This window comes from Ammodytes marinus (genome assembly GCF_949987685.1).
Source record: "Ammodytes marinus genome assembly, chromosome: 11".
Lineage (NCBI taxonomy): Eukaryota > Metazoa > Chordata > Actinopteri > Uranoscopiformes > Ammodytidae > Ammodytes > Ammodytes marinus.
The window spans coordinates 27,330,522-27,402,610 of record NC_137215.1 but is presented as its reverse complement, the minus strand read 5'-3'; the positions used below and the strand labels follow the sequence as shown (position 1 = coordinate 27,402,610).

The window sequence follows — 72,089 nt, the reverse complement described above, 5'->3', positions numbered from 1 at the left end:
GCTGGCGGAAAAGGCGGTGCTGTAAGCTGGACGTAGAACGAATAAAGTTAATAATTGCCATGACAGAGTCCATGGTTTCTTTTAACTCACCACTTAGTTTTGCACACAGGAGGCTTTGGTGGATAAGACAGTGCAGCGATCTCAGCTGTGGCGCCACATCTGCCAACCTAGCGGACAGTCCCCGTGTCCTGCCCGACATCGCCGGTGCACCGTCCGTAACCAGCATATTGATATGATCCAACTCCAACTGGTTCTCTCGGAAAAATGAAATTACTTTTTCGAAAAGTATCTCACCGGTCGTGTGTCCTTCCAGTGGAATTATTCCAAGTAGGTCCTCACGAAAGCACTCACCATCAAAAAATCTAACATAGAGGCACAGTTGTGCTACATAGCTGCCGTCGGTTGATTCATCAACAGCTAGCGACATCACCTCCGCTTCTTTGAGTTTGTCCAAAAGAGTCTCAAAAACATCCGATGCCAGGGTCTCTACTCTCCTTGATGTTGTCGTGTCAGAGATGGGAATTTTCTTGATTGAATCAATCACGTTGTTTCGGGTTTTCTCATCTGTAACCACCGTCTCAATCGATGCAAGCATACAGTCTTTGACGGTTTCAGCATCTGTAAACAGCCTTTTCTTTTTGCCTAATATCCAGGCGACTCTTAGTGATGCGGCTGTAGCTCTCTCTTGGTCGGAACAAGCCCGAAACAGGGTTTGGCATCTCTGCTCATAGCATGAAGTTAGCCCCAAAATCTTCTGGCGGCGAGCATCAGAGCCCAGTGGGAAAGTGCTGTCGAAGTTCACATGATTTGTCTTGAAATGCCTTCTCAGGTTATATTCCTTACACACCGATAGAGACTCGCTGCAGAGTAAACACACAGGCTTCCCAGTAGCAAATACAAACAAATACTTATGTGTCCATTCGGTATTGAAGTGCCGATTTTCTAAGTCAACCTTTCGTTTTTTTAAAGTAGAAAGCGACATTGTATTCAATCAGGCAATCAACACAGCATTAGGCGCGAAGTGGAGCGCGCCGGGCAGTTGAGAGGAACAATGCAAAAGCACACGAAGAAGAGTGTAGCGGGAGTGCGCGGGGAGGATTTTTGAGGCCGCGCGCCTTGCGGAGCAAGTCTACGCTGTGCTGCGCAGAGATGAGAGAATGGAGCTCATATCGGCCACTATAAGGCCAGCATTAAAAAAAAAATACCTATAGGTTTCCACTACAAGGGCCAGTAAATATTCCTTCGTGGGCCGGAACTGGCCCGGGGGCCGCCTATTGAATAGCCCTGCTGTAGCCCATCTGCTTCAAGGTTGGTTGTGTTTTGCGTTCAGAGATAGTATTCTGCATACCCTGGTTGTAATGAGTGGTTATTTGAGTTACTGTTGCCTTTCTTTCATCTCAAACCAGTCTGCCCATCCTCCACTGACCTCTGACTTCAACAAGGCATTTTACTTCCACACAAATGCCGCTCACTGGATATTTTTTCTTTTTCGGACCATTCTCTGTAAACCCTAGAGATGGTTTGGAGTGAAAATCCCAGTAGATCAGCAGTTTCTGAAATGCTCATACCAGCCCTCCTGGCACACTCAACATTGCCATGTTCAATGTCACTTAAAACCCCTTTCTTCCCCATTCTGTTGCTCGGTTTCAACCTCAATACATTGTCCCGTCCAGGTCTACATGCCAAAATGCTTTGAGTTTCTGCCATGCGATTTGCTGATAGGTTATATGTGTTAACAATAAAATGAACCGCTGTACTTAATAAAGTGGCCGGTGAGTGTCTCTCACACACACATACACACACAAACAAACACACACACACACACACAACTCAGTTGTACGCTGGAATGGTGCAAAATATGATAATAGTGGGAAACAGGTGAGTGTGTTTGGGCGCTGACCTGCTATAATCACTACACTACCATTCAAAAACTGTGAAAACAGCAATAGTCAAAAAATTGAGGTGACGTATAGATCTGCAGTGACAATCCGCGAGTCGCGGCCGATAATCAGTGTGCATTAATCAATACAATCGGCCATATAAAACAAAGGTTGGCAAACTCCGTGTACGGTGTATTTATTCATTCAGCCACTTTGAAAAGCTTTTTTCCATCCACGGAATCTTTCTCCTTCTCAATCTTCCCGATTTCTGTTTTGTGCCCCCGGGAGCTTTCTTTTTGCCTCTCCATCTGTAGGTCCCTGTCATCAGATGTGGGGAGGAGGAGGCGAAGGAGCGGGGGGACGCCTTATCAGTAACGTGCCTCTGTTACTGATCATATCATTTTTACACAAACGCTGTTAAATAAAAATGCAGACTCCAAATAATTTCCCCCTGATCGCTTTGGCGCCCCTATGCGCCGCATATAGTGCATGCATACCCACTTTTTGCGCCACTGCCCCTAGACAACGTTAACGGGCAGGATATCCCTGACTATCATTTTGTCCATCAAACTGCAGAGTTTTTCTGCACGGCGGCTCACTCCACCCGCTAACACTGGCGAGGTCTTCCGTAGATTTTGACCGACACAGGGCTGCTTTGCACTGATAGGATTTCTTCCCAACTTGTCGCACAAAAAGAGTAGTTCTGATTGGATCTCTTCTCCATTCGTCCCTCCTAACTTTTTCGTCTCAGTCTTCGACAACATCTGCCTTTTTATTTAGTTTTCGTCCGTGAAAAAGGTTTGTTCGACAAAAATTTGTCATGGTCTTAGTCAACGAAATTAACACTGGAGCGGGAGCCTTCTTTGAGACAGCTATCTGTCGTCATAATGACTGATAACGGGGTTGAACCATCAAAGAAAAAAAGAAAATGCAATGAAAAAAAGCTAAAAAGGGAGAGTGATAAACGGGCGGGAGGAGGGCGTTGCCAAGCAACGTGTACACAATTTCTAGTGAACTAGACTGCAGTGTTTACTCAATGAATGAGCGGTACTAAAACAAAGTTTACTTTGCTTCACCATCATCAGATGACCATTATTCATCTGAAATAGGGGAGAACGGGGTAATATGTCACACGGGTTGGTTATCACAATCGTTATATCTCGGAAACCAGAAGGCGCTGTCTGTGAAATTTTGGTATGTAAATATCCAGAATTGGGATCAGAGGTCACCTACATAGTCTTCCTTGGAGTTAGACTGATGAATTTGAGGTGAGAGGACTGTTTGTGTTTTTCATGTCAAATTGAAAATATTTAGCTCCTCAGTATTTTTCTTCTAGGTTTTTACACAATGGGTTTATAAAAAAAACACGTATTACCCATAAAAAGTGTGAAGGGTAAACTATAGTTTAGATTGCAGTTAGCAAGCTAATTAGTTGTCAGATGGTTGTTGGCCTTGATTCTAGCAGGAAATTCAAGTTGGGGTTGGTCGTCACATTTTTTGGGGTTTTGGTTGTCACATGTCATCCAAAGGCTGCAGCCAGAAAAGGAACCCAATAACGAAATAAATTGTTAAGCTGTATCCTCACTGACACCCCAGAGAAGGAGAGAATAGAGCGGGAAAAGGCAGCTAGCATGCAAATGACAAAAGGGCAACAAAATCAAAACAACCCAGTGCATCCCAAACTAGACCTGGGGCCTGTTTCAGGTAGCTGGTTTTACATACTCTGGGTTTAACCCTGCGCTCTGAGTTGGTAAACTCAGAGCGCAGGGTTGATAAGCAACTCTGGGTTTTCGGTTTCAGAACAGTGGATCAGCGTTGGGTTAATCAACTCTGAGCGTGTTCACTCTGGGTGGAGCGTGTGCATAAAAGCCATCGTCAATGGATCGCTGATAACATGATTCACCATGGAAACAGAAGAAACAAATGATTGATCCTCCCACTTCTCCACTTCTCAAAAAAGAAAAAAAGAAATCTCCGCTCCTCCCACTAGAGTTAGAAATATTAACGAATGAGCTTATGGTAGCCTATGGAGAAGAATTAACGGGATATTGTCTCATAACTCTGATCTAATCTCCTCGGCAATTCAGAAAAAAAAACAGCAAACATTTTTTGTCAAGAGAATAATTTCGCTTCCGTATGAGAAGCCATAGTCTATTTTAAAAAGTTACGCATATCAGCTGTAAAGTAATAAAGCTGGCGCGGCACAGCATTGCTGCTGACAGTGTTTTATATTTGCTGTATAATATGTTGGCAAGCTATAGTCTAATAGCCTACTGTGCAGCAAACAGAACAGACTGTCGCTTCTTTTAAATGGGGAGTGAAAGACATTAACGTCAAGACACATTAGGTGACAGTTTCCATTGAAGAGCCTGATTGATTTATTACCAGATCCATTTTCCTCAAGTGATCACAGTTTACATTATTATATCATTTTTATATTCATATTAGGCTACGCCTTTAGGGAGGCTCGTCTGTGACTTTAGGATCGCAGAAGTGAACTGTAACGATCGCGTGCAGCCGCAGCGTTACGTTAATCCACCTGACATAAATCTGTTCAGTGACACAGACGTTAAAAAACATACAATACAAATAGGTTTATTAATCTGAATGTAGAGCATGTCACGATGTGTAAGGTGGCCGCCTATATGAACGGACCGAGGGCTGAGAACAAGGCTACTGATCAGATAAATGATCGGTCAAACGTAAAATCATCAGGAAATGATAAAAACATCCCGATGGAGATTTCTATAGAGTGATTTTGCTTCAAACTGTACAGGGACGCGTGTGACAGTGACACTCTTTCTTCAGTCGGAGCTGCAGCGTAAAGTGAAAACAAACTCGGGTAGGTCTAACCACCTACCCAGCAGGTTAGACCCACGGCGTATGTTGCCGCAGTAACTGACTCTCGGTTGCACTGAACCTGCTACCTGAAACGGAAAACCCAGAGTTTCCACCAACTCAGAGCGAACAAACTCTGGGTTGCCTCAAAACCAGCTACCTGAAACAGGCCCCAGCTGCCAAGGCAACAGTAAGTTATGTAGGCCTATTTGTCAACTTGCAATTCAACTCTCAAATTTATTTCTGCTTTCTTTTTAAAGCTCCCATATTATACACTTTTCGGTTCTATTATACACCATATTATATGGTCTTAGTGGTCCCTAATACGTTTTTCTTTAATTGTTTGCTGAAAAAAACTTTCAGATAATTTATTGTACTATGCTGATGTTCAGCTAATCTCACAATGGCCTATTTTTTAAAAAAGAGTTGCAGGTCCCCTCGTAAATATACAATCTTTGAGCTCCCCCCGCCCCCTGTCCGGAAGCGAAGCCAGATACGCCTCGCCCTCTGTCTGTCAGGGCCGTGGACCAATAAGAAATAGGGGTGTGTGCTGCACAGTGGAAGCTTCTGGCTTTACGGTTTGTGAGGTCAGAAAAGGGGATAATTCTGACTGGAGTGTTTTTGGGGGGAGGGGTGGGGGTTTCAGAAAAGGGGAGAGTGAGAAAAGGAGAGATTGTTATTTTTTTTGATATTTTGGCAGTCTCTAGGCACACCGTGGACGCATGGATATGTTGGAACACATTTAAAAAGTGCATTTAGCATAATATGGGACCTTTAAGAGTATTCCCAATAAGATAACATTGACAAACAACCCTAGCGTGTGAAAACCGACCCCTTGATGGGGTTGGTTGTCACAATGTGTAAGGGTGTCTTTGATGATTAATTTATTTTTTGATTACAAAAAGTGAGGGGTACACATTTCAAGCCAACACCTTAAAGGCCTACTTCACCGGTTTGAATATGAAGGTGTATTGAATTCTGAGATCCTATGTAGTATAAATGTGCGAAAAAAATTGAAATCGGTTCATCCTAGCCTGAGAAAAGGCAGATAGTGTTTTTTTTAACCCTATATTTCTCTTTCTCGTGACATCACAGAAAGAGAAATATAGGGTTAAAAAAAACTTACTTTGTAAATATTACTGTGATGTCTTTTACTGTGACATCACAGTAATATTTACAAAGTACGTTTTTTTTTTTAACCCTATATTTCTCTTTCTGTGATGTCACGAGAAAGAGAAATATAGGGTTACTCTTTCTGCCTTTTCTCAGGCTAGGATGAACCGATTTCATTTTTATTCGCACATTTATACTACATAGGATCTCAGAATTCAATACACCTTCATATTCAAACCGGTGAAGTAGGCCTTTAAGCTTCAATTTAATGTAGGAATGACTATTGAAAGATGCTTAGGTGATGAGCAATTCTCACTGGAGTAAAAAGTGTGCCTACTTACCCCGTTCTCCCCTAGTCATTATTTACAACAATATTATAAACACATTACCTCATCGTGATCCATACTAAATGCCCTCTCTCGTTCATTCGCTTTCTGTGATGACAGCTCTGTGAGAGTGGTTAGTGAACCTGCATGAACTCATTGCGATCAGGTGTGTGTAGCACTGACTGGCATTAGTTGATGACGAGTCACTAACCACTCTCACGGAGCCGAAAAAGCGTGCCCTCACACTTTCAACACACGGACATGCGCTATATTGCATCCTAATCCTTTGACACTCGCACGGCCAGCACGCGCTAGAAAACAGCTTTACGACAGCTGGCGTCGTAAAAATACTACTGCTTTTGTCCAAAGGGGCTGCCAACCGACAAAGTTACTCGTAGCCACTTTAATGTTAAGCTCATATAAAAACATCTCCTTGAATATTATCATTATTACAAGATAACATTTGAACACATCACGTTATAATTTAACTTTGCCCGATAGTAATGTTAACTGTAGAGACGTGAACGCATCTCCATGTTTCCTCCGCTTATTTCCGTTATTTAGACAAGCGTCATCAGGTGGAGTAGGCAATAGACCGGAGCTTAAATGTGACATATTAGGAAAAACTGACTTTTCCAGTGTGTGGGCACACTTTTAGGTTTATGGGGTTCCTAACAGCACACACAAGCTTCTAAAAGACAAATCTCAGTCTCTTCTGGGATGCTTATTTTTTTTAAAAATGGTAATTTGATACACTATACCTAAAAATACTGAATAGTGATGCAGGTAATATGCCCGTTAACATATTACACTCCCACGGGAAAGCTCGCCAGAAACTCTGCAGATTGGCATATCAACATGCCCCCGTAGGTAACCACACGTGAAGCTCCACTTGCTAAGCTAATGTGAGCAACGGAGAGTGGAAAAAAGCTGCACTGTTAGCTCATCCTCACATCAACCATTATCCCCAGCCTCCAGGGGCCTCATTTATAACACTTTGCATAGGATTCACTTGGAAAGCTGGTGTACGGAAGAAACAGGAGAAAGTGCTTGCAAACAAAAAATATTCGGATTTATAAAACAGTGCGCACTCAAGTCCTTCGCCTGTTTCCCTTTATAAATAACAATCAGCTCCAAATGTGGCGCAGCCTTTGCGGGGCTACATGTCACGCCCATATTAACAATGGCAATCTGTAACTGTGATTTTAGCGTTCACTGGACTGTTGAGGAGACTGTGTGCCAGGAAGACTGAGCAACACCACCTCTCCGAAATGTAAGTGGTCCATTTTCAAAATGATAATAATAATAAAGCAAAAGGCAAGATCAAGGCGCAATGTTATGATGAAATAAGAGAGTAAAGTATGTCCCAATAGTATGCCTACTGCATCCTAACTAGATTATTTTTATCGTCGGATGTAGTATGTAGAATAGAAAATAGAAAAAAGAAAGAGTATGCGATTCGGAACGCAACCTGGGTGTCTGAAGGCATTTTAAAATAGTCAATGATTTGGGCAGCGCTAACATTGGAGAGGGGCCCCATAATCAAATTCTGCTTAGGGCCCCTTTGAGGCTTCGGCCGGCTGAGGGGAAGTGTGTCTGTTTAATTTGCAAGGAGAGTTTTGCCGTGAAGAAGGATTACAATTTACGAAGACACTATGAAACTAAACATCAGAGCAGCTACATGTCCTGATAAAATGTGTTATTTTCGCCAAGTGGCCCGGCCCTTCGTAGATTTGACACCCCTGCCCTAGAGGTTCTAACTCTCTCTAGCTCTCTCTCACACTAAGCACCAAAATACAACCTATAGGAGTTGCATCCTTACAGTAAATGATAACATTACCATAATTGATTTATGTATGGCAATTTTTGAATATTTACACAGACTAATACTTTGTTTTTCTAAAATATATTTTTACAATAGGACGCAAAGGCTGCCCCAAGCAGGGGGAGGGAATTTTTTCAGATGCGCAGGAAGATGCTGTTAGTTGTCAACAAAACAATAAAACCGCGGGAGATTAAAAAGAGAGTGCTGGCTGATAATGACATATTTGGAGATGTTAATTCTGTCAGCACAACAACAATTGCTCGAGTCCTGAAGAAACATCAAGTTACGATGAAACAGTTGTACACTGTACCGTTTGAAAGAAACCATGTACGGGTTAAAGGGCAAAGATACCATTATGTCCAGGTAAGATGTTTGAGGTTATATACACAGCTTTAACATTTTTGAAAAACCCCAGCTGTTACTACAACAAAACGGCCCTTTCTGTTTTTCAGAGAGTAATGGAGGTGAAGGCGATAGAAACACCACATTCATTTGTGTTTATTGATGGGTTCAACCTGGCCAAAACACACCGCAGAGGCAGAAATATCATAGGTCGGAGGGCCACTGTGGAGGTTCCAGGCCAAATAGGGGGGTAATATAACAATGTGTGCTGCAATGGGCAATAATGGGTTGCTTCTGAACACACCACTCATTGGCCCATATAACACTGCAAGACTTTTAGCGTTCTTAGAACAGCTTCACACCCAGCTGGTGCCAGAAGAACTAGGGGGAACTAGTACCAAAACAGCCAAGTCTTTGTCATTGTCTGTGACAACGTTGCTTTCCACCACACCCCAGATTCATGGTGTTATACCTGCCTGCATATCCCCCCTTCCTCAACCCAATAGAGGAGTTGTTCTCTGCCTGGAGGTGGAAGGTGTATGATCACCACCCACATGATCAGATGTTGCTGTTTGAAGCAATGAGTGCCGGATGTGGGGACATCAGTCCAGAGGACTGCCAAGAATGGATAAGACACTCCAGAAGATTCTTCCCCAGGTGCATGGCACGAGAGGATATCCCATGTGATGTCAACGAAAACATGTTGCCTGATGCAGAAGAGAGGCATGATTAGCCCCACAATTCATTGTCTCTATTTGTTACAGTTAGCGGCAGGCAAGTATGGACCCAATAGCAGACAGTTCAGGTAAAGGATAATTTATTAGCTCCCAAAAGGCAGAGAATACTGAGAACACACAGGCCATGAATCACCATCAAACCACAGTGCTAAGGCTAGACACAAAGGAAAGAGTAGGGCTATATATACCAGACACGGAGACAACGAGGAACAGGTGGAACACATTAGGGCGGGGCCAGTAATCACACAGGAGGGAAACTTGACAGGACATGAGGAGAAACAAGACAGACATACTAAAATAAAACAGGAAACACAGGGAAACCACCAAAACAAGACAAGAAAATATCTTATTATATATAATCATGACACTATTAGGCACATTTTTTATTTTTTATATATTTTATTAAATTAGTTTTTGTTGTCATCAATTAGAAACTGTCCCTGGAGTAATGCCAAATGGAGATGCACGGTCCAGCACTTTTCAGGTCCTTCAGAAGTTGGGAGTGGAGTGGAAATGAGGCGAACATCTTTTACAGAACTGCTTCATCTAGAAACTTCTCAAAATGCTAATAGAGTAATAGTAAAAAAAAGGGATTTCATGATGGCAAACATTCCAGGCACACTATAAGAATGATCTCACAGGCTGTCAAAAGGTGAGATCATAAGTATAACTACAGAGTAATATACTCACTCACCAATATACTCACAAGATTTTTTTCTCTCGGTTGACACGGGGAGCTCTGCATTTCTGACAAATGCCTTTGTCTCTGCTCCAATGAAGAGATCTTCATCTGCCAAACTGATGTCCCAAGATGGCCCTAGCTGGTATGAGGTATAGCCCAGCTGGAATAACCTGATCAGCCTCTTCAAGCCTGTGAATCTATACTCCCTCTGACTGTAGACAGTACAGTCAAAACAGTGTGTCACAACAAAATAACAGAAAAAAAGAATATGCATAATCATTTTTGTATGTATTGATAATAGATTATTATTCTGACATTTTACCAAGAAGTTTACTTTAGTTTGTATGTCAGGGACCATGAACCAAAAGATCATCTCGGAGTCCCTGTGCAGGTCAACACAGTATACAATATACAGTAAAAAATATATCTACGTATCAAGCACATATGCTACACATGAGATAACCATTTTCCTTTTCAGAATTACACTCATTGAACTAAAGTCAATACAACAAAAACTACTTAAATAAATGTGAGCATGATTGGTTATTCACAATCCATTTCTTGATTTGGCATGAAAACAAATAGAAGTCTGGATAAATACTTAGGCCATGTGGAATATTGTTCCATTCTCCTATATCTCTGTCTAAGAAGGACTAAGCAAATGCAGATCCTTTTTTTTCTCGACACTCCCCTCTAGTGGTGGACATTGTAGCTTACCAATTTCCAAAGTTTATTGTATCAAGAGAGTATTTGACAGTGGTGATAATGTTGTGAATTTCTGGCAAATATTTTCAGGGCTTGTTCATGCAGACTTTCCGTTGATTTTAATGTTGACTTTCTGAAAGGCTATTTTAAATTCAGCTAAAGGCTTAAAGCAGGGGTGTCCAACATTTTTTCACTAAGGGCCACATACAGAAAAATCTACGAAGGGCAAAAATAACATTTATCAGGACATGTAGCTGCTCTGATGTTTAGTTTCATAGTGTCTTCGTAAATTGTAATCCTTCTTCACGGCAACACTTTCCTTGCAAATTAAACAGACTGTCTATAACATCAGCTGACACAACGCTCGTCACAGCAACAGCTGACGCTTCTGAAGAAGACTGCAGGAAGTAGTCGAAACATGTCAAGGTACAAACAAATGAATAGTAGTCTGTTTACATGAACATACAAATTAAACAGACACACTTCCCCTCAGAGCCGGCCGAAGCCTCTAAGCAGAATGTGATTAGGGCCCCCTCTGCAATGTTAGCGCTGCCCAAATCATTGACTATTGTTAATTGCCTTCAGACACCCAGTGTTTTCTGCTATTGCCTCCAATGTCCAGCTGGGTGAAAATAGTAGCCAGCCGAGTTCCCAACCTTCCTAGGGGGTTCTGGGGGTATGCCCCCCCCCACCCTCCCCCTGTGAGATTTTTTGAAAATTAACACTAGTTAACACAATTTGACCCGTGGCGGTTTTCCAACTGCCCATAACTATACTTTTACGAAATATCAAAGCCCCCAACTCTTTGACTTTTCCTAAAATTGTGTTGTGGTGCTCTCCCTATTACGGATGGGCACGAGTAGTAAATTCCAAACTCGAGTGATCGAAGGAATTCCTCGAGGAGCAATCGAGTACTCGTTAAGCTATTAGCCTATCTATTTTTAGAATGCAACGCATCTGCAGCAGGAACAGGCCTATGAACGGCAATATAACTAATCCAACCTTTAAAGCCACTACGAGTAAAATGGCACGTTGGCGTCCCCTTTGGACAAAAGCGGTAGTATTTTTACGACGCCCGCTGTCGCAAAGCTGTTTTCTAGCGCGTGCCAGGCGCGCGAGTGTGAACTGAGGAGGGCGCAATATAGTGCATGTCCGTGTGTTGAAAGTGTGAGGACTCTTTTCGGCTCCGTGAGAGTGGTTTTGACACTGCATCAACTAATGTCAGTCACTGCCACACACACCTGATTGCAATGAGTTGATGCAGCAGTGTCACCTAACTACTCTCTCTCACGGAGCTGAAAGACGTGTCCTCACCATAGATAGTAAGGTCCTCACAGAAAGCGAATGAACGAGAGACGGCAGTTAGTATGGATCACGATGAGGTAATGTGTTTGTGTTGTTGATGTAAATAATGACTATTTCAAATAATGGTTATCTGATGATGGTGAAGCAAAGCAAACTTTGTGTTAGTACCAACCGCTCATTCATTTAGGAGTAAACACTGCAGTCTAGTTTCGCTCTCGTGAAATTGTATACACGTTGCTTGGCAACACCCTCGTCCCGCCCACAAGTTTTTTTTCCCTAGGATGGTGAGGGAAGGTTCGTTCTTGGCCACGCCCCAAACTCATTTCATTGGTCGAACGTGTTGTCCCTCCCTGAGCTCATTTCATTGGTCGTCGATCAGAAGCAGTGCCAGTCAAACTTTACCTATGACAATTCTAAGATATCACAGCCAGAGGGCGCTGGTTTCTTTATAGGTCCATCATGGTAACTTATATTGATTTGTTTTTGGGTTTGCTTTAAAGATATTGTTTTCTGCATTGTGGTGACTTTAAAATAATAAAAATAACAACAAAATTAGTCAATTGAAACGTAAATTTTTAGTTAAATACTTTCATTTCAATACATTCATACCTGCAAACTCGTCGCTTTTCGGCGAAAATCGCCGTTTAGAATCAAAATATATGACCCACGTGAATCGTATAGATCCGAAGAGTTTTTGTTTTTGGGGTGGGGGGGGGGGGGGGGTAGCGGCAGCTGCCAGAGAAGTCAGCCAGCGCTTCCCAGACTGGACTGTGTGGGCGAGTTACCGTAGTGTGAGACAAGGGAATATCGTTATCTTGGCAATAAAACATCTTTGGTAGACGTCATGAGTATTGTCCAATCAGCGTTCGCTGTGTGTTCAGACTTTAGAATTGGCTAAAAGTCTCAATCAAAGCCCTTTTGATAATAAAAAAAATAGAGGCTTTGATTAAACACTGTCAATGCTTCAGAGGTTAATGTAACAGCCTACTGAAACAGAAACTAACGGAGGGACGCAGCTCACTGTACAGTCCCTTTATTTAGTCGCGCTGTCAGTTTGCCGACATGGCTCTATGTTAGACTCGAGACGTAGAAAAAGATCGCGGAAGCCGTTCCCGTCTCACTCGCTCACTGGGTCTCCCGCATGGACATATAAAGAAATGGACACCGTATTGAAACATGGCGCCCATTCATTCCTATGAAAGCTGCTCATTGGCGCAGAGAAGCAACAAGGAAGCGGCCATACTGCTCTCATGAGAGCCCCCCCCCCCCCCCCCCCCCAATTTATTTTTATTTTTTAGTTTGTGTTTGATATTAACATCATATTATTATATCATACAAAAAAATGAATACAATGTTTTGATCTAGATAGCCTAGTTAATAGCCCAATAATTTAATCAGTTCATCTGGGAGGTAATCCAAGTTTAACTGATCACGTCACGTTCACGTCCAGTGTGTATTGAGTTTATTTAAAAACATTTGGAAATGGGGCTCAGATGCCCATGCACTGTATAACCTATTTCAGCCTCGTCTGTGGAAAAAAAGATAGCTGGACAACAGAGTTCTTCTGCTTCATTCCTCTCACTGCATTTAAATGTATTCAATATATTACAGAGAAATATGTCCCATAAAAGAAAAAGAGCACCAAGCCCAACCCAGAGGACCCTGCATAATATTTTATTTTAAATGAACATTTTAATGGAAAATCCAAGAAGCTTCTAATTCATCCGACCCAGTGTCTCCAAATTATTTGTTCACACAAAATTCCTCAGATTTAGCCTCTTAATTTCCCTCTCGAAGTGCACCAGATTCATGCATTTCACTTTAAAAAGTTTAAAAAAAATCTCCCGGGGGGGCATACCCCCGGACCCCCCTAGGAGGGTCAGGATCTCAGCTGGCTATTATTTTCACCCAGCTGGACATTGGAGGCAATAGTGGAGAACTCTGGTTGTGTGAATGATATTTAACAATAGCCAATCGCTTGGACAGCGAAAAACACCCGACCCCCCTAGAAGGGACGGGTGTTGGTCACCTTTTTCACCTCCTATGAGTTTGCAGGTCTGTACATTACATTTAATTTAATTACATTACAAAACATTTGATTTCATTAAATAACATTTCATTACATCACATTTAATTTAATTACATTACAATACATTTAATTTCATTGCTTTACATTTAATTTCATTACATTACATTTAATTTCATTACATTTAATTTCACATCACTGACGCTTTTATCTAAGTTAGCTTATTTTTTTAAAATAAGCGATAGGGTTTTGCAAGCTTGTAACCTCTAACTTTAGTCACCATGCCCTAAACACAAGCACCAACCCCACAAACACAAACACAATATATGCTTTGCACTGTGTTTGAAATTCTCCAACACATTTCTTGCACAACACAACACATTGTATTTTACATAATTGTATTTTCAAAAGGAAATCTCCTGAAAAAATAAAAACGCAACTAAAATTGGAAAAGCACACAGACTGAAAAAAAATAAATGTAATTGAATACCAATCAGTGTGAGCCTTATCATTACAAAAAGACCCCAGGTGAGCTCAACTGCTTTGTTAGTAAGAGTCAGGGGAGGAGGACGAGAGAGAGCTGCAGGAGGACAATGACAAAGGAGACCACAGACAGAGACACATACAACTGGGTCAATATAGTGGACCACATTGTAGATCATGGCCTAACAATAAAGGCGGCTTGTCTGAGATTCCAGCCCAACGAAACATTAGCTCCCTAATTATGACATTTAGACTGGATATCAGGACTATTTTCGCTGTTGCTTCTCAATGGATGACATTGCATGTGATGTTGATGAGGCGATAGGGCGATGTGGCCAGACGCAAACAGGAGGCGGTATCCATATGAGGATTCATAATCCACCCGCCCCATTACTTACAACACAGTTTTTTTATTTTACTGTAATTTTTTATATAGTGACACACTGAATTGCTTCTTGAGCTGTGATCCTATACCTACCTATTTGTTGTGTTTTTTTCTTTTTCTGGCCAGAACAAAGCAATTGCCATATAAACTTTTTTTTCAGAAGCTTTTCTATATATTTTTCATGTGTCTATATGACAATATAGTGGATCTATATTTCCAAAGAATTCTGCAAGAGGTTGGATACGGCATGCAAGGCGATATTTCCCCCGTTGCTTGGCAAGGGAGGACATTCCCTGTGACGTGGATGAGGTGATGTGGCCAGATGCCAACAGGAGACAGGATCCATAGCCTAAATGTCTTCCAATCATCGTGTGTCCGTCCTGTGTGTGTGTGTGTGGTAAGGTGCACTGCAGGTGAGTGTCCGTCCTGTGTGTGTATGTGTGGTAAGGTGCACTGCAGGTGAGTGTCCGTCCTGTGTGTGTGTGTGTGTGTGTGTGTGTGTGTGTGTGTGTGTGTGTGTGTGTGTGTGTGTGTGTGTGTGTGTGTGTGTGTGTGTGTGTGTGTGTGTGGTAAGGTCCACTGTAGGTGGGTTGGTATTAATGATTGCCCCCGAGTGAAGTATTTTCCTCCAAACATTTCGAGAACGAATGTGGTGCACCTTTCCTGCGCTGACTGTTTTTAGGATAGTCATGCTCCTTCATCGAGCTCTTTGTGGGTCGCCCAGGTATAAGCGCACGTCTTCCTCCAAGTGCTGCCTTACGCCTCGCAACTGCAGTCGGCTGCACTCCTATCATATAGGAGGACTGCAGATTCCTTGATTTCACACCTCCAACCTTGCCAAAGCAATGGAGGGCTGATGTGAGGGCACTGTCGTTCATTTTAGAAGCGGACTGCAGGAAGGTGCTGATTGGGGCAGTAAAGGTCTGTGGATCATCCAATATTTTTTTTTGGAGACTGCAGCAGAACTGTTGAATTAAATTCTTTAGCTCCCCAGATGTGCCTTTAGGTGAATACAAACACCAGTAGTATGATTAAATTATTATTCAGCAAATTCCCAAAAAAATTTAATGATAATTGAGAAAATACTGGTAAATAAATTTTACCTGCATTATCTACACTACACTCAGAATATCATTCACTGTGTATATTTGATATAGCATATTCCAATTTAAATAGCTTTCTATACTGTATACTGTATATATCTTGTCTAAAACACACTTTTCAGTGTAAAAAGAATATATAGTAGTTTACCTTGTTCAGGATTGGCATGAACGTTGTTGCTGTCAATTGCTTCTGGCAAAACTGAATAAAGAGAGAGAGAGAGATTATAGATTATTCATAATTTTGTTCACATATTTTCTCTTCTTGATATCCAAGGTAAAAACTCAGTTTTATTTATTTTATTTTTTTGGATTACACGGAGTCTTTTATTTTTGGGTATTTTTTGTGGTTACTCACTGCTATGAGTCCATATATTTTGAGGGGTCGCTACCGTAAACAGAATGGCACATACTCTCAAATTAATAAGCAGAATACATCATCAATATGTCTTCTGTTTTCAACTGTCCCCCAAAAAGAAATGCAACATTCAGTATACAACCAACTAATACAACTTCACTGACCCAAGGCGCAAGATTTGGCCATTGAAGGACCCTCATCCATGCTCTCCTCCTGAGTACTGCCCAAACCTAGAAGGGCCATACAATATAGAAAAGAAAGTTAACTGCCTTCTTCAAAGAAACATATAAAAGACTATTGTGTTACTATTACATCATTAATACTGGAGTTCTCATGTTATGACCTAAATACATTTCGAGGTCACTCACATGGGATTGGTGCACAATTCAGTTCCACTGTCTGGAACCATTCCTCTTGAATGACCATAACTGAAAAATATGTTAATCAATATTTTAAATCAATGCATTGTGCCCCCGTCACACCAACTGCACAAGTGCAGCATCCTATGGACATGTCCACATTATATTCTGCCTCGGACGTTGCACTTGGCACCACATAGTGGTTCTGGTCAACCTGTAAAAATAAGGCCAACAATGCATTCATTTTAACATCACAATTGTCAATATTACATCATACAAATATAATTACAATCCCTACCTGTACAATGTTCTCACTGCCTACAGTTTGGCCAGCCTTTGCCCTGTGGACCCCAGAGACTCTGTTGTTCGCCATGTCAGTGAGGCGACGGATGTAGTAGTCCTCCATCCGTGATGTTACAAAATCGACCAGCTGTGTGACATTGTAGGCCTTCAGTCTGTGGAGGACCTTCTCCTTGAACACTTTGAACGCACTTTCAACATAGTTGTTAGTGTTGTTCCCCCTTGTATTTCGTTCACAGATGGCCCACTCCTCATGTCTTCCAAACACCTATGGTGGTTACAAAACAGAACTGAAGTCCACAATTTTCATGCTGTTGGCGATAGCTACATTATTTAGGAAAATGGTTATAGTATGTTGCAGATATTGTGATAAGGTGTCATCAAATTGCTCAAGAAAAACAACACACCTCTTCCAAGTGGTGGAGACATTTTGGGTATTGCACTGCAATTTGGTCAGCAAGACATGCATATACTGTGTTGTCAGTGATGGCCTTGACTCAGCGTATATCAAATTTTTGAACAAAGTCATGAGCTGAGGACGGTCTTTCTTCACCACATCATTCGATGCACTCCACAGCCATCTCCACATTGCCTGCAGCTGGTGAAAGACACACAGGAGCAGCCTGGCTTCCGGAAAAACAGCCTGGAGGGACTGTCAAAGGGCTCTGCAGTCATCGGTCATGAAGACTGCAGACTGTTCTTGTCCGAAAAAGCTGCCACTCGGCAAGAGGGTTTGGAGGAGTTTAAGTCCAGATGTTATCGTGGACTGGCTCTCAGATGTTGTTACGATCACCCCCAATGGAAAACCCCCAGCAGTGGAGTGCATCAGCAGCAGAAATATCCGGTGGTTCTGGCGGTCACAATTCCCAGATGAGTCTATGAAGACTATTTCCCCACTCTCTCGCACCTTTGAGTGCACCCTTTGCATGACGGGTGCAAACTGCAATGACCAGCTGCCCGTCAGTCGTCCTTTCCATGGCGGCACTGGACACTGCTTGAAGCAAGTTATAGCTGTCTAAACTGGCCTTGAGGTCTTTGAGCATCGCCTCCCCTGATGGTGCCCCATATGCTTTCTTAAAAAGCTTATAGTAAAGCCAGAATAAACGCAGACAGAAAGAAAAAAATTAAGCAGGAACAATTAACCTTCTAGTGCCAAACCATGCATATAATTGTCTTAAGATGCTGCATATCACAGTTTATACACATGCAGACGACAATCTATTCAATTTAGGTGGGGGGTACTAGGGAGTATATATATAAACCCTGAAAAAAGTGTTACAATCAACTATGTAGAAGTTGATTCAAGGCTGGACTTCTTGCTGTATACCCTTTAAAATTCACCTGTATTAATAATATTCTTTATTTAATGGCTAGCTTTATCAGTAAACACTATATTCATCGTATTAAGTGTTTGTATAATGCTTTTCCAACTCTAAAAGTACTGTACTTAAACATATTTCTAACCTGTAGCAGAACTGCACATCTGGGCAGATGGAGCGGTCTGCAGCAGCATATATGTAGTCTTCTCCTTCCTGCTCCTGAAGATCGTATTTGATGGTCTGAAGTGCAGAGGACGGGGAATGGCCACTCTCAAATAACTTCTGCAGTTTTTCAATTGTCTCACCCGAGACATCTCTTTTTTTTGCTGCATCTGCACATGTTAGCCGGTGGTTGTGCTCATTCCTTAGGGTAATATGCAAAAGGAAACCCTCCTCAATATGAGGATCCCCAGACCTAAAACACAACATCAGAATAACTCATTAATCACAACATTTAAATTAAGGGGACACACTTTTAGAGTTAGTTGGATAATATCAAATCAAACTCAAAGCAGCTCAGGGAGGTCTAGATGGCAGTATTACATTACATTAAGTAGGAAGAGAGTGCCACCTGCTGGACAATGTAAATACTGCATGTTGATATACACATCCTACAAACTTGGATCAAATCAAACTCAAAGCAGCTCAGGGAGGTCTAGATGGCAGTATTACATTACATTAAGTAGGAAGAGAGTGCCACCTGCTGGACAATGTAAATACTGCATTTTGAATATGCACATCCTACAAACTTGGATCAAATCAAACTCAAAGCAGCTCAGGGAGGTCTAGATGGCAGTATTACATTACATTAAAGGCCTACTTCACCGGTTTGAATATGAAGGTGTATTGAATTCTGAGATCCTATGTAGTATAAATGTGCGAAAAAAATTGAAATCTGTTCATCCTAGCCTGAGAAAAGGCAGAAAGAGTGTTTTTTTTAACCCTATATTTCTCTTTCTCGTGACATCACAGAAAGAGAAATATAGGGTTAAAAAAAACTTACTTTGTAAATATTACTGTGATGTCTTTTACTGTGACATCACAGTAATATTTACAAAGTATGTTTAAAAAAAAAAAAGCCGCAGCGCTACATTGCAGTCCACAATCTAAAATCAAACGTAGCAGTCCTTTTGAGGTTTTGTCATCTCCAGGCTTGATGAAGGATCTGAACTGAATAAATTCATTGCCCAAACTTTCATTTAGATAGGATGGCTAGGCTGTTTCCAAAACTTTGGCCTTCTCCATTACTGATGCCGGTAACGCGTTACTTAGTAACGCGTTACCGGCATCGGACCTCTTTTTTCAGTAACGAGTAATCTAACGCGTTACTATCTCCAAACCAGTAATCAGATTAAAGTTACTCATCAAAGTCACTGTGCGTTACTTTTTCTGTCATTTTCCTTAGTGAAACATTTTACATAACTGCACAAATGACTGCGATTGCGATTTAATGTAAATAAATGTGCGCGCATGTGTCTCTAAACCAGGGGTGTCCAAACTTTTTTCACTGAGGGCCACATACAGAAAAATCTACGAAGGGCCGGGCCACTTTGCAAAAATAACACATTCATCAGGACATGTAGCTGCTCTGATGTTTAGTTTCATAGTGTCTTCGTAAATTGTAATCCTTCTTCACGGTAACACTTTCCTTGCACATTAAACAGACACATTTCCCCTCTTGCTTATATGCCAATGATACATCCAGTGTTTTCTGCCTTTGCGTCCAATATCCAGCAGGGTGAAAATAGTATCCAGCCGAGGTCTCGACCCTCCTAGGGGGGTCCGGGGGTATGCCCCCCCGGGAGATTTTTTTACGTTTTTAAAGTGAAATGCATGAATCTGGTGCACTTTGAGAGGGAAATTAAGTTTTAAGTATTAATTTTGTATGAAAAAAAAATGGAGACACTGTGTCAGATGAATTAGAAGCTATTGGAGAAGGACATAGATTTTCCATAATAATATTAATTTAAAATAAAATATTATGCAGGGTCCTCTGGGATGGGCTTGTAGCTCTTTTTCTTTTATGGGACATATTTATCTGTAATATAATGAGTGCATTTAAATTATTTAAAAATTAAAAGCGCCATATTACATTATATTTTTAAAATGTGCCACAGGCCAATCAATCAGTGTTTGACACCCCTGCACTAGTGGGTTAACTAAGAAATGCAAAAAAAAATAAATAAAATTATTATTATTATTATTTTTTTTAAAGGGCCATATTACATTATATTCTTAAAATCGGCCGCGGGCCAATAAAAAGCGGGCGGCCCGCGGGCCGTAGTTTGGACACCCCTGCTCTAAACGCTCCAACTGCTCCTCTCGTCTTTTTGGTAGCGTGTGTGTGTGCCTGTGTCTGTGTGTGTGTGTGTGTGTGCAGCAGCATTACGGCCGAGTCTAAGCTGAACTGTGGCGCAAAACAAAGTTTTCCCCCCAATGAAATATAGCGTCTGCTGGGGATATTTAGGATTCGGGTACGGTGACGTTGAAGAGATAGAAGTGTTTAAAACTTGGAAACTTATATGTGGCGACCGGTGGCCGCACACACCCAGTCTATCAACCTATTATTTACTATCTATGCTATCAACACGTGAGACATCGCAGAAAAGTCAAATTAATGCATGAGAGTGAAGGGCAAAGCACCTTAACTTTAAAGACACTGCTACTGTCTTTGCACTTTGGAGGAATGCATTTATTTTCATGGGGGGAAAAACGTTTTTTTTTATTACATTTTTCAAACCATAATTTTTATTATTTTGAAAACAGTATGCCTATAGGCTACTAGCCTACAAGCTTTATTTTATATATTTTCAATTATTCTTAATATGTGCATGTTTTTAAATTGAGATGAGTTTCAAAACCTATAAAGTAACGTTTAAAGTAACTTGTAATCTTACTTAGTTACTTTTAACATCAAGTAATCAGTAAAGTAACTAAGTTACTATTTCAAGGAGTAACTAGTAATTAGTAATCGGATTACTTTTTCAAAGTAAATGTGGCAACACTGATCACGATGAGGTAATGTGTTTATGTTGTTGTAAATAATGACTATTTCAGATAATGGTTATCTGATGATGGTGAAGCAAAGCAAACTTTGTGTTAGTACCAACCGCTCATTCATTTAGGAGTAAACACTGCAGTCTAGTTTCGCTCTCGTGAAATTGTATACACGTTGCTTGGCAACGCCCTGGTCCCTCCCGTAGCCTATATCACTCTCCCTTTTAGCTTTTCTTCATTGCATTTTTTCTTTGATGGTTCAGCCCCGTCATCAGTCATTATGACGACAAATAACTGTCTCAAACAAAGCTCCCGCTCCCCTTCCCTCACCTGGAGGGATATGCTTCTCAATTCACGTTGCTGCGCCACACTGAAATCTGCGACCAATACGGATATGTGACCATAGAGCCTGCACGAGCGAACCGAAAATCGGACTGGGTGTGCGACCAGACCAAAAGCAGTAATAAAAACTATTTAAAAACGTATTTCTTTGCACTGATGGTCTCGTTTGCTGTTAAAGGTAATTTATGATTATCAGAGGAAACATGAGGCTGTTTAAAAGATATTTAAATGTTACTCGTAGCCGCTTTAAGTAGGGTGAGTTGCCCTAATGTGGGACACCTAAGGTCTAGAGCAGGGGTGTCAAACTCTGGCCCGCGGGCTAAATCTGGCCCGTTTCAATATTTAATCTGGCCCGCGAACCAATTTGGTAATTCCATTAAATTCGGCCCGCGAATTTTTTTTTTTTTTTTTTTTTTTTCTCTCATGCGGAGCCTGTGCCATATCCCCATGTCGCACACGCTCCCAACTGTTAGGACACTCGCACAGCTTACCACTAGGAATGTCTGCTGAAAGTTCTACAGCTCAGGATTTTAAGCCATGAATTGATGAACTTGCATTGAAGAAAATATGTCAGTTTTCTAATGGCTGTAAAAAGGCCAATCTATGTGGCTAAATAGCATGCTAACATGATGGTTGATTGTGTCAACTATCTAAGGAAGAATGCTAACATTATCTGGTTTCTAACTTTTGCCTAAAGTTACAATATAGCTCACTAGCTAACGTTAGATAGCCGCTGATAGCTCACCCCTTTCATTTCCAATGGTGGCTTTGCATTTCATTACCAATGTAAAGTGTCATAAATAGTTAACACTGGTGCTGGGTCATGATTCCTATAAAAAAATAAAATAAAAAAACGTGATGTGTTTTGAAAGTGCAGAAAGTTTTGAAAAATCCAAGAGAAAACATATTGTCGCTCAATCCAGGATGCCTGAGAGCCTTACTGCATTATAGCCTTTATAATTGTTTCACCAGGAACCTGAATGTTGTCTTTTCATTTAGAAAAATAAAGACATTTCCACAATAAATTGATGCAGAAAAGGCACAGAAAACAGAAACATCTACCAGAATACAGGAAATTAAGTGTTTGACGCACAAAAATTTCTGGGGGAGCACCCCCATACCCCCCACCTATAATTTGTCCCCCAAAATATGTAAACGAAACCTAGCCTATGCCCCGTATGTACGCAGGTTATATACCTAGATATGTTGTTTGATTTTTGGAATAAAAAGAAGGCATGTCAGTAAGCGACATGTCTGGCCCTTCGTGTGATTATCATGTCGTAATTCGGCCCTTTGTGAAAATGAGTTTGACACCCCTGGTCTAGAGCATTTATCTCTTATTTCTGACAGATGTAAATAGATAATATTGTTGTCAAATCCAAGCAGGGATAGCCTGTGATTGAAATCACATGACTTCACGATTTTGATTATAAAGATAGGGGAGGGGCTACAGCCAAACCGGAAGTGCACAGTGTGAAGTCCAGAAAAAGGTCAGTAACATAGGTTTTAGAGAGAATGCTAAGGCTATAAATTTGTTATAAACAAAAAAAAATCCTATTCGTTATCAGATTGTGTTTTTGATATAAGTATGATGCAAATTATGCAAAAATATTATGACATTTTTTATTTATTTTTTAATTATTTATAAATCTTTAGCTGCCCCACATTTGGAAAGGTGTTTCCGACTGTGGGACAGCATGATTTGCCTAATCTGGGACAGTCATGTAAATTGGGATAATAAGCATTTAACTATGTAATATGTATTTAATTAAGGGTTTATTAGTACATTAGTGTTGTAATGCAGGCCAAGCAGTCTTGATGGGCCAGTTAATCTAGCTAAGTGGACTATCTATGTTAAAACACTAGCTTTAGTCACACTAAAATCAAGCTAGCAAGACTAGCTATGACAAATGCTTTTAGTCACTCACACATCACACACACTCTCTCTCTCTCACACACACACACACACACACACACACACACACACACAGCTAGAATAGCTAACCGGGTTAAAAGCAGTCTTCTTTAGTCACACACTGATACAAACACACTCAATACACTCTCTCTCTCTCTCACACACACACACACACACACACACACACACACACACACACACACACACACACACACACACACACACACACACACACACACACACACACACACACAGCAATAATAGCTTCCCAGGTTAAAAGCAGTCTTTTTTAGTCACACAGTGATGCACAACACACACACACACACACACACACACACACACACACACACACACACACACACACACACACACACTATAAGTATAAAGCAATCTTAAGGAAAATTAAATGTAACTTAATTCTGTGCAAATCATATTGCAATTTTCTCATATTAACAATGCAATGTATTACAGATAAGGCTACAATGGCAAAGCAGAAAGCAGGGAAAGAATGCAGAAAAGGAAGACAGGGCAAGAAGCTCAACCAGTGGAGGCAAGAAAGAATGAAGGGAGCAATAGATGAGTTCAGGGAGATTGTTGAGGCCGGTGGGGTCCCTCAGATGAGGCTGTTGGCCAGGGCCTGGAGTGTGCCAAAGTCCACCCTCCAGCGTAGACTAAAGGGAGTAGGCCACCATCACCACACTGTCGGCCGGAAGCCACTTATTGCTGCGGAGGACGAAGCTGAGCTGGCTGATTTAGTTAAGACCCTCGGGAAACGGGGCTTCCCTCTAAGGATTCCTGACATTCAAAAACTAGCCTTCCAGTTTGCTCAGAAGAAGGGCATCATTGGTTTTAGCGAGAAAAACCAGAAGGCTGGTTATCGCTGGTTCTGGGGCTTCATGAGACGGAACCCTAACCTGGGAATTCGCAAACCTGAAGCCCTGTCAGCAGCGAGGGCGGTAGGCTTCAACCCCACTGTTGTCATGGGCTGGTTCCAAAAATTTCAAGCCCTCATCAAAACCCTGGAATTAGAGGATGTGCCCAGTCATATTTGGAACTGTGACGAAACAGGGCTCCAAAACCACTTCCTCTCCACCAAGGTGGTGACTGAGGTTGGAGAGTCATGCTATGAGGTCACTGGTGGGGAGAAAGGGGTGACAACCACCTGTCTGGCCAGCCTGAATGCTGCTGGCGGCTTCGGGCCAACCATGATCATATTTAAGGGGAAGAGAATGAAGCTTGAGTGGCTCTTGGGGTCTCCCCCCAACACATTTGTGAAAATGTCTGACAACGGCTGGATTAACAGTGACCTGTTTGTAGAGTGGGGTAAACTTTTCCTTTGTAGCCTACCAATAAATGATCCTCGACCCCACTTGCTCCTTGTAGACGGGCATACGTCCCACGTCTACAACTTAGAATTTCTGAAGTTGATGAAGGACAACAATGTCTTTGTATTCAGCCTGCCCCCCCACACCACTCACTATCTGCAGCCTGCAGATAGGGCACTCTTCAAGAGTTTGAAGCACTTCTGGAGGCTGGAGGGGAGGACGAACATAAGAGAAAGTGGAGGAAAACGACTGGAAAGGGTGTTGTTTATGCCACTGTTTGCCAAGGCCTGGGCCAAGGCAGCCACAGCCTCAAATGCCATGGCTGGCTTTCGAGGCTCCGGGATTTACCCTTTCGATCCGGCTCGGATTAAGGAAAGCTTATTCACCCCAAGCAAAACCACTGAGCGACCCCTCCAGGAGACCCCAGTGGACATGCCAGTAGTAGAAGCGGCAACTCCAACCCATCACCAGCCTGCCCCTGACAGTCTCTGCTATAACCATGTCGAATGGAATCTTATGGTCCAGCCATCCCATCCTCTGCATGATGCTGTCCAGCCATCCCATCCAGTGACACAGCCAGAGAGAGAAGAGGTCTCCTTCATTAGTCTGACTCCTATTCCAGTAAGAGAGCGACCAACAACCAGCCGCCAGAGAGTCAAACCTCCTTCCTGGAACTTAACCAGTGAGGAACATTTTGCATATGTCGAAGGAAAGGGGGAAAAGGGCAAAGGCAAGGGCAAGGGCAAGGAGAATAGGCAAAACACAAAGAAAACCAATCAGCAGGACCAGGAACCGTGCACGGTCTGCAAAAGTGCATACGGGGACAAACAGGACCCCAAGAGCACAGAGGACTGGCTTGCATGTTATATCTGCATCCGCTGGTTCCATCAAAGCTGTGCAGAGGAGAATGGGATCTTGGACGACGATGGCTCCCTGACATGCAAGGACTGCTTGTTTATTGAATTGTAGTAAAAAGTGTTTAAGAATGTTTAATCGGTTACATGTGTTACATTTTTATTGTAGGTCCAAGTCGATACACTGTTAAAAAAAAAGAAAAAAAACATGTTGCTGCATATGCTTGGACCTATATTACAGGTCCCAGTTCCATGAAATTATATGTTGTACTTTATTACTGTAGGCCTATATGTTGCATTTTGTATTTACTGTAAATCCCAGTTGGATTAAATAACATTTGATAAACTTTTTGTATTTGCTGCTTATTTTCATTAATTAATGTATACAGTATATATATATGTATATATTTATAAATGAATTGTAGTAGTTGGTATCACAAAACATGGGTGCACATTTGACCATGAATATTCATGAGCAGATACATTTAAATTAAGGTGATTATAGGCTTTTTTGTTCCTAATAATGACTGTCCCAGATTAGGCCACACACTGTCCCAGATTAGAGCAAACACATTTTCTTGAGCAATTTTGCACATGTAACACTAAAATATCTGCCATTTCTTCTCTGAGTATGATACCTGCATTGTTCGGGGCGTACAATTCTGACCAATGAAATGAGTTCGGGGCGTGGCCAAGAACGAACCTTCCCTCACCATCCTAGGCAAAAAAAACTTGCGTCCCGCCCGAAGCCTATATCACTCTCCCTTTTAGCTTTTCTTAATTTTTAATTTTTTTCTTTGATGGTTCAGCCCCTTTATCAGTCATTATGACGACAAATAACTGTCTCAAACAAGGCTCCCGCTCCCCTTCCCTCACCTGGAGGGATAGGCTTCTCAAATCACGTTGCTGCGCCACACTGAAATCTGCGACCAATATGGAAATGTGACCATAGAGCCTGCACGAGTGAACCGAAAATCGGACTGGATGTGCGACCAGACCAAAAGCAGTAATAAAAACTATTTAAAAACGTCTTTCTTTGCACTGATGGTCTCGTTTGCTGTTAAAGGTAATTTATAATTATCAGAGGAAACATGAGGCTGTTTAAAAGATATTTAAATGTTACTCGTAGCCGCTTTAATGTGTGTTCTCAATGAAGTCTCAGTCAGAGTTATCAGAGTATTAATTATTTATTTTTGCAAACGTTCAAAAACACATTTTCCTTACAAAAATAAATAAATATGCGCCTCTCAATTTAGATCACGTCGAACCAAGGCATGTAGGCTAACGGTTAAAAAATAAAACGAAACAAGTAGCCTAACCATTGCAAATAATTTAAAGTTGCAAATAAAACGGCAGCAAATGAACTACAAAAAATACAATTTAAATAAATATATGGGGCGGCGGGGCCTTATTAATCCACCAAACAATACAATATTAACTGAGGCACTAGGCCTACTTTACACTTTTACAAAAAAAAATATCCAATGGAAAATGATTCTCCGAAAACCGAAATCAATTTTTTGTGAGAAAAACCAACATATCGACGTGCTCTGGAGACAGGCGAGAGCGCATTCGGTTCACAATCAGTCCCGCGGCGGAGAACACTCGCTCCGCTGGCACGGAGGTGGCGGGGATGAGCAGGTGCTGCTTTGCCAGAACGCTGAGCTCTTTAAATCGCTCCCTGTTGATCTTCCACCACTCCATGGGGTTTTCCTGTGGACGGATGCATAGCTCCCTGAAATAAGCTTCTAGCTCGTTGACTTCAATATTTGAGAAGTAGTCCTCCCCGAAGAGGGTGTCAAGTGCCTCTGAAGTGCTTGCGGTGCTGCGGGCTTCACCGCTTTCCCCCTCCATGTCATCTGGGCCTTGCAGTGTAACCCTGTCAAGCAGTTCCGACAGCTTCTCTTTGGTGCTGAGGCGAAGTGCTGGATCCAAAAACCGAAGGTGTTTGTGTCTCGGGTCAAGCGCTGAAGCAAGGATTGCTGCGCGAACACACACACACACACACACACACACACACACACACACACACACACACACACACACACACACACGTTAAATAAATTAATGAATGTTAAATTGTTTTAGTGGCAACACACATACATTTTTAAAGAGCAAAGCAATAATAACACATAGCCAGAGGCTTAATTAATTACCTTGGCTGATATTTTCTTCAAGCGGCCTCACACGGGTTTCGGAGGGAGCCGGCGACGGTTCTCTTGAAGTCTGCTACAAGCTTTGATTCCCCTTCCATTGGCTCCAGGTGCTTTTCAAGCAGGCTCTTCGTGACAGGGAGCACCATGGACAGAGACACATGCGTCTCACTACAGAGAGCTGTGGTGGCGCATTTGAGGGACTACAGTGATGGCAAGATCTCCTCAATGCTCTTCCACATTTCGTCCGCCAGCTCAAGGGTCCTCGCATCGGCCAGCTTCGTCACCGTCCTGTCCGATAGCGCTGCGGTCACAGCCCATCTTTGCTCGTGCAGTCGCTCCATCATATCGAAAATCGAGTTCCAACGTGTCCGACAGTATTGGATCAATTTGTGTGGTGGGAGGTTTTGAAGAACTTGCTTTCTCTTTAAAGCATTAGATGCCACCGTGCTGTGATGGAAGTGAGAGATCAACCGGCTGCATGCTGCGACCACACGGTTGATATTCTGATTTTAAAGCCGTCATTAATTGCTAATTGTAGCGTGTGGGCGAAACAAGGAACTGATTCCCACTGGAGCAGCTGCTGGTTTGCCAGGACCATGTTGCGTGCATTGTCATGCACACATGCGACAACTTTATCGTGCACTCCTCAGTGACAGCTCGGAGATGAGCAGCGATGTTCTCCGCTCTGTGCCTCTCATCTGAGCTGCGAGTCTCCAGCACCGCTGTCTTCAGGTCCCAGTCCTCTCCCACATAGTGACAAGTGATAGTTACGTAGGACTCAGTTGTGAGGGAAGTCCACGCATCAGTCGTTATTGCAACCTTGTCTGCTGTCACCAGGTCGGCCTTTAGCTGCTCCCTTTTCTCCGCATACATTTTTTCAACCCGAGCAGTGATGGTGCGCCGCGATGGCACCGTGTAGTCGGGCTCTATAAAGGCCATGAGATCGTGAAACCCCTGGTCATCTACCAAACTCAAAGGCAGCATCTTTTTTGTGATCATCGACGTAATCAGCGACGTGATCTTCTCTCCACGGCCGGGATTACAGCTGCGTCTTGCGGCGGAGAAAATAGCCGACCCGCTTGGTTGCTGCGGGTCTGCTTTCACAAACTCACCGTTATGTTTGAGGAGCATATGTTGCCGCATAGTACTCGTAGTACTTCGGTAGCACAATTTGGCCTGGCATAGTTTACACTCCACCTTATTCTCTCCTATCTCTGTAAAGTATTTCCACACTTTGCTGCGCTTTGCTCTTAAGGTGCGAACACACCAAACGCGTTGGGTGCGGTGGCCAAAGCGCCCAACACACCTGATCTGGCGCTTGGTCATTTTGTGTCAAAAAATGGTTCAACGCGCCCAACGCTACGCAGCTAGTCTCCCCCGATATATTTATTCCCCTAATCAACCATGGCTGCGATCAGACCCGACCCGACACAACAGCGTTCATGTCCACACAAAAACAACAACAACACGGCCAACAATTGTGCCAAAAGACAAATAAACAGCAACTGAACGGAACAAATAGCCTTAAAACAGCATTGCAGATTCACGCCACTCGGAAATGAACACAAACAGCAAGGCAGCACCATACCAAACACATTTACAGCAGCATTGTGCACAGGGCAGTAGAAAATAAAGGCAAGTAGCCTACATTACCCTACTGTGACGGGACCGTGGCTGGCGTAGATATAGGCATAAACACCGGTGCTTCGCTGTACTTGTTGTGAAAGTTCCCCGGACTTAGCCGTTATGTTTGGGTTCATTATGGAGGTGGTGGCCGCACACAACCGGGTGAGTTAACTAACGCTATCCGACCGGTGCTAACTTGGTTTATCGGCTAAAGCACAGCCGCTATATTCACTGAATTAACCAAGAAGCCCATTCTCCTGGCTCACTTTCCCCACGTCTTCTAACCCAACCCCGAGCGGCTTCATATCACCAGCCAGCCGCATTTCCTACTCAGTGTTTCTCAGCCTCTGTGTTGTCCTCCCACCCATGCTCCCACCGTGCCGATGTCCGTGACGTCGGGTCAAGCTCACCGCTGATTGGCCAACGCGGCTAAACGTCACGCGCTGGACCATTGAAAGTTCAATTTTTTCATCTCGGGCGATGGTGCGGTGACGCTTTGCCGTGGCCAACGGATCATCGCGCCTAAACCAATGGTTCCCTATGCAAAAATAGGATTTTTCAACGCCGCCACCGCACCTAACGCGTTTGGTGTGTTCTCACCTTACAGCCATCTCTGAACTTTTTGAATTATTGTTGTGCACGCGGCACGGCACGCGCCACAACGAAAATTGATACATTTTCATTTGCTTTGTGCACACGGCACGCGCCAGCTGCGTGCGCCTCACAGAAAATTGATACATTTGCTTCAGAAAACTTTATTAGATTACAGGAGTGTGTATAATGCAAGCTCAAGTTCGCGTCTCCACCAACCGAGTTCATTTGTAACGAGGAGTACTCGAGTAATCGATTACTCACGCCCATCCCTACTCCCTATGGTTAAATAAAGTCACAATTAAACTGGATTAAAAAAACAGGCATTTATACCTAGAACCGCTGCACTGGGTCAATTTGACCCACACAGGAAAATGGAATATTTTCGAGCAGGTTGCTAGGCAAAGGCACTGTTTGGGGTCCGAGATCTGACAACTGTACGTGCAGTCATTCATAAACACAATAAATTAGAGATGAAGATACATACCTAACAACATTAGAGTTACTAAGTGAAATGAGTGATGCCAGTCTGATAGCGAGAGATCAGAACTGAGCGCTGTGTTCCACACACCGTGGCTCGCAGCTCAACTGACAGACAGCTGAGTGCTGTCTGTGAGCCGGACAGAGAGCGTCGGAGGGATCCTCCGCCTCAAAACATGTCAACGTGGGGAAAAATGAATGAATAATCAATTAGAGCTTACCTAAAAATAAGTTTGCCATGTTAATGTTTATTGTATTTAGGATTTTAGCTCATTTGGGCGCTGTTTTGACCTTCTGTTTTCATTACTATACTTGCGATATTATATCTACTTTCAGTTTCATTACTGAGTCGCCACGAAACATGATTAGTGTTCTTAAAGATACTTAGATTATAAAAGGTCTAAAACACAGATGATTATTAAACAAACTAACTTATGACTTTATACCACACTAGAAATGCACGGGTCAATTTGACCCGCCTGGCGGTTCTTGGTATAAATAGAATGCTGGCGGTTCTAGTGTTAAGAGGCTTAATCTGAAGAATTTTGTGTGAAAAAAATATTTGGAGACACTTTGTCAGATGAATTAGAAGCTATTGAAGAAGGACACATGGATTTTCCATAATAATATTAATTTAAAATAAAATGTTATGCAGGGTCCTCTGGGATGGGCTTGGTGCTCTTTTTTCTTTTATGGGACATATTTCGTTGTAATATAATGAATGCATTTAAATTATTTAAAAACTAAAAAGGCCATATTACATTATATTTTTTAAATCGGCCGCAGGCCAATAAAAAGCAGGCCGCAGATGGGCCGCTGGCCGTAGTTTGGACACCCCTGGCTTAAAGGAATACTTCACCCATATGGAACCGGGGTTCTATCATTATAACATCGCTATTATAATATAATGAATGAGGGTTTTTCTTCCCTCAGTCCTCCCTTGGCCCAGCTGTCCTGTCAATTCTCACCCTACATTTTTACTAGTGTAATGTCATACAAGTAAAATGTAGGGTTAGTGACCATAAAACACTCGTTCTGACTTTTTCTCAGGCTAGGATGAATCGATTTCTAGAATGTTTGCACATTTATACTACATAAGATCTCAGAGTTCAATACACCTTCATATTTCCACCAGTAAAGTAGGTCTTTAAGGGCAACACTCAGGAACATGAAGTATGTCTTTATGACTGGATCACAGACATGGCTTGCCAGATCACAAACCTTGGCATGCCTCTACACCTATTCAGGACTGTTAAAATATGTCGATATAGGGTGGCAATATACACTGGAAAAAATGGCATAATTAACTGTGTAGATATCTGCTGAATGGAGTTTATTAATACAAGTCTACCTGAGGGCATCCCACTGATTTAGTACTATTTGTACACATGTAAGCAGACTGAGCCATAGTACTGCAGTACCTCAGGAGCACCATATATTCAGAGTCTGCACAACAGCTTTGTAGAGTTCACAACTCTTTGCACTGAAAAACAAAAAATCCTTTCGAAAGTGGTCTGGGATTTCTGATAGTGTGATTATGAGATTAGAGTTAATGTATGTGTGTGGTCTGAAGGAGAATGTGTGTGTGTGTGTGTGTGTGTGTGTGTGTGTGTGTGTGTGTGTGTGTGTGTGTGTGCATAATAAAGATGGAGGGAGAGACAGAAGGCACAGAGAAATAAAGATAATTTTTGTTTACATTTAACTTGTCAAAGTGGGTGTGTATATCCCTAGCTTTTATTCTGCTGATAACAAAACGTTGTCTGTGTTTCATGACACTAGTGTTACAGAGTTAAAGGCTAGGAGGTTCTCCCATGGAATGCCTCATTTACTATTGGAAACGGGTGGGAAAAGACCTCTTAGACAAAAGATGTGTAAACCTTTATCAGACCAAGCAAACTAGGTCAACACAGTCCAATTCCCACCCCATAATAAAAAAAAACAGGACAATAAATAAAACACACAATACATAAAAAGTCCCAAAGGCACCATTTCATATCTTTAAAATAACACACTGTTGGCCTACGGACGGGTAGCAGATTGTGAGGAAATATTCACTGATTTGATTTTTTTTTAAGTGATTTTGACAACCAGCATTCTACAGAATCGCTGACCCTAACTTTCAAGAAGAAAAAATCAACGTATTCTCTTATCTGCCGACACTGCCCCCTTAATGAACTACAGAAGGCTTATACTTAGAACATGGAAACATCAGCCTGCACAGCGGCCTGATACGATAGAGTTCCAGCAGATGGCGCAACAAGACAGTGAGGGGTGAGGAGAGATAGCGCGTGATGGTAGCAAGAGTCTGTTCTCCACAATTACGCACCTTTAGCGTCCTTGTTTCCGGCTCTGCACCTGCACCCTTCCCCTGGCAGCCCCAGCCCTCCTCTTCCCCCTCTCCTCCTCCCCGGTGGGCGGACAGCGGTAGATGCGCACTGAGCAGCGGGAGTGCGCGAGGCGAACACCGGCATGAGATAAACCACCCAAGGGCTCAGCAGCAGCAGCATGCAGGCACAGCGATGCTCAAACAGCGGGAGTATAGCAGCGAGCCATGGGCGTGTTAAGAGACGCACAGCTGAAATGAAAGCGATGTAGCCTAAATCTTCCGCTGACATAAGAAGGGAGGGAGGGAGGGGGGAATCCTACTAGCGTTCGGATCAGAGTTTCTGGGGTTGCTTGGATTTGGTTGTGTTGTTCTCTCTCACCCAAAGACACTACTTTTTTGTCAACCTCCACTGGAGTTGATACAAAGATGGATAAAGCTGGCGCACCGCTGCTGCAGCCGCTGAGCAAGAGCGCAGAGAGTCCGGCGGAGGACATCTCCAAAATCCCCGACGAGGAGCTGCTGAAGTGGGGCAGGGACGAGCTGGTGCGGCGGCTGCGGAGGGCAGAGGCGGAGAAGAGGGGCGTCATAGTGGAGCACGGCAATCTGATGCGGGAGGTCAACCGGAGGCTCCAGCAGCACCTCACCGAGATCCGGAGTTTGAAGGTGAGATGGGCGGGGGGTACCTCTGGGCTTCGATACCAGACCTGGACATGATCTACAGTAGATATGGTCCAGTTTATATATAGTCAGTTAAGGGCAAAATGGTCACTGAATCATCAAGGGTATACCATCACTAAACCTGTTGCATATGACAGAATGCACAATGACAGAGGCACCTGTGAACACCTTTTTAAAGTGTTAATTTCATGTGAAATGTAATTTGGATTATATGCCCTTTTTTAGACGTACAAATTATGAAATCTAATCCTAAAATGTGCTAATATTTGCTCATAGTAGCCTATAGCAGTAGTTTGCTACACATATAGATAAATTATATATATCTATTATAAATAGATGAGGGAAGAATTTAAAGAATATAAAGTAATTTAACCCTAGTCAAGACACAGGGCTGCACATAATCTTCATTTAGAGCTAAAATCATTAGTTGAATAATTAGTTAAAGCTGGGGTGGAGGATTTGGAGAGAAAATGGCAGTTGGGATAGAGATTCAATCCAAATACCTCAACCGACAGCTCTACACCAACAAAGTCGTGCCAAAGTGAATGGACAGTCCCAACAGCCAATAAGATCAGAGAATCGAAGCCACGCTCTGATTGGTCAAAGTGTACAGCTCATGTTAATTTTGACCAATCAGAAATCACATACCCCAGCTTTAAGAGGAAGAAAAATAATCTGCAAATATTTCATAACAGTTTTATTGTTAAAGTCATCATCCTATTATCAATATATTATTAAGACCTTATTATGCCTTTTAAACTTTTATGACCTATAAACGTTGTTATAATGATTTTTAGTCATGTTTAACCATACTAAAGTGTCAAGTAATGACTTAAATGCATTTAGACGTATTCCCTGCTGACCGTCTGGGGTGGCTGTGCAGAGCGCTAAACACTAGGGCGAGGGGGCGGAGATGCACAAAGCCGATTGTGGACAGAGAATGCTGAAATCGCTGAGATGAGAGAAAGAGCTTCCCGAAAATCTACATGTTTTTTTGTGCTGTTATAATGGATTGGATTTATGTAGCGCTTTTCAAGGCACTCAAAGACGCTTTACAGGTTCCATTCATTCACACACAGTCATACCATAGTAGCCACAGCTGCCCTGGGGCAGACTGACGGAAGCGTGGCTGCCATTCAGCGCCTACGGCCCCTCCGACCACCACCTCAAACATACAGCAGTCATACACATTCACACGAGGCAAGGTGCGTGAAGTGTCTTGCCCAAGGACCCAACAACCATGACACTGATGGCAGAGCGGGGATCGAACCGCCAACCCGCTTAACCACCTGAGCCACGGTTGCCCACATGATTCGTATCAGGTTGCTCTATAGGAGTCATTAATGAGAAATTAAGACCAGAAAAGTAGGATAATAGGAGATCTTTAATTTAAAGGCATAACCTAGGGACATTTTTCCTCACTGTCTTTGGACACTAAATATTCCACCAGTTATTAAAGATTCAACATTGTAAACAGTAGTTGCAGACCAATTCGGACAGAAATCACCCCAAATATCATAATTGGTCGACAATCTGACATTTGTTGTCAATTAACTGATTCATTGTTTTGCCAATCAAACAAAGGGCCCATCACTTTTCAAATGGCTTGTTTTGGTCCAGACCCCAACATGTTTACTTTTGCATCATATTGTTCGCCTCATAGCATAATTGCCTAAATCATATTTACTCTACATCTACTCTATTCTACATTTACTCTACTCTACATCTAGTTTACCCTATAATTTAACCCTTAAAATATGACTTAGGCAATTATGCTATTTGGCTAACGAAAAGTAGATGTAGTAGTAGGTGTGGAATAGAGTTGATGTAGAATAAAAGTAGAGTAGAGTAAATATGATTTAGGCAATTATGCTATGAGGCTAACGATATTAGACAAAGAGCAAACACACAAAGCAGATACGTCACCTTTGGAGGAGCTGGAAGCAATGTCTGGCATTTTTGCTGAAAAAGCAACATAGGATTATCAGAGTAGTTTGGGATTTATTTTATGTCGATTTTTTTAAAAAGGTGGCATCAGCAATTCTGGAGAATGTTTGTCGTCAGAACACCTTTTTGTCAAAATCAGTGAATATCTCCTCACGATCCGTGTGCACTGGAAGAAAATCCAGCACAGCCTAGGCTCTGTAAACAGGGATGTTGCCAGCTATGGTGGCCACTTTTGTCTACAAACCAGGCTGTATTTGACTGATTCCACCTTTTAATTGTTTCAGCTCTACGAGAAACACCTTACACACGTGTAACTGCATTCAGGGAACATTCCCCTCATTCATCAAATGATCAAATCCTATCAGGAATGTAGTCCCTCACTGTGCTGCTCTGTGTGTGTGTGTGTGTGGGGGTGCACTTTTTTGTGTGTGAGTGTGTTTGTGCTTTTTTCATGTGTGTGCGCCTGCCTGCCTATGTAAACCAGGACGTGAACCAGAAACTGCAGGAGGACAACCAGGAGCTGCGGGACTTGTGCTGCTTCCTGGACGACGACCGGCAGAAGGGGAAGCGTGTGACACGCGAGTGGCAGCGCCTGGGCCGCTACAGCGCCAGCCTCATGAGGAAGGAGGTGGCCGTTTACCTGCAGAAACTCAAGGAGCTGGAGCAGAGGCAGGCCGAGGTCATACGGGAGAACCTGGAGCTCAAGGAGGTGTGCCTCATGCTGGACGAGGAGAGGAGCGCCGCTGTGGCTAAGGCCGGCCCTGGACGTAGGAGCTCGGTGGACAGCCAGAGCAGCTCCTCTCAGGTGGCCCCCGGCCTGCTGAGGGACGTGGGAGACGGGAGCAGCACGTCCAGCGCGGGGAGCACAGACAGCCCCGATAACCCCCACCTCAAACCCAACGCCGCCAGCCCGATGTCTGGGTCTAAATGCGTCCCCTCGGAGCACTACTACCACAAACCAGAGAGCGTGTGCGAGTCAGCAGGTGGCAGGCGGCACAGCTCCACGCCAGAGTACCACACTTTCCCCCAGTCCTGCCGACCCCGCAGGGGATCGCTCAGCCACGTGGACCCTCCTCAGGGGCTTCGAGGACAACACGGCAGCCCGGAGAAACACAGCAGCAGCAGCAAGTCCCCCAGCAGGCTACCGTCTGACTCCCACCCCCCCAAACCGTGCTGCAGCTCCGACCCGCTAGCCCAACCCAAGCAGCTATCCTCCATGTCGGGCCAGGTCTGTGGCAATGGCTCAGCCAAGTCCAGCCCAGAGCTGAGTCAGAGACAGCGGGCGTTTTACACAGGGGCGGGGGGGGCCGGCTGTGGGAGTCCCGAGGCCAAGCATGGGGGGAAGATGGGGACGCCCGAGCACCTCAGGAAAGGCCGGGTGATCGTGGGCAGTCCAGAGTCCATACGCCAACACCAACACCACCGGCACTACCAGAGTCAGCACAGCCCCGGGCCGGAGCACGCCAAGGGGAGGATTAACGGCAGCGGCTCCCTGGGCAGGGACGGAGCTCAGAGGAGGGAGACGCCAGGAGACGAGCTGGCCCCACACCACCAGAGTCTGTACAACGGTAGGCACAGGGTAACTTTGTTTTTGTCTTGTATTTCAATTCCTAAACCCCTCCTTCATGAGCCATGGAGAAATTATGTGTTTGCATTCACAGCAAGTTGGTATGAAACGTTCAAACTTGCTGTTAGATTCAGGGCCAATCAGAGCAGACTGGGCTTTTTTGGATGGTGGGGCTTAAAAAGACAGGCTCTAAAACGGACTGTTTCAGACAGATCCTGAGAAGAGGAGATTCAGCAATGGCACTGAGGGATATAAATGTTTTTTTTGCACACTACACCATGAAAATAGTCACTAGTAAAAACCCAAATTACAATTTCTAATCTGAAAATTAGCATAATGTGACCTTTAAGTGTCTGATTTACAGTTATAGCTTAAAAACCACATCACATGATATTCACATGAAAGTAGAAAATCAGATAGCAGCTATTGAGATTTGCTAAGCTAACTAACAATTAACAATAGTTTGGATACTTTTTTTTTTCTTTCTTCCTCACATCACAGTGTCTCTTCCTGTCTCTTCCCACTTCCCTCTGGGTATTGCGTGTGCACATGCAACACATGACATGCATCAATTCAGCTGATTGGCACAATCAGGGAATTAAATAGAAAGAAAGAGTGTACACTTTGTCATTAAGTCACATTTAGAAATGATCCATTTAGCTTAAGATTTACCGCATGGAAATTCATGCCTTTTTAAATAATGCTTTGAGAATATTATATTAAACACATGGTTTAATAATAACCAGTGTTTCCCAGTGCTTTCAACTTATCCCCACATGAATAACCCACCTGTTATCATGTGACCCAAGTTCAATAGATTGCAGTGCAGTTTGTTACCGAGGCTGCTGACAGACTTTGGAAAGGTGTGTACTGGGTATTCATTCAGTGATCAGGGTTTTAGTATACACTTAAATGTGTTTTACCATGTATCTCTGCATTTTAATTCTTTACTCCAACCTGTTGTTCTCAGTGTACCTATTGTTTTGCCAAAGTCACACACATCAAATGTCCACACAGTATCAAAGTGTGTGTGCGTGTGTGTGTGTGTGTGTGTGTGTGTTTTAACATACTCTCTGGCTTTAGTGTGTTAGTGTAGAGCCACAGTTATATGTGACCTTGGTTTAATGTGTGTGAGGAAATACAAGGTCAGGTTCCCCCACTCAAAGAAAGAGCACCACTGAGCTAAGACGTACAATCTCACTCTCTCTCTCTCTCTCTCTCTCTCTCTCTCTCTCACACACTAGTAGTAGGACAGTGTGTGATTGCTTGTAAACAGGGTCTGATGCAACTCTCCAGAGTGTATGGGTCACACATGTACACTGGAGGTGTGTTCAGGGCCACGCACAAACACAAACATACCTTCCTGAAACAGAAGTGAAAGCGGAGAGATGCAGTGTGTACACACACGCATAAGGAAAGAAAGGCCAACACTCAAATGTGTGTGTGTGTGTGTGTATCAAGATGATACAATGCTCAAGATAGTGGATGTATTATATTTGGATCCTTTTTTTCATGTTCTGTAATGAACTGCTTTGGTATGCTATTGTTTTGGTGAAAATAGATCAAAATGACGTCTCGACCTGAGAAGTAGTAAAAGGAATCGTCGATTTGCCTCGCCCCTTGAGTCAAGCATGCATAAAATAAAATAAAACACGGCACTCAGCCTCTGCCTGTCAGTTACCCTCTGTAACAGCAGCTGCAGCCCAAAGACACCATGGCAACTGCTGACAGTCAGATGTGGAAGTGCTTTGTGTTCCTGGTGAGTTTACAACAGTCTGTAAGCTAAACTATGCATGTTTAACATGCTACCAGACCGAACGTAGTGTCCACTGGCTTGTCGTCTGGTGTTGTGTATTAATTAAACACCCTGGCCCTGCCGTGAAAAAGTGCTTTAATTCCTACTGAAAACAACCCTGCGTTCCAATCCCCATACTTCTATACTATTTAGTATGCGAGCAAAAGATTTAGGATGTCCAAATACATGCAGGTCAATTTTAGTATGAAAGTATATGAAAAAACATAAATGCCCTACTAACTCCAATAGCATTTTGGAGTGTTCGTCTTTATTCTTGACATTTCTCGACATAATGAAAAGAAAATCTTCCTTATCAATTTATTTTTCTCTCCTGTGGCCCTACAATTCTTCTGTACTTTAGTATGTAGTGTAGTAAAAAGAGTATGTGATTTGCAACGCAGGGCAAATCTCTGCCCCAGTGCTGCAGCCAATTATATAGCCTACTAGAGCAGTGTTCCTCAATCCTCTCCTGTCCAACTTGTCATGAACATTTAAGACCGTTCCCAGTCCCGCCTCCAACAGCTGATTCTAATGATCAGCTCGTTATCAAGCAGCTTCAGGAGTTTATAACGAGTTGATGATTTGAATCAGCTGTGTTTTAGCAAGGTGGCAGGTACATTTATGATTTCCATTAATTTGTTTCCAATTGACTGGTTATTGTTACATTCACATTGAATATATAAATGATTTAAATTGGACAATAAGGCCTGTTTATTGTACATTGCAAATAATATTAGCAAACTGGAGTTTATATCACAACACCATGTACTATCTTGAAAATATTAATTAATTAAATTTAAAAAATGTAATGACTAATCATGGCATAACACCACTGATCCAAGTCTAGTATAGACTTAAAGGGCACAGCCATCTGTGTAAAGAAAAATCAAGAATGCTAAATGGACTTGACTTATATAGCGCTTTATAGCTGATCTTCTCAGCCCCAAAGCGCTTTACATTTCTTCCCACATTCACCCATTCATACACACACTCATACACCGATGGCAGTAGCTGCCATGCAATGCGCCCTCAGAACCATTGGGACCAATTTAGGGTTCAGTGTCTTGCTCAGGGACACTTCAACATGTGGCGGGTAGGCGGGGGATCAAACCTCTGACCTTGCACTCCAGAGGCGATCTCCCTACCCAATCGAACATTTAAAAACCAATAGAATCAATGATTTGGAGAATCCTGACACCCCTAGTATGGAGAAATGAAATGATAAAATAGTGCCAAAAGGGGGCTGCTGCTTTTGGACAGCACATGGCACATGTTGTGCTCTGAAACCACGGAGGAGGAGATGTGAAACAACATTCGCTCGACTTCTAAGCTTGACTTAATGCTGCTGCCAATACATATTCCAGTTGGCTCTCTGGCTGTTTTTTTTAGTGTTATTTGTTGATCTGTTTTTAAAGAGTTTTTGCTTTGAGTCTGATGATTTGAATTCCTATGTTGTGTCCTAGGAGACCGCCTCAACCTTACTTTACCCATCTTTTGAACCGTGGAGCTGAACTGACTTCAGTGTGTTTTTTTGGGGGCTGTTAATACACAGGAGGGCTGTTTTTGGAAAAAAAGCTTTGTATTGTGTGTGTGTGTGTGTGTGTGTGTGTGTGTGTGTGTGTGTGTGTGTGTGTGTGTGTGTGTGTGTGTGTGTGTGTGTGTGTGTGTGTGTGTGTGTGTGTGTGTTCATTGGTTGTGTGTGTGTGTGCGCACGTGTGCGTGTGTTCATTGGTTGTTCATGTGTGAAGCTTTTTGAAGTTTGCGGTGCTTAGAGAGAGAGAGAGAGCGATTACACAGCATAACCCCAGAGCCCTGCGTGAGAGGAAGCCAGTGTTCAGGCGCTACAGGTCGACTCAAACACGCACCTCTACATTTCAGAGACAAGGCCATCTGCGCTCTATATACAAAAAGACACTGAGCCACTCTTTATAACCATTCAATAGCAATCACCCAGGCTGCTATTCACCATCATTATGTGAAATACTGACTGAATAATGATTCTTATACTTACTTTATATTTATTGTTACTTGTCTTATTGGCTGTGTTCCAATACCCATACTTTCCTACTATTTAGTATGCCAGAAAAAGATGTAGGATGTCCCAATACATGCACATGTGATTTGGAACGCAGGGATTGTTTTTATTCAATATCCTGTGTTCTTCTTTGTGTATTTTTTCTGCTACAGAGTTGCACTCCCTAATTTCAAAGTATGTAGTTCTTACAATGACAATAAAGGCATTCTGATTTTCATTACCCAACTGCTGGCTGCACTAATGCGCAGTTAGAGACAGAATTATTAATCACACTTATAATAAAGAAATGATCTTCTGCAGACACTGCATGCTGCCTCGCCAGTGTGGCTGATGTGGAGCATTTTTTAAATACATTTTTAACCCAAATATTTTTTATAATTACAGACGACCTGGACAGAAAGTCCCACAAGTCCCTTATGGCAATATTTTACAGAGCTAACACCAGGTGAAGCATAGTGCATCAGACGTCGGCTACATTTATTTAATACTTTTTCATTTTAAGTTAAATTTTGTTTCTCATTTGTTGATATTGAATTTGTTATTTATCAAATTTATCAATTTAAAAAAAAAAAACGTGCCAGAGGCATTATATAACGGCCAACCTGCTGTCTAAATATCTGTATCGGTATCGACTATTGAATAACCAATATCGGTCGCCCACTAATGCACAGTAGTGTAACCACAAACATGTGGGCAGTGTGTTTTTGGTAATTGTAATATGTTGATTATATACTGTACAGGTTATGAATGAAAGACCAAACCAGCATGGACTGTGTTAAGAGAAGTATTCCTAGCCTCCAACACTCCAAAACAGTCTCAATGCTCTTTCATACAGTGCGTTTCCATGGTACATTTAGATTTGATTAAGACATATACTGAACTTACCACTCGAACGGACAGCGTCATTTGTCTGAGTATACATGGCCTTTCAAAGATTCGAGGCTGGAGCGTAGCTGACTCCGCTATGCTAGGTGGCGCTGTAGCCCTTTCAACAAGTGGTTATAAAGCCACGTCCTGTTCCTTTCCAGCAACAACACTACTATTTATTACGTTGTCTCCTTCAACTTCCTTGTGAAATCTGCAGCAGGGATTCTTGAGCAAGCGCAGAACGAGAACTCCGATATGCTATCCTGTATACATGCAGATATAATGCCGACTATGAACAAGTTATCTAGGTGTTCTTATCCGACTTTGTCCTGTTGAAGTCTTATTTGTTTATTTTCCCGATTATGAGTGTGCATGTAAACGCACTGATAGATTCAACAGGAGTGTGGGGCAGTGTTGGAGGGATGAACAGCGACATTTGGGTCTGGTACAAGACAGGCACAAGCCTGCAGTTGCTCCAAACCATTACTCTAAACTGCAACTTGCCCGACTCTTTTCTTGGCAAGCAGGGACTTCCAGTGGCTCTCATTTATCAAATCCTGTGTAGAACAAGTAGGAGATGTCTGTGTGCAGGAATTGTCCGTACAAAGAAGGACGTTAGTATTAATGGAAGTAGTGCAACTAGAAAAAAACGCATCCTAAATGTCAAGTAGGTCAACACATCCCTGTGACAGTCCGTGTAGTCTTAATGTAGAGTTGCATGCTGTGTACTAAAAGTAGCGGCCGCGGAAGATAAAGGCAAAAAAATAACATCACAGACAATGGAGTGGAAAGCTTCCCAGCATGCACCAGGCACCAGACTTTGGAGACACATTTCATGGTATGTTTATGTTATTCTGCATTGTTCTTGGTTCTTTTTGTATTTTTACATTGTGCTCTGCAACGCTTCAGTTAGGTGAATATAAGAAAGAAAAAAGTGTAAAGATTTAGTATGCAGGCTAGTTAACTGCTATCTGGTTGGATGTACCCACAAGCCCCCTAGCGCAGAATAGCTGATTTAATAGTTAGCATAGAATAACAAGTTGCTATATATGTATTAGTGGAGCCCCTTCATGCTATATTTATACTATACTGATATTGAGACAGTGTTTTCCATTTGTTGATGGTAAAAAAAAGCACTTCTGAGTATTTAGAGAAAAGATTGGAACAATTGTTTTAATCAACTCATCCAATAGGGATTTATTATTTTATTCCCTTGTAAAGGTCTGTCTGGAAAAGCAGTCAAAAAGGGTCAGGCTGAATGAAGCATACCAGAAATGAATGCACCATCGCTGACTCATTTGTGAATCCTAGGCCGTTTTTGAAGTTGACACTCTCCCCCCTTGTTCAGTGCACTTTACAGCCCACTCAGCACTGTCTAATGCAAACTCTTCAATAAGGCGCTAGTTGTATCTTCTCTGTTGTAGAAACGGTGTGCAGATACAATCGGAAAAGGCTTCATTCTAAAAGTCAAAAGCAAAGCAGGGGGATACACAATCTAGTCTAGTGTTTTGATTTTGTGTCGTAATTTGCTATGTAATGATGTTGTCTTAGCGCCCGCTAGGTCTCTGTTAATGTCTCGATATTGAAATGTAACAAGTAACAATGTAGGTTATCTTAAGTGCTTGGACGTGCTTTGATTAAATGAAACTGTTTAACTCCAAATTGTTGGCCATGTAATGAGTATCGGAGTCATTTGCTGGTCATCGACTTTTCATTGAACTCAGACACATTGTTTTTTCACACTGATTGCAGGACGACTTGAGGAGGGCTGGGGTGGATTTACTATTACTTTACTTCTAAAAAGCATAGAGTGTGCTGCAAAATGGTATTAGGGTGTATACATTATATATATATGCATCATCTCAGCTTACCGCACACTGTACATCCAGCCACTATTGTTTTCAGGTAACGGCTGAGTCAGTGCTCCTGCCAGGTCCAAAAGCTATTTCCCTCATGGCCTCAGCTGAAATCTAGAGCACGTCCACTCAGCACTGTGGAAATCATTACCTGCTGCCGGACGGACACACAGCAAAACAGCAACGGGAGACAGATACTGTGATGCAGCGGGAAATGTGAATGTAAAGACTGACCCTGCATTCCAATACCCATACTTCCCTACTATTTAGTATGCCAGAAAAAGATTTAGGATGTCCCAATACATGCACGTCAATTTTAGTATGCTGAAAATACATAAATGCCCCACTAACTCCAATAGCATATTGGAATATTCCTCTTTCCTCTTGACATGTCTTGACATAATGAAAAAAAAATCTTCCTTATCTGATTTTTTTCTTTCTCTCCTGCGGCCCTAAAACTCTTCTGTACTTTAGTATGCAATGTAGTAAAAAGAAAAAGTATGTGATTTGTAAGTATGGGGTTGTATGAGGTCTGCATATCGTTAGTCTCATAGCATAATTGCCTAAATCATATTTACTCTGCTCAACTTTTACTGTACATCTACACTACATCTACTTTACCCCACTCCATAATCCTTAAAATATGATTTAGGCAATTATGCTATTAGGCTAACGAAAAGTAGATGTAGAGTAGACTAGATGTAGAATAGAGTTAATGTAGAGTAGAGTAAATATGATTTAGGCAATTATGCTATGAGGCTAATGATATGAGGTGTGAGCTGGCCCCTTCTGCAAGTAGTACAAGGCTGACTTCTGTTACAGCTACGTCTCCGCCAAACTCCTTAAAATGACGGTGCTGACCGCCACCTACATAAGGTAACAGACGGTACCTATACAACCCCCCACTTCAAAAATACTAAACTATCCCTTTAACATCTGCCTGTTCATAACTATTCTGTGCAGCTCTCCCACCTCGCACACAGCCAGCGTGAATCTTCATTAAGCTGCCTCCATCAAAGGCCAGCGCTCTTTTACAAATTGAGGTCATTAACTTCACTGGTCCCTCTGCACGGTTGCCTTACTGCCCTAAATAATTGAAAAGGCCCTGTGTGATTTTTTTTACCCCCCATTTATAGTAGTAGGCCCTATACTGGTTTGAATCAATACATGCTGTTCACTAAACTAATGTGGCCCTCAGGCTGTCCATAGGGGTTACACTCTGCTTCAGTTGATGCTTGGCCTTTGATTGGATACCTGTGCCCGTCCACATATGATTAAGGATTGATGTTCAGTATAGTACACAGTAAAAAGATTGTGGGGTGCTATTGATGGATGTTTTTTTACAGTTCTGGGGATTCGACAATAACAATAATACATTTATTTTATGTAGCGCTCTTTAAGGTACTCAAAGACACTTAACGATACCATTAGTACACAATGGCAAATGCACTGTGTGGCGTTACAGCTCCCATAAAGTCCTGTTGAATGAGATGACTACATTCTGAGGATCGAGTTACTACAGATTTTCCTTCAAAAAGATCATGTATATGATAGGTGGCTACTGGCTAGTGGCTACTTTAGCTGTTTTATGTCACAGCTGTCCTGTTAGCTGGGACAAGAACAGTTAGGTATACAGTATGTGTTTAGTCTAACTGCAGCAAAGTTATGGGACTGTCCTAAATGAACAAATTGCTCGATAGATTTTTGCAAATTCTATGATCCCTTAAAATGTGTTTTTTATTTTTAAACCTCCAAGCCCCAAAAGGAAAATCAACATTTGCTCTTCTCCCGCTACAATATTTGTTATTGAATCTTAGTTTATATTTACCCACATTTTTTAAATATGTGTAATTATTAGGAGCCTTGCAAGTTTTAGGCTAGCTCATTTAATTTTCTAACTGATCTGCTCAGACTGCCAACAGACTCTTACTCTTTTACGTTTCATCCTTTTGCCTTCCATCAATATATACTGTATATTACTAACAGTTTAAAAGGGGCACTCTTTTGCCCTTTTTAAATTTTGTGTTACACCATAGGCTAAAGTTGGGGAATTGGCAAGGGATGGATAAAAAAGATAATAATAATAATAATAATAATAATAAAGAAGACTGAGAAAACCTTACTTTTTGTCCCGAGATGTTAAGCCAAAACAAATGTTGTGTTCATACAATTAATGTGTATACAGTATACTGTATATACACTGATATTTGAGTTAATAATTTGTGAAGTTCCATTTAAAAGGTGAAGAAAGTGATTTATTTATGATAATATAAGTGTGAAATCGCTCTTTATTCATACAGTGATCACTTATATAGTGTGCACGTTTCATAAAGCCGATCTTGCAGTCACCCGCTCTGCATGTAATCGGCAAATACACTTTTCGAGGATCCCACTACTGATAACCAATCAGAAGAGAGAACGCTATAAACTGGCACCGGTCTCACTGCCGGTGCACGCCAGAGCGTCAGATGGGTGAATGTTTATGCGCCTACAATGGCGGAGCAGGTAAAAATCCTTCCCAATGTCTGTTTTGATAGTTTTTATCATGTTTTATCACACTTACGGATCTGAGATGATGCTAGATAACTCGCTGCTTTAAGACTGCAGTGCATTAATGTGGGGGCGAGGGAGGGGACTGCTTACTGCAGTCGCTGACAGGAAGTTAGCTAAACTGACCATTCCACTCACTGAACCTTTAAGATGCTGAGCTGAGAGACATATCCGTTATTACTTTTGCCTCTCTTTGTGTGGGAAGCTGTTCTTTTGAGCGCAGCTGGTGTTCTGGGTGGATAATGTGCTGAATCAGATGGGAAGCATTAGTGTGAAAACTCATTAGGGGCCTCTAGTCTGTACATAGCCAGAACCCAGGGCTTTAAAGGCTCCAAGCACAAATCACTGTTGATCCGGGATATAGTATTTCGTCTTTGTTCATCGCTCTTGATTGAAGTTTACATAACATTGGAACACAAACAGCTCCTTTTTAACACAGATTGCTTCATACACAGATGTTTGAACACACACTTGGCACACTTTCACACACTTTCACACACACACACACACACACACACAACAAACTTCATCATAGACATGTCAGCATACCCAGTCATCCACTAGATAAACATTATTCAGTGATGCATATACATAAGCACTTGCTCACACATTAAGGCAAGTATACACACACACTGCTACGCTGGTGTGCTCGACAGTGGCGTGCACACTAAAATGTGTGAGCTAAAAAATATGTTGTATCTTTTTGGACACTAATTAATCTCTTATGGTATTTTGTGTCAAAATATTTAATAAATGGACACCTATTCTGCTGTCATAATCAGTGTGGATAAGTACCTCCTACAACCCCACTTAAAAAAAACGGAAATATCCCTTTTAACTGACATTTTATTTATAAATGCACCTTCTGTTGGCAATTTCGTTGTACAGGTGACTGTACAATAACAATAAAGGCTATTTTAAATGTTTTTATATTAAGGGATGTCAAAATCCTATGAAAAAAAAGTGTTAAACCAATCATTCAAATAATAAGTGAATGTGTAAGAAAATCAAACATTTCTTATGACAGTCGGTGTATGTAGATTTGTGTTGCAGTAACATTCAGAACTGAACCCAGCTGTCAGATATTTCAGCATCGTTCATGGAAATGCATCTGTAACATGTGTATAATCACAGCAGCTCTGTAAACAAAGCCAGAAGGCTGCCAGGATAGACAGGGAGCGTGGTGTGTGTTGTGTCCTGGTGTTCACCCCCTCAGCTGGGATGCGAAAAAGTCTCATCAGTAATTCTCTATTCATGGTTTCCTATTAACACTGGTATTTTGACATACAACATGCCCTCATGCCAGATTGGGTTTATGCTTTAATTATCTCTCTCTCTCTCTTGCTCTCTCCCTCTCTCTCGTGTTCTCTCCCTCTCTCTCTCTCTCTCTCTTTCACTCACACACTCACACACACACACACACAGGGCTTAAGGGCTCCATGTAATGTAACAAGCTTGCGCCGTTCTGATAAGCCCATTTAGTCAGAGCTCATCTAATTGAATTTGTCTGCTCCAGACTGAAATGAGTGCGATTTGTGGGGTGTGTGTGTGTGTGAGCGAGTGTGAGGTAGTGCAGAACGTGTACCTGGACTGCTTTGGTGTCAAACTGGAAAGTAATTTGTGCCCTCCAGAGCTCTTGCTGTAGGAAGGAGGGAGGTATGGAGTGGAGGCTCTGTGTTGGTCTATCTTCTCACTGACATTTACCATCCAGGATCCCCCCCCCCCTCCTCCTTTTATTTCCTCTCTCCTTTTCTATATCAGCCTCTCTTCACTGTTCAATCGGCACTCTCTATGAAAGAATCCCTGCGTTCCAAATCACACATACTTTTTACTACACTACATACTAAAGTACAGAAGAGTGTAAGTGCCACAGGAGAGAAAAATAAATCAGATAAGGGAGATTTTTTTTTCATTCTGTCATGAAATGTCAAGAGTAAGGACAAATACTCCAAAATTCTATTTGTTAGTGGGGCATTTATGTATTTTCAGCATACTACAATTGACGTGCATGTATTGGGACATCCTAAATATATTGCTGCCGTACTAAATAGTAGGGAAGTATGGGGATTGCAACGCAGGGTACGTCTCCTATCGTGGTGCCTTCTTTGTCTGTGTTGCTTTCAATTCATGCATTTCTCATGAGCTGTTGTGCTTATATACAAGAACTTAAGGCGCAACTAGGTTCCTCGTTCCAACGTTAGAACGATTTGAGAAAAGCCCAAACGTTTTATACTAATGTGTGTGGCAAACTCATATCAGGAGCACTCCAATTGATCTGTTTTAAAGAGGCCCGACCCCTAAATTGAGAACCCGGAACTAAACTATCTTTCAGCATAAAGAAACAATCCAATCCTGTCCGCTACCATAAAACTAGAAATACCGTCTGGTGTGTATATGCGTCCGTGAGCCTTACAATTGCCTAACGGGTAAAGTACAGTGGTAGTAGGCAACGCTTTAAAGAAGGTAAAGCTCTTAAGTAGAATACAGTATTGTACATGGTCACTGCAACCTGACAATATGTAAGGTCGCAGTGTCCTTAGACCTCTGATGTGTGAGTTTCTTCCAAATTGACAAAAAACCTTCAACGCGTTCTTGAGATAATCCCTGCTTTCCAAATCACATACTCTTTCTTCTTACTACACTACATACAGGGCCACGGGAGTGAAAAAAAATCAGATAAGGAAGATTTGTTTTTCATTATGCCGAGAAATGTCAAGAATAAAGACGAATACTCCAAAATGCTATTGTAGTTAGTTGGGCATTTAAGTATTTTCAGCATACTACAATTGATATGCATGTATTGGGACATCCTAAATCTTTTTCTGGCATACTGAATAGTAGGGAAGTATGTGATTTGGAACACAGGGGCCCAATCTAGATCCACCCCCTACACCCTAACCCTATCCACTATCCCTCCGTTTGCGCGTTCGCGGGGAGGGCCCGCCATATTGAGTGTCGTCCCAAACCATCGAGCCTCGAGTGTAAGTGGGTGATAAAGCCCTCGATCACCGAGTCTGCATCGACGTTGGCTCAGCCCTACGTTTGACACAGGTGTCCGCCAATCAATTATGTCCGGAATGGAGGAGCTAACTTACAAATGAGAGTTCCAGGGAGTTTGTTTCCCGAATTATAAATGAAACGTTCTCTTACCTCAAACAGACATTTGATTGATTATTTTTATGCATAGCCCTAAATGACGGAACGAGAGGGTAGCCTACAATATCGGAACGAACATGTTGTTTTACACTTGTTGATTTGATTATGCCACTTGTCTACCGTTAGTGTATTTTCAAGGCGTGGAAAAAGATAAAACGAAGCAGATGAAGAAAATGCCCACAAGTTAATAAGGGACAGTGATTATTATTTCCTTAAATTGTTAGTAAGATTTGTGTTTCTGTTACAGCCGATGAGGGGTAGTAATAGCGGCGGTGACGTCAGTCAGCTGGAGCGCATGACTTTTCTTATTTATGACCACCCTTGCAGTGCATTATAATTTATGCACGCTAATTAACTGCCGCGATTCGTCGGTCGTAATGGCAGATCATGACAAGTGGAATACATGCTTTAGCAGACTATTGTTCTTTTCCCTGGTTTTGTATGCTGTGCATGTAAAAGGATAATTAAACAGCGGATCAAACACCCACCAGTTTTCTCCACTACAGACTGAGCTGGTAAAATTAAGAATATGCAGTTACAAAATGTTTAACAAAAAATTAATTATGCAGCCAAAAAATCATGGGAGTGTTTGTTTTTATTCATACATTTTACTCTCACATGCGTAGCTGAATATTAATGTTAAGAGTGTTTCAGGTCAAATATAAATGTGGTGGAATTTTATTTTAGGGTGAGAAATAAAGACTTAACAGTTTAACTTGTGTTAGTTAGTCTTCCTGTTTCCGTCTGACAGAGGCGAGGGCTTGCCAAAGCCGCGCCGTTGTTATACCCTACCCTTAATGATCGAGTGGCACTTCACAGCCGCGAGGGTGACTCCACCGCAAGTCACACTCGCTCACGGAGTGGGAGTGCCTAGGGAGTCGTTTGGGAAAGGGCCAGGGAGTGCGTTCATGAGGTCACAGTGACCTTGACCTTTGACCTCCAAAATCGTATCTGTTCATCCTTGAATAAGAGTGGACAGAGTCTGAAGAAAATCCCTCAGTAAACTGGGCTATTTCACTGCAGAACAAGTATTTTTCACTTTAATACTATCAGCTCACTTTTGTTTTTTAACCTCAGTTTGATCCTAAACGAGGGTTGAATGATTTGGGGGAAAATATGAAATAGTTTGTGTTTTTGACAGATATTCTCATTGCAATTAGATTTGTGATTTAATTTTTTTAATTATATATTTTATATATATTTAATCATATCCTACATTCCGTGTACAGTCATGTGTATGCCATATTGCATCTTTTATCCAGCGCCCATATTTATAAGCGGTGGTTGTCTTCATTTTCAAGTCGATTAATTGCTCAGCCCTATATTCTGTTACAGGAAAATTAAATTCTACACCACTGCAGAAATGTTGTTTGAAAAATTCAGGGAACAATGCTTGTGTAAAGGCAAAGTAGGAGATCAGTTTGGCATCACTGACATCAAATCTGAACCCCTATGGTTTTACACTTGCTTTACTTCCCGCCGTCTTCAATATTTCTTGTGGTTCTAGTTCTCCTGCTCCTGTGTTGGTAGCTCACACACTTTATCATGCCCATTCCTCTTCTTCCCATCACTCCATCCACGTCTGTCCTCAGCTAACACACCTCCCTCTCAGCTCCCCTGTTCTATTGCCATTATTACTGTCTCCTAGAAACTGCAATAAGTTAAAGTAAGCAACAAAAAAAGGCCCAATACCTGCTGCTGACATTTGTTCTAATGAAAGCTTGTGCCTTGGAAGTGTTACAGTGGTTTATTTTCTTACTCTTTTCTGTGTCCGTCACTGATTTGAGTCGTGTATGTTGCCCACAGCTGTAAAGCAGCATATACCTGTATGTTAGCCCATGTCAGTGAGCAGTAGGGGCTGTCTTATAAATGAATACCGGTTATTTCATTACATCCTTTACAATAAAAGGTAAGGCTTATTTTTTTTTAAACATGCTCAGTCCTCTACAATGGTCTATGGTCTAGGGCAGGGCTATTCAATAGGCGGCCCGCGGGCCAGGTGTGGCCCGCGAAGGAATATTTACTGGCCCCCGCCTTGACTACCGACCGAACCAAACATTTTTTTTTTTTTTTTTTTTTTTTTTTTTAGTGGTGCACAATCAATGTACTAGCTCGTGTGATGTGTGCTTTTGCATGGTCATAACTGCACGAAAGGCCGCGATCTGCAGTAAATAAATGTGCACATGTGTCTCCAAGCTTTTCTCTATCAGCTGCTCTGTGTATGCAGCTTTGCGGGCGCGATTGTACCGCAGTGTAAGTGTATGGTCCATTATTTGTATTTAGTGTGTCTGCATAATATTGCACCAGTAGAACTTTACATGTTTGCACAAAATTTGTACCTTCACATAGCAAACAAAATTGCACAACTGTAAAGTCAGTGTCTGTAGTTTTTTTGTATTCAAATAAGCAGTTGTTTATTTCTGTACTGTGCATTGGCATCTTTGAGCAAAATACAGCCAAAAATGTTGCCGCGGCGCACTGCGCCGCGCCTCCCATGACCCTGGACAGTGACCCCTTGACAAACACATTTTGGGGGGCGACCACTGTAAGGTGTTGCACTTAGAGTAGCCTACATTTACAGTCATATGAAAAAGTTTGGGAACCCCTCTCAGCCGGCAGTATAATTGACTCTGCTTTCACAAAAAAAATATAAAAGTGGTATGTCTTTAATTTACCAGGAACAGCTAAGTACTGGGATGTTTTCCAAACAAAGATTTTTTGAAAAGCAGTATTTGGTTTTATGAAATAAAATAAAATGTGAAAAACTGGCTGTGCAAAAATATGGGTACCCTTGTGGTTTTGTTGATTTTAATGCCTGTAACAGCATGTAAAACTGATGACTTTAAACACAAAGTTGGTTGGATTATGTTGTTAAGCCTCGAACCTCATAGAAATGTCTGTTTAATCATGAGAAAATGTATTTTAGGTGCCTAAATGCAAGTTGCACTTCTCTTTGACTCTCTGCTGAAGTGAGACAGAATGGGATCATCAAAACAGCTCCCAAAAGATCTGAAAAACAAAGATTATTCATTGTCATGGTTTAGGGGAAGGCTACAAGAAGCTTTCCCAAAGGTTTCAATTGTCAATTTCGACTGTAGGGAACGTTGTCAGGAAATGGAAGGACACAGGCATAGTGGCAGTTAAACCCAGGCATGGCAGACCAAGAAAAAACAGGAGCGGCATAGGTGGAGGATTGTGAGAATGGTTGCACACAACCCACAGATCACCTCCAAAGACCTGCAAGAACATCTGGCTGCAGATTGTGTATCTCTACATCGTTCAACAATTCAGCGCAATTTGCACCAAAACATCTGCTTTTTATAAAGACCAAATAACTTAATTTTTGTCTCATCAGTCCAAAGCATTTTCTTCCAATATGAAGCTGGCTTGTCTAAATGAGCTTTTGCATACTCCATGCAACTGTATCTGTGGCGTGGGCGCAGAAAGGGCTTCCTTCTCATCACCCGGCCATACAGATGTTTTGGTGCAAATTGCACTGAATTGTAGAACCATGTACAGATACACAATCTGCAGCCAGATGTTCTTGCAGGTCTTTGGAGGTGATCTTTGGGTTGTGTGCAACCATTCTCACAATCCGCTGCATATGCCGCTCTTGTACTTTTCTTGGTCTGCTAGACCTGGGTTTAACTGCAACTGTGCCTGTGTCCTTCCATTCCCTGACAACGTTCCTTACAGTAGAAATTGACAATTGAAACCTTTGGGAAAGCTTCTTGTAGCCTTCCCCTAAACCATGACAATGAATAATCTTTGTTTTTAAGATCTTTTGGGAGCTGTTTTGATGATCCCATTCTGTCTCACTTCTGCAGAGAGTCAAAGAGAAGTAGAACTTGCATTTAGGCACCTAAAATACCTTTTATCATGATTAAACAGACCTTTATATGAGGTTCAAGGCTTAACAACATAATCCAACCAATTTTTTGTTTAAAGTCCTCAGTTTTACATGCTGTTACATGCATTAAAATCAGCAAGACCACAAGGGTTCCCATATTTTTGCACAGCCAGTTTTTCACATTTTATTTAATTTCATAAAACTAAATACTGCTTTTCAAAAAATCTTTGTTTGGAAAACATCCCAGTACTTAGCTGTTCCTGGTAAATTAAAGACATACCACTTTTATCTTTTTTGTGTGAAAGCAGAGTCAATTATAATGCCGGCTGAGAGGGGTTCCCAAACTTTTTCATATGACTGTATTTATATGTTTTTTGATAAGCTGTTGCACTCTTAGTAAACCTAGGCCCACCTGTATTTTGATAAGCTGTTGCACTTAGAGTACATTTATTTCTATGTATTTTGATAAACTTTTGAAGAGTTAACCTATTGTGTTTTCCTGAACTGATAAGATTGTTAAACACTTAAACAACAGGCAGCCTATGTTAATCAAATAGGGATTTTTTTTATAAGCTGTTGAACTCTATTTGATCAACTAAAGACAATATATGCACTCCTATGTCATTGTAGTGTTTTACAGTATATGTAGCTATTGATGTGATGCTCATCAATTTTAGGCATTTTTTTCTGGCCCCTCATTTTGGATCATTTCCACCAACCGGCCCCCATTCAAAACTAATTGAATAGCCCTGGTCTAGGGAGTCCCACAGAAATAAACTGTGTGCATTCACACACACACTCTTTCCACAGTTTTACTAATGCAGCTCAACATAGACTTGATGGACACAACACCTTGGCTGCACTCTCACGTTGTGCAAAGTTGCAAAATTACTGCCCTAATTAATTCTTGGCTGGTTGTGTGCCTGTGTGCGTGTGTGTGTGTGTGTGTGTGTGTGTGTGTGTGTGTGTGTGTGTGTGTGTGTGTGTGTGTGTGTGTAAATGCATTCTTGGTGTGTAATTGTTTGTTGTACAAGGGTCAGGTTTGGTGTTAACTGCAACAGATGGCCTGCATGAATGTTTGTGTGTGTATGAATGTGTCTGTTGTGTGTTGCTACGTGTGTGTGTGTGTGTGTGTGTGTGTGTGTGTGTGTGTGTGTGTGTGTGTGTGTGTGTGTGTGTGTGTGTGCGTGTGTGTGTGTGTTTGTATGCGTGTCAGAGCCAAAGGTCCAACTGAAAATACAGCAATTTCTGTTGGACTCAGCCGTCCAGAGCTCACATTACTGTGCATAGGCAGAAAGTATCTTTATGGTGAGCTCAAAGTACGTACACTTACACAGCACACCACACACACACACACACACACACACACACACACACACACACACACACACACACACACACACACACACACACACACACACACACACACACACACACACACACACACACACACACACAATCATCCAGTTCCTGTCAAAGGAGCACTGATGCTGCTATGAATAAAGATAAAGCACATACAGTACTTTGGGATACCTGCAGCTTTTGGGCTGTCACTGGAATAATCCTGGGCACAAACACACAGCCCTTTGACCATTTGAACTGCTTTACCAAAGCTTGCTTTACATCGTCAGGTATTTAAAATTCACATTTAAGGTATTAACATTACCAAGTCATTTCCATATTCAGTTAGCGACCTTACTTTTATTAGCACAAACAGTTGGCCTGCCATCACTGAGAGGTTGGCAGCCAGTATGGGTTCTGTTGGTGATTTTCCTTCTGCATAATCTTCATACTGCCAGTGGAGATTGCTTGCGGAGCAGTCTTCCTGTTGTCAGTAACACACATCCGACTATATTGGTACAGCACACACCCTTTGGCACTTGACTGTGAGTTGTGCTCCACTGCTGGGTTTAATTAATACATGGGTTAATCACTGTGCTTTGTTAGTGTCAACAGGTGGATTTCTTTTTCCTTTATGCATAACCTGGCTGACATTCAACCCTGTTCCCAGTATGTGTGCAAAATAAGCTAAGCTAGCAGTCTCCTGGCTATAGCCTCAAATTCATCTCCAAGCCATGACATTCGTATTTGTTTTTCACCACAGCTATGTTCCGCAGCCTATGTCTTCCAGCCAATTGATATGGTTTTCAATCTTCATTGTGAACTATACGTAGTCATATGGTGTACATACATATGATAATAAAAAGGTAGAAGGTACATGGTCTCAAAATATGGGGATAACAGCCACCTTACCCTTCTTTTTGTCCAGGTATAGTGAACAAAATAGTTCCCATTATATAAATAAAACTCCCATAATGCTTTGCCTTGCCAGGGATGGGTTTTATCTGTATGATCAATAAGGCTTTATAGGGTTGAAGAGGATGGTCACGGAGATTCAGAAGCCAAATATCTCAATAATCAAATGATCCTAATTCACCAGCAATGGGAGATTTCCCTAAGTGCCCTAGAGACAGCGTGACGCCCCCGCCATCATCAAAAGTGATTTGCGTGAAATCGTCTCTAATGGCAGAGGATGACTTTGATGGCCTGAGGGAAAGATAAGTGGCTATCTAAGGATGTTGCAATTGTAGATGTGAACATTGAATTAGATACACAGTCTGGATTTCTAGACTAGATATGTCATAAAGGGGTTTGACCAAATGTGTCCGAGAAATTTAGTTTTGTATTCATCAGAGGGCGCACTCACACTCAGGCCATCCGTACCGTGCCCGAAAGCGTGCCAAATTCTAGTTGGTTTGACCAGTGTGAGAGTTCCGTAACCGCGGTACATTCCCTTGGCCTGGTTACATTTTTGCACGGTACGGATGCTCATGCATAAGCACTTGAACACCCTACACTTCACACTTTATTACACCTCATTACTTATTCCTATTATTGATGCTGCTACTTATTTTATATTTTGACTTAGTTTTTCTCATGGGTTCTTATCTGTATTTAATTTATCTTGTACTGTTGTTGCTATGTGAATGTTGAGGAACCAAGCCTAAGAATTTCACTCTTGTGTACTGTACAATAAGATGTAATAAAAGTGATTCTGATTCTGATCTGATTCAGAAGTGTAGAAGGCGGTCCCGGACCGGTGTCAAGTTATATGTTCCTGTTGTGGCTTTAGATAGTGATTCTTCTCAAGTATGTATAGCAGCATCCTGAACTGTTACTAAACCAGGGAACATCCATCCATCCAAAAGTACTACTAGAGGCGATTAAATGAATGAAACAGTAAGAGTCACTTAGCTTCAGGCTCCTTTAATTGTGTTTTAAAATTTGTGCGGACAAGTATTTGAATCATATGTACAAATAATAAGCAGGAAAAGAAGAGTTGTTTCTGATCTAATAATGCAGTCACTGAAACAGAGTCTCATTATCTTCCTTGTTTTATTCATTCGTATTGTATTTTCATTTGTTGATTTCATAATTGAGAATTATAAATCTGCTGCTGCAATGATGAGATTTCCTACCCTGGGGCATCATTGAACCTACATGTGATCCCATCTCATCTGTGTGTGTACATTGAGTCATCACCCATCAGTTAAGCCCCTACAATCTGTTCCCCCCGGCCAAACTGGACAACTGGTATATGTCTGAATTTATGTTTGATAGAAGAAAAAAACTAAATCAATTTTCTGTATGAGTTTCCGTGTTACAAATCAAAAGAAAGAATATGTTGTTGAATCTGGACTGTGGGATGACTAACAATGTGAGTGACGCAAGTTGATGGGCTGACGCAGGCTGTGTGTGTGTGGTTGTGTGTGTATAAAGAACAGTATTTACCTTGCTGATGTGTCATAACAGCAATGTGCCAAGCTGAAGGTTGCTGCGTCTTTCAGAACCCATGTGATTAACTCTGAGGCACTCACATCCCTCCCTCCTTTCTCATTCTTTCTCTCTTTTTTTAACTTTTTGCCCACACTCAAAAAACTGTCCTTATTTCACAACTTCCTTGCACTAATAACAGTCTTATTTTTTTTTTTAAACATTGGTGTTTCATCAGAAAGCAATGATGCACTGTGCCCAAGACAAATTTTAACCTAACCTAACCTAATCTTAGATTCTGTAAAAGATATATTACCAGTGTTTCCCATTAATGACCTAGAGACTGTGTTGGCCTGTCATAGTCTAACGTATCTCAACTCAGTTTGATAACGAACCCAAAACATCTTCACACTTCTCGTCATAAGATGGTTTGGTGTCATATGCACAATAATGACAGCAGCCGTCATTGGCAATAAATTCCCAGGTTCTTCTCAAAAATGCAATATAGAAGAAAAAATAATACGTTATGTGTACTTTTCGTTGCGTTGCTTGGGCAAAGCCTCTGTCACTCCCAGTCAGCTCCCCTCCCTCACCCACAGTATCCGAGCATGGATAGAGAGATAGTATCTACTAAACTCATCCACTAGTCCAAACAAAATCTTATTCCAATCGATGTAAACCTAAAGTCAATGCAGAAGTTATTGCTAATAATTAAAGTCAATCAGACTTCAGTTTAGTTAGTTCACACTAACGGGAATGTATCTGACTATTGTCTCCTCACCTTAAAGTAATGAACTGTTGAGTATTGTTGAGTTTAAAGTGTGAGTAGTTGACATCAATGTTGCTTAAACACCCGGGAGATTGTTTCCCCCCTCAAAATACGATGTCATGCTCCAACATGAGCTTCTGTGATTTTGAAGTTTGCCAATTAGGATGTAGGGAGATATACATATAAGCCTATCATGTCCCCTACCTCACTATTATAAATCAGTATTAAAGGCAACTATGGACTTTATGGATTTTGGGTTTCTATTAGAATCTGTTTTCATGGTGTAGTGTCCCAAAAAATATTTCTCATTCATTGCTGAATCTCCTCTTTTCAGCCTGAAACACTCTGTCACCTATTAATCCCCGCCTTCCAATACATCCAGTCTGCTCTGATTGGCCCATAATCTAAGTGTCTGTTTGAATCTGTCTGCCAGTTAGATTCAGGGGTGTGCTTCTTGCAGGTTGGTAATCAGTGGGTGTGGTTTTTTCCCTAATGGCATCATAAAGGGAGATAAATCAGACTGGGATTTTGGAACACAGGTTTTAAGAGAGGTGGAGAAAAATAGAGAGGGTTGCTTTTTCTCGTACGTTGGGGGTCTCTAGACATACCGGTGGTGGCCCATTTTTTTGGGGAAAAAACTGCTGTAGTGCTGTATGCATAATAGGTGACTTTAACGGATAGATGAGTCCAAATTGTTACATATTTCATTTATGAAAAAAATCCAAACAGATTTCTGTTGACACTGTCTTTCTTCTCTGTCACAATTTAACTAAACCGCAAAGTGTGACTCACATCATATTAAAATGGCTTGCAGTGATTAAAGAAAGAAAGTAGGTTTGAGTAGAATGAATTGTCAAGGTGCATTGATTTGGCACTTAACAGAGGCTTGACGGCTGAACATAAACCCTGTCTGTGTTACTGTCTGCAATTGGTCTGAAAAATCTAAATTTGTTTCCTTCTGAGAATGTATGCTACAAAGCTGGTTCTGACCTTGTAATATAATGGTGCCACAATATGGATGCAAGTGGTACAACTTTGTATTTATATTTTTTAATGCGTTTTGATTCGGGCCAAGTCTTACAATCTTGTCAATGTTTTGCCATTTCAATTGGCTGATGTGAGAGAATGTATGTAGTAAGAAATAGTATTGTGGTTCTTGTGGATTGTGTTTGGACGACATAGGCTGCTGTTTTGATATACATCTATGTGATAACTGACTGACTGATAACAAAATGCTTTACCACAAATGTATCTGGTTGAGTGAGTGAGAGTTTTAACTGTATGTGTGAGCGATGGGGAGTGTAGTTTTTTTCAGTGTCAGTACATAGCGTAGGGCAGTGATGTGTGGGGGAAGGGAGCGCACACCTTTCACTTCCTGTTCACACCGTCAGTCAGCTCTCCCGTTGTATCAGTGCAACATCACTGAGCACAGATACATGGGCAACATTTAAGATAAAATGGGCACCATTGTTCATACCAACACATGTTTGTCGTTGCAGTTTTTCTTCCATAGACAAATGCATCCACACTTGTATTATATAATGGTAATAATTGTTATAATGTGAGGACCATTTGAGGTTAAGCTGGATAATTAGAGCATAAACCTGGAAGTGTCCTCTTGGGGTTGCTAGGCAACTGCAAAGTCAGCTGTCAACACATGTCATTTCAGGTCTCTGCTTAGTTATTGGCTAAGACACGAGACTTCATTAGTGCAATGTCACAGTGCACTAGTTGTTGCAACAAAACCAATTCATTTCGACTAAATCAGATCAGCTTATGGGGGCAAAAGTATCACTGCAAATCTTTCCTGTCAAGTATCAGCTATTGACAAGTAGCAAACCACCTTGACGGGTTGACCTTGGAGGGACCGGAGAGTGGCTCAGCCCAAAACAGGAATCTGGAATAAACTCCCTGCTGGCTAGCATGCTAGTGGTTAAGTTCCCAGCTACTTCCCTGACTAGCTACGTAGTGGCTATGTCACCTTGTTCACAGTAATGCTGGAATAAAGTCATGCTCACACATCTACATGTGACTCTTGTAGGATCTTTAACTGTACATGAAGCACATGCTATGACCAGACACAATACATAGTAACCCCTTACATATATTTACATCTTCCCTACAAGTAGAATTTCAGTGAAAAGTAAAGAATACTTCCAGTACTTTATTTTTCAATAATTGAAATTTTCATAGATTCTAGATTGATTACACAAAGTGAATTTAATCTAGACATGTTTCACTTTGGGTAATGGATCTAGGGTACAAGAAAGTATCTGCTGTTTGCTCTACAATCAGTTTCAAGAGGATTAGATATGTGTCATGGTAAACTGGCTGTGTCTTAACGGACTCACATATTCCTGTGAGTTGTTTATGCTTTTACAGTGTATCTGGATATCAGGCATAATACAGTATGTACATTTAGATGCACCGCTATCTATCTAAAGAAGGAACACACGGTCACCACTGGTTCCATCTCATTGGACAGCAGAAACGCAAAGCAAAAAAGTTATTTAAAGTCATTTTAGACAGTACTTTCATAGTGTGCCGCATAGTGAACCGCAAAGCAACTAATGGCGCTTTTCCACCGCACATGTAGCTCGACTCGACTCAACTCGACTCGACTCAACTTGGTTTGGTAGCAGCACGGGTCGTTTTCCACCGCAAATAGTACCTGCTGAACGTGGGTGGGGTCGTCGTAAGGGGCTGAAAGCCTACTCCGGAGCAAAGTAGCAAAGCAGAAATTACGAGCAGTTGTTGCACTATTAACTGAACCAACCGCCAAAAACACGGATGAAAAATGTTTAAGAAATACTCCCCTTGTATCTGTTTGCTAAAAGAAGTAGAAGAATATTGCTACGGGCCATTAAAAGGGATGGTTGTTGTCCCGATGTGTGACTCTGCCACACAGTCAGCTGTAGGGATGCGTCACGTACATCCCTATGCACGTAAACACGGGCATGATAAAGTTGACTGTTTAGTACTTGTTTCAGGATACGTGTTTTCAAATGCAAGCCGTGTCTCAGCCTGAATATTTTATTGAGGTAATCAGTTCAGTCCGAGGCTTGTAATGTAATCGCTCGCTATCATGTCTGTCCCAGCTGGCTACTATTTAGCCTAGCTGCTAGCTGCCCTACATGTCTCCTCTCGTATGTAAGTAACTTCCCCAACAACCAACACTGGGTGAGCTTAGCGAATATATGGAAAATAAATTCGGATCTGTGATGCAAATCAAATGAAAGAGAGCCAGAGAAGGCTGCACGCGGCGTAAATACACTCAAAAGTCCCGGAGAGTTGGGGAGAATAAACAACAGAATGAAGCCGGCCGTCTCTGGCCACTGATTGGCCAGACAATAGTCTCTGGCCAATCAGTGGCCGGCCGTCTGCCGACGTCACCTTTTAGCATCGGCTCAGCTCGCTTGGAACCTAGAGCGAGGCGATACCAAAAAAGCAGCCGCTACGTGGTACCAGGTACCATGAAATTGCGGTGGAAAAGCCAAAAATGCGAGTCGAGTCGAGTCGAGCTGATACCATGCGGTGGAAAAGCGCCATAAATTAAATGCAGCAGATTAAGCTGAAAAATCAGTTTGGTGTATTACCAATTGGAAAATAACCAATAACAGAAAGAGAATCAATAACATTATCCCTATAACCACATTGATAGATGTTAGGTAGGGGTGTAACGGTACACTAAAGTCACGGTTCGGTACGCACCTCGGTTTTGAAGTCACGGTACGGTACAGTACGGTACGGTTCATAGTTAAGGGAGAATGAACAGCTTTAGCTGTCAGTAACTAGCTGACAGTATGTAACATATAAATAAAATGCATAACAAATATAAAAATACTGCTGCAATTCTCCAATAAATAAAATACTTATTAAATACTAGTGAAGGTGCATCAACTAAAATTGCAATGAAAAAATATAGTGTTAATGCTCAGCAGGCTCTGTAAGCTGGTGTAAACAAAGGGTATGTCATCTTTAAGGGTCTTTTTGACTTTAAAAAAATAAAATATTGCTACAGCTCTCTTAAACTCTAAAGTGCTCTTAAAAATATAACAATTATCAAATAAAAGTGCTACTGCAGCATTAATTAAATGACAGCTTGTTTATATTCAGTATAAAAAAGAAAATAATGTCTGGGTTTTGCCCAGCTCGTTTTTCTTCACAGTAATGGTGATAGTAGCCAAACACCTGGATGGTGCCTTTTCAAATGCGCATGCATGTTTAACGTGTTGCCTCCTACATAAGCGATCGCGGTGAAACAATAACCTGTGTGCCGACATCGTTCCACACGTCTATCACTGTTTTCATAATTCAACGCTTCTACTACAACTGCTAATAGTGATGCAAACGGAACACTAGAGCGGAGAGGTGTGTATCTCTTGCTCTGACTGCAGCTGGGAGGGACTGCTGCGTGAGGACTCGGCCGCCTGTCAGTGCTAGGGGACGGGGGAGTGGCCGTTGAGCACCCGCTGCTCGTTTAGAAGTTTTAAGAGCGATACATGCTTTAGCGACAGCACAGGGTCTCCAAAAGTCACCAATAACACCAGAAAAAGTAGCAAGATTGGTCACTGGTCGCTTTTTTTGAAAAAGAGTCGCCAGAGGGGTCTGAAAAGTCGCTGAATATAGCGGCTAAGTTGCTAACACTGCCTGACCCTCATGCTCACCATGGAGATAAGACTCTCAGACGCTGGCTGCTACTGCGCATGTGCGAGCCGAGCCGGAGGCTAAATGGTCCGGGGGGAACTCCGACGACAAGTTTTAAGTTCCACACCGCAAAACAACCCTGTACATTCGCCAAATAATAACGTTATGTACTCCACATACGGACCGCGGTCCACCTCTGTAACACCAAATACGTGCCTGTACCGTCACGGTACGGTACAAATACGTGTATCGTTACACCCCTAATGTTAGGTGCCTTTGCCATTGGGCACTGGGTGAAATATGGTATAATACATTTAGTTCATATCAGATTATTGCTCACTTTCCCTCTCTGTCCAGCCTGCTATGCAAATGTTTGTTTGTGTTTGAGAATACCCTGCAGAAACATATTGCTTTGTTGCTAATGAGGGGGAACATTACACGGGAACATTTATTCGATAGCATCAAGGCAGAGAGAGAGAGGCAGTATGTGGGTGTGTGCTATATTGATAACACTGTAGTTTGTTGCTTTAGGCTCACTCTATCTGTGTGTGTGTGTGTGTGTGTTATGCTCCACTGTTTTTTTTTTCTTCTTTTTTTTTCGCCTATTTGCTCCACAGAAAGGGAAAACAGAGTTAGGAAATCAGCTTGTCAGGAGAAGTTTATATTCATGGAAGCAGGATTACTAAGAGTAAGGGAGAGGATCTAATGTGCTGTTCCATTTTGGGACTCGAGCGTTTGCTACAACACATTTTCTCAAACTCCAGCATTGAAAGATACCACCATGAATTATTCTGTAACTTTTTGTGAAGAATCATATAGTGATGTTTAAGTTTCACGCAGTCCTACTTGTTGGTATGACATCTTCCCTGCGTTCCAAATCACATACTCTTTCTCTTTACTACAATACATACTAAAGTACAGAAGAGTTTAAAGGCCTACTTCACTGGTTTGAATATGAAGGTGTATTGAATTCTGAGATCCTATGTAGTATAAATGTGCGATTTTTTTTTAAATCGGTTCATCCTAGCCTGAGAAAAGGCAGAAAGAGTGGTTTTTTTAACCCTATATTTCTCTTTCTCGTGACATCACAGAAATAGAAATATACGGTTAAAAAAAACGTACTTTGTAAATATTACTGTGATGTCACAGTAAAAGACATCACAGTAATATTTACAAAGTACGTTTTTTTTAACCCTATATTTCTCTTTCTGTGATGTCACGAGAAGGAGAAATATAGGGTTAAAAAAAACACTCTTTCTGCCTTTTCTCAGGCTAGGATGAACCGATTTAAAAAATTTTCGCACATTTATACTACATAGGATCTCAGAATTCAATACACCTTCATATTCAAACCGGTGAAGTAGGCCACAAGAGAGAAAAAAATCAGATAAGGAAGTTTTTTTTCTTCATTATGTTTAGAAATGTCAAGAACAAAGATGAATACTCCAAAATGCTATTGGGGTTAGTTGGGCATTTATGTATTTTCTGCATACTACAATTTACGTGCATGTATTTGGACATCCTAAATCTTTTTTTGGCATACTAAATAGTAGGGAAGTATGGGAATTGGAACACAGGGCTTATCTCTCCTAATGCGTGCCTAATTGTAATGTTACCTTCCTATGGCTCTTACTTGTTAAAATAGGCTAAGGCGGTTACACATATAGTCTGATTAAAGATGGCTTCCTTGGTTCACACCAGATGCAAATATCATAAATTGTTTAGTTTGAACAACAGGTTCGGTTCACCTATCATTTCCTCTGGTCTGAATGCAAAGCCAATTTTCACATCACACATACTTCTTCTGAACTGCTTGCACAGTCTGTTTGGTTGCCTCAAACAGCCCAAGGACCTTTTCATTATTTTTACATGCACAAAGCCCATTTTAAGCCTAAAGCAGAAATAAATAAATATGGTGAAATAAATAGGGAATTGCTCCTAACATCTATTGGCATTAACCCTTATTAGTCAGTTCGGTCACGGTGGACCAGGACAAGGCTTTAGCAAACCCTAGAACAAGAACAAGTCAATTCCTACATAATAATCCAGCCTCCTTCAGATTAACTGTGTATGCCATGTAATGCGGGCCTTTTTTTTTACGAGGGAGTGGGTGAGGAAGGTAGTGGGCTCTTTATTTGGCAGGAAAGTCATCAAGTGTTGACCTTAGGGGCCTGCTTGATTATTGGATGCTATACGATACAGCAAATCAGGGACAAACACGCATGGGCCAAGATGAGAAAATGGAAGGGCACACACATTGATAATAACACACACACACACTAAACACACACACACACACACAGTGACAGACAGTCTGGGAGGTCAACAAAGGTGTGTTGCAGAGTTCGCTTGAAGCTGGCAGCTTGCGGGGTTAAGTTTGTATACAGGCTGTGTGCTAATGCGTGTGCATGAGCATGTGTAATAGGTGGCAGTGTGTGTGTGTGTGTGTGTGTGTGTGTGTGTGTGTGTGTGTGTGTGTGTGTGTGTGTGTGTGTGTGTGTGTGTGATCAGAGGTCTTGTGTTAAGGACAGGCCTGCTAACTAACTAGGCCAACAGCTGCTTCCCTGGCAAATCATCTCCAGTCAGCTTTGAAGCCTTTTTTTCCTCCTATTATTTCAACACAGGAACAGGCTGCATGTTAATGGGGCTTATATTTTAGTACACTGTTGACCACACATACACACACTTGTATTTAAAATCCCTTTGTAGATTTAAAAAAAAAACACAAGTGTCCAGGTGCCGGCTCCAAGCGTGCTTAATGTGTTATGTATTCAAATAGATGCAGCATATTGTGTTTGTAGCGGCGTGGGCGGCTATGATTTTGCACCACATAAATTAGACTTTATATTCTGTTTAAAGCTGCTGCTCTGTCTCTCGACCCACCTAGTGTGTGTGTGTGTGTGTGTGTGTGTGTGTGTGTGTGTGTGTGTGTGTGTCCAGCCTTTGATGCTGGACAAAAAGGCCAGTTCTCTCGTTCAAAGAGATGGACAGTTTCTTGTCATCTCTATTCTGTCTATCCTCAGCAACAAAAAAAGGAAGAAAAGAAAGGAACTACAGAACAAAAAGGCTGGAAGATGAAACATACATATTCACAATATTCTTCTTTCTCTCTCCCTCCATCCCGTCCTTCCTCCTTCCGTCCATCACTTTACCTAACCATGGCACACACACAGTGAGGTTCAGTGAAGCAGAGCAGAGCACACAGCTGTGAACTCTAGCCCCACAGGCCTTTCCTTCTGTGTGTGTGTGTGTGTGTGTGTGTGTGTGTGTGTGTGTGTGTGTGTGTGTGTGTGTGTGTGTGTGTGTGTGTGTGTGTGTGTGTGTGTGTGTGTGTGTGTGTGTGTGTGTGTGTGTGTGTGTGTGTGTGTGTGTGTGTCTGACAGCCTGGACCACAGAGACACAAGCAAAGGCACAAGCAGGTCAACATGAGAACAAGGGCAATACAAATGTATGGGAAATACAGGTTGGTCCAAAGAAGTTTGTCTTTGTTCGCACTTCCATTAGAATATTCATCACCCTGTCACACACACACACAGGCTGTTTGAGGGTTGATAAATGGCCACAGTCAGTGGTCAGCTGCTCTTCCTCTCCAGCTGTTCTGCCACATGGTCAGTTAGAGTGGTAAAACATGTACAGTAGGCCTCTAAGGTAAACGACTGGTTATTCAGCAGCAGCGTGTGTGTGTGTGTGTGTGTGTGTGTGTCCACTGCAGTCCTAACAGAATCTCCCTCCCTTAGCGCTGGGACACACTGCCACGCGGGGTTTGGTGAGCTTCATTTCACATGTTATATGCGTTGACATACGAACAGAGGACATAGTATCTGACAAGGACGTACAGACTGACTGTTATAGCATGAGAAAAACATCATAGACTCATTGTACCAAAGCATAACAAACTGTAGGTCAATATATGATTTCATTTGATAACTGTAACCAAAGCCAATCGCAACACTTTACGCAAGAGTTTTATGGCCAAGGGAGAGCAAAAAGAATTAGAGAAGGATTGTTATTTTTTTTAAATATGCACAAAGTCAGTTCCCCAACGTAGGAGTGACATAAACAGGTCTGACCTGAATGCAGGCCAGAAAGCCATTCAGACACAGAACTATCTATGGTAACTGTCACAAAAAAGAAGCGACAGGAGAGGATGATGGGTAACAGGATGTGCCGCGGTCGGCTGCTCGTCCAAGACAGGAATCAAAGATCAGAAGAAAGGGAAAAAAACAAGTGAAACAGCTCAGTGAGGATATACAGTACTGTACACCTCTCTCCTCACTGGTTGTATCCAGCAGCATACTGATGACTCCATCACACACACACACACACACACACACACACACACACACACACACACACACACACACACACACACACACACACACACACACACACACACACACCTGAGAATGAGTGCTGCTGATTTGTTTATTAATGATGTCCTTTGAAATCTCTTGCAGCTCTGATTTCTGCTGGTTGCTGCACGGCCGCCTGTAGGAGTGTGAAGCTTTGGGACAGGTGAGTCCAATGCACACATGTGAACACAGTACAATGGAAGGCTAGCAAAAATGAATGGTGAATGGATTTATTTGTCCACTTAAAGGGATAGTTCCGTATTTTTGAAGTGGGATTGTATGCGGTACTTAGGTAAATATAAGTCCCTTACCTTATGGAGATGGCGGTCAGTGCAGTCACTATAAGGAGTTGGTGGAGAGACGTCGCTGTAGCAGAAGTCAGCCTTGTACTGTAGCAGAGGAGGCCAGAAGAAAACCGTTTTTTTCCCTCCACATATATAAATGCTAACTTAAAACCTAAATATAAGTTAAATTAGTAAATGGTAAAATGGGCTTGACTTATATAGCGCTTTTTAGCTGATTTTCCCAGCCCCAAAGCGCTCTACCACATTCACCCATTCATACACACTCATACACGGATGGCAGTAGCTGCCATGCAAGGCGCCCTCTGAACCATCGGTAGCAATTTGGGGTTCAGTGTCTTTCCCAGGGACATTTCGACATGTGGCGGGTAGGCGGGGGATTGAACCTCCGACCCTGCACTCCAGAAGACAACCTCCCTACCCACTTCGCCACTGCCGCGATTGTACGCTAAACTGAGATATTTTCCATTGCTTTAGTTTGCCGGCAGACAGCCGGCTGTTTATTTTTGTTTCCCTTGTGTCTCTTATCCAATAATCCGCAGGGTCGAGTAGCTGATTGGGGGAGTGATAGAAAAACAAATCCAACATGTGTAATTGTAGAAAGTGAATTGCTCTCCGGGTTGTTTGCATCAGCAGATGCCCATAAAACACCAAAGGGTTCATGACCTTAGTGTTCCCAGTGGGAGCTTCGGCCCTGACGCATGGACCAGTGTTTAGCCCCTATCTCACTGGGCTGCGACAGTGTGCAACAAGTTGGAGACACAAAATTGCGACAAAATATGCAAATTAGCGACAAATTTCACTTGCAGTCTCACTGAGTTGGTTCCTCACGACACGTTTGCGAATGTCCTGCCCAACACTTGCCAGGAGGTCGCATTTATGTCTCGCGAACGTCTCACGACCGTCTCATTTTTGTCTCAAATCAGTCGCAATTTAGTTTCATATGTCGCCAACCCCTCGCAAAGTTGTCTCACATTGCTCGCACTTTCTGACTCGCGGAAACTAAATTGAGAAGGGTTTGCGACGCGTGCGACACACCCGCGACCACTCTGAGACTATTTTGAGACAGATTTGTCGCACACTTTTTTTGAACATGTTCAAAATTCATGCGACAGGACTGCGCGGCTCTGCGACTCATGCGAGGAAATTGAGACCTCCGCGAACGTTTGGAGACAGTTTAGAGACTCGTTTGCGAATGAAGTCTCCAACTTGTCGCAAACAGTCGCAGCCCAGTGAGATAGGGGCTTTTAGGTGAAGGTGGATTGCGGTTAAGGAAAAGGCAAATTGCATGTGTGTGAGTGCGTGTAAGAATGAGAGGTCATCCTAGTTTGACCCGCACTTTAATGCATTAGCCGCAGGTTGAGTGATGGCGCTGGGGTTAATATTTAATGATCAAGCCGTTCTTAATGGTGCAATAAGTCAGCCTCCATCTTTAACCTGGAAAAGGACAGATCCCAGCATTCTGCTGAGCACCGGGCTCCAGACAAACACACACACACACACAGTTGTGTATTACTCATGTTTTGTGGACATTACATAGACTTCCATTCATTTCCTGGATTCTTGTCCTAACCTTAACCACTTCTTGCCTGACCCTAAACCAAAGTCTATCATTACATTAAAGCAAGTCTTTCAGCCTAAAATGCCATTATTACATTATGGGGACTTCCATTTTGTCCCCAAAAGAAGGTAGGCCACACACACACACACACACACACACACACACACACACACACACACACACACACACACACACACACACACACACACACACACACACACACTCACTTTAAGACACGTTTGCGCACACACATGATGCAGTACTTGTAATGGTTTCCTCTTGTCTTTCAGCTTTGACGCCTCCTGACCCTGACATGCCTTTCCATCAGACGCCGCTGTCACGACACAGCAGTTATTAGCAGGACGGATGGATGGATGGACGGATGGATGGATGGATGGACAGGCCAGTGAATCGATACATAACTGGATTGAAAGAATGGCCGTGGTATTCAAAATCAAGCAGTGAGGAGGTGTGGGGGGGTGGGGGCAGATGAGTGAAACAACGAGACAAAGAGGCAAAAACACTGGAAACACTTGAAAACATTCTCCCTGCCCTGTCTCTGCTGCTAAGGCTGTCTCTGCTGCTATGCATATCCTGTGGACCAATCAGGAAAAACCTCACCCCCTGTACACCCCCCCCCCCCACATGATGAGGGGATTAAGTAAATAATTAGACACCTGAGAATCTTTGTGTTGCCAACATAATAGTAATCCTACCTCTTTGGAAAGACAAGAGACCTCCTGGACATGGAAAAAAAGCTGGATTTGGAACTGTAAACGCTGATGGTTACAACGCTGCCCCTCGTTTCATATATATATATTTTTTAAACCAAATACCCAACATGGTGGTACCTACTTCAAATGGCGCTTTTCCATTACAAAGTACCGGCTACTTGCCTTTGGAACTGGGTCTGACTTTTCTGCAGGTCGTACCCATTATAGCACCACCTCTGCCTCTGTGGAAAACCAAAAAAAAAGAGCCGGTACCAAGTAGTGGAAAAGCACCAAAGGTCATTGTGGACTTGGAACTAAAGCACAACAGAAGTTACTGTGTCATTTCTAAGACAGAAGTTTGAGTGATTAAAACGATGATTCTGTTTTTATTACAACCCCGGGGTCTTAGCTTTGTAGCTTTGACCGTTGTTCTCTATCATGTTCTGGTAACATTGTACTCACCAAAGTAAATCGCTGAGATTGGGGAATACAGGATATTGCTACAGAAATATCCAACAGGCAAAGATACACAAACATTCAGACAATCTGACAGGTCATACACAGGACTGTTCGAATCGATTATAAAGCACTTTATTTGGAGTCACTATTGAAAGTGCCCCCTTATCCCTCACTGCACATGGAAACATTTGCATTTAGTGACTTTCATCCAAACTTGCGACAATGACCTGATGTGTAGAATTGATAGAAGGTTTACTCAATCATCACAATCAAACAATCATGAATATGAGGGCGCCTTTAGCTCAGTTGGTAAGGCGTCCCCCTCCCGGGTCGGGCCCAGCAGCAGACCCGGGTTCGATTCCCACCCGCGGTCGTTCTCTGCATGTCACTCCCCTCTCTGCCCCATTTCACCTCTGTCTCTCTGCACTATCAAATAAAGCATAAAAATATCTTAAAAACAAAACAAAAAAAACAATCATGAATATCTCTTAATCTCTGGCTGTGTTTCGAAAGCCATACTACCGTCCCCCTCCTACATACTCAACATCTATATACTATATACTATATACTGTCTACTTAAAGATCGATTGTGTATGCGAGGTGTGTCGAAACATTCACACTGAAGTATGCTCAAGCAATAAAGAATTTCTTATTATTATTATTATAAGATTCCGGCTGTTTTGACGTTGTTTAGCATTTTACCGCCATCCAAAGGTTAGATATAGAACTAGATTTTTATATACAGTCCTGTGTTGTGCAGGAAATGCTGAATTGTAAATAAAGAATAATAATAATGTTGTTTGAAAAGACGCAATGCATTGTGGGGCGGTTGAGTAGGAAAAGTATCCAATCGATCCATACACAAAATCTCCCCGGAAGTTAGTACTCATCCGGGAATTTCTCGCCTACCCAAACTTGCATACACAACCGTCACATACTCAAATTGACGTCAAAATGAGTATGAGTATGACGTAAGTATGGCTTTTCGAACACAGCCATTGTAATAATTTCTTAAGAATAAAATGGTTAACATATTTGGTCCCAGCTTTTTCAAATGAGGATTTGTGTTGACCTTTTGGTTTTCTATTTCTTGTTTGGACCAAACATTTGACATTTGAAGCATGACTTTTAGGCTCAGCCCGGTTGTGATTGGCATTTTTTTTTTATGTTATCGGGGTTTTTTGATAAAAAAAATTTACAACAAACACTGCAAATAATCGTTAGATCATAAACTTGATGAGTACAATGTTATTACTGATAGATTTCAGGGTCAAAACTAAAAGCCAGCATACAGTCTGTTTGGAAAATAAAACCACTGTTAATTAAAATGAATTACGTTTTTGACACAGTAGTATACCAGCACAGCTAGAGAGATTGCCATCAGTGTGCGGAAAATAAGCGACGTTGCTATATTTGGAATTATCGTTGCTCATTTTTCTGCTCCTCGTACAGCTTTTGTCAAGGTCCTTTCCTATACAGACAGTGTTCCAGTACTATTCTAAACCTTGTGTCAGCGTTCAGTTATATATTTAGATATATTATATATATATATATATTTACGGTGCTGTGTGTGTTTGTGTGCTTGCCATTTCTCCACACTTACTACGTATCTAGATAAGGACAACATGCTTCGTGAAACATTTCATCCCAGCACATTAAGGAGATATGAAGTGGAAACTTTAAGCTTATTTAATGAATAAGTGCTCCCACAAACACATACTGTACCTTTCACACTTTAATATTGTTTATTGTTTAGTTGTGGATCTAGTACAACTTTTAGTTGACACAGAAGCGGCAGACTAGTCTTCCTGGGGTCCAACTAAAATCTGAACACACAATCAATAAATCATCACTCAAATACAGTAAAAGTAACATTGACAAGACTACAAATACATAACAACAGTTGCAAACAAACAAATAAATGGGCATCTGGGCGCCTCAGAGCGCGCAAACACCCACATCAAAACACAATATATTGAGCGCCAAGTCAGAGTCCCGAGTTCATATTTAACATAAATAAAAATAGGATTTAATTTGCCTCTTGAATTCCCTCTTCACAGGTATAACACGAATGTGCAAAGGGAGTACATTTCACAAAGACATGGATCTATAGAAGGATGTCCTCCTCATTGCATTCCTCCTACAGTGTGGGAGGAAAACCTGTCCTGCTGTTGCAGATCTAGTACGGTATGAATGAGCATCAGAGCAGAAACCAATTTTGTTAAAGAGAGCTCTAGGAATATGAGTGGAAATTACATTCTTAATAAATATCAAGGACCTAATGGATATATAAATACCTAATGGATATATAAATAACTGAAAGCACAGATGCACGGAATTCAAAGTCAAATTTGAACCAGAAACGACTCACTGACTTAAACATACACAACATTGAGTTTTGTGCTGAAAAAAAGTGTTCAAAACCATCTATTTACGATTCAACCACGGCTGGTTCGTCTCATTACAGCTAGCGAACCCTGCGTTCCGAATCGCATACTTTCTACTATTTAGTATGG

The 72,089-nt window shown here is 42.0% G+C and overlaps 1 protein-coding gene across 1 annotated transcript; it reads left to right on the top strand.

The window, feature by feature from the left end:
* Positions 1–33,121: 33,121 nt before the first annotated feature.
* On the top strand, positions 33,122–68,707 carry LOC307257495 (uncharacterized protein; the record flags this gene model as incomplete). The annotated part of the gene is made up of 4 exons (XM_080036758.1): positions 33,122–33,358; positions 35,805–36,888; positions 66,644–66,701; positions 68,692–68,707. 4 exons carry the CDS (start codon positions 33,122–33,124, stop codon positions 68,705–68,707), a joined length of 1,395 nt encoding a protein of 464 aa, XP_079892884.1.
* Between the last annotated feature and the right edge of the window lie 3,382 nt (positions 68,708–72,089).